The sequence below is a fragment of the Chenopodium album genome, chromosome 1 (genome assembly GCF_948465745.1).
Source record: "Chenopodium album chromosome 1, dcCheAlbu1.1, whole genome shotgun sequence".
Taxonomy (NCBI): Eukaryota; Viridiplantae; Streptophyta; class Magnoliopsida; order Caryophyllales; family Amaranthaceae; genus Chenopodium; species Chenopodium album.
In genome coordinates this window covers 76046360-76118448 of record NC_137834.1, presented here as the reverse complement: position 1 = coordinate 76118448, position 72089 = coordinate 76046360, and the positions used below count along the sequence as shown (strand labels likewise).

At 32.7% G+C, this 72089-nt stretch overlaps 4 protein-coding genes across 4 annotated transcripts; all 4 read left to right on the top strand.

Annotated features, from left to right (window-relative positions):
• The first annotated feature begins 33859 nt into the window (after positions 1-33859).
• On the top strand, positions 33860-35610 carry LOC145635702 (protein FAR1-RELATED SEQUENCE 7-like). Its single transcript, XM_081687034.1, has 5 exons — positions 33860-34223; positions 34296-34499; positions 34592-34811; positions 35154-35445; positions 35554-35610. Exons 1-5 carry the CDS (start codon positions 33860-33862, stop codon positions 35608-35610), a joined length of 1137 nt encoding a protein of 378 aa, XP_081543160.1.
• A 6-nt stretch (positions 35611-35616) lies between these two features.
• LOC145635692 (protein FAR-RED IMPAIRED RESPONSE 1-like) lies at positions 35617-36168 on the top strand. The gene has a single exon (XM_081687023.1). It carries the CDS (start codon positions 35617-35619, stop codon positions 36166-36168), a length of 552 nt encoding a protein of 183 aa, XP_081543149.1.
• A 7408-nt stretch (positions 36169-43576) lies between these two features.
• LOC145635682 (uncharacterized) lies at positions 43577-46845 on the top strand. Its single transcript, XM_081687013.1, has 2 exons — positions 43577-43989; positions 46401-46845. Exons 1-2 carry the CDS (start codon positions 43577-43579, stop codon positions 46843-46845), a joined length of 858 nt encoding a protein of 285 aa, XP_081543139.1.
• Positions 46846-54039: 7194 nt separating this feature from the next.
• LOC145635657 (uncharacterized) lies at positions 54040-54978 on the top strand. Its single transcript, XM_081686982.1, has one exon. It carries the CDS (start codon positions 54040-54042, stop codon positions 54976-54978), a length of 939 nt encoding a protein of 312 aa, XP_081543108.1.
• Positions 54979-72089: the final 17111 nt, after the last annotated feature.

Below are 72089 nucleotides of genomic sequence, written 5' to 3'. Positions count from 1 at the left end.
ATATATATATATATATATATACACTACTGAGCGACGGCATAAGTCTTTTTCTCTTGAAAATATTGTTTAACTTAAGCCCTTATTAATAAACTTATATCAACGTTGTATTAACTTATCATGAGCTCATAAATGAAAGGTAGTTAATTTTTTTTTTAATGTCTTTCTTACTATACTTGTTATTGTGATGATGTTTCTTCTTCTTCTTCTTCACCTATTATTATTATAAGATTATTATTGTGACCATTATTAGTATGTTTATTATTACTATAATTATTAGTACTATTATTATTATTAATACCCCCCCACCCCATCTTTGTTCAATTGGTTAGTACATTAATTAGTAACAATATACATGTTACTGTAAAACTGTAGAATATATAACTTTGTTAATTAGTAGCATGGAATGCTGATTTGTGAAATTAGTTATAGAGAAAAAGGATAAATTATCAATGAAAAGTCTTTAGCTATTGAAAAGATCATTTAGTGTAAGATTTCAAAATGTCGAATATCAGCAACTGTAATGAAGTATTATTATTATTATTATTATTATTATTATTATTATTATTATTATTATTATTATTATTATTATTATTATTATTATTATTATTATTATTATTATTATTATTATTATTATTATTTCACTTGTTATTACATTAATTAAGCGCAATGTACATGTGACTGAAAAACTGTAGAATATATAACTGTCTTAATTAGTAACAGAGAAGCTGATTCATTAAATTAGTTATAAACACAATGGATGATTTAGCAATGATAACTTTTTAGCTATTGTAAAGATCATTTAGTGTTAGATTTCATGGTGTCATACACGGCAATAATGAAATTGACCCTAAAAAATTTGTTGACTGATCACCTTCAAGTAGTTGAAAGAGTTAGTTTACCTGTCCAAGGAATTTTCTATGTTACGGAGTATTAAATTGTAATAATTGATTTATTTCTTCACAATTCCTTACAAGACTAACATCACGATTTTACATATATTCCTTTGAAAAATTAATCATCACATTGAATTTAATTCAATGTAAAAAATGTAATTGAAAAGTCTTAATTTGTATATAGTCTTATTGATATGCGACATATAATAAAAAACATATATATAACAATAAAGGACGTCATAATTCTTTTTCTCTCGAAAATAGTGTTTAACTTAAACCCTTATTAATAAACTTAGTTCAAAGTTGTAATAAGCTAATCATGAGCTCATAAATCGGCATAATTTTTTTATTGTCTTTCTTACAATACTTGTCAATGTGATTATGTTTCTTCTTCTTCTTATTCATCTATTACTACTACTACTACTACTACTACTACTACTACTACTACTACTACTACTACTACTACTGCTATTGCTACTGCTACTGCTACCGCTACTGCTACTGCTGCTGCTGCTACTGCTACTGCTGCTGCTGCTGCTGCTGCTACTGCTACTGCTACTGCTACTGCTACTGCTACTGCTACTGCTACTGCTACTGCTACTGCTACTGCTACTGCTACTGCTACTGCTACTACTACTACTGCTACTGCTACTGCTACTGCTACTGCTACTGCTACTACTACTACTACTACTACTACTACTGCTACTGCTACTGCTACTGCTACTACTACTGCTACAGATACTGCTACTGCTGCTACTGCTACTGTTACTGCTACTACTACTACTACTACTGCTACTACTACTACTACTACTACTACTACTACTACTACTACTACTACTACTGCTGCTGCTGCTACTGCTGCTGCTACTGCTACTACTACTACTACTACTACTACTACTACTACTGCTACTACTACTACTACTGTTATTGTTATTGTTATAACTACAATTATGATTACTATTATAATTGTCAATACCCACTCCCACCCCATCTTGTTCAATTGACATTCTTTATTAGTAACATGAAATGTTGATTCGTGAAATTAGTTATAACGAAAAAAAGATAATTTAGCAATGATAAATATGTAGCTTTTGAAAAGAGCATTTAGTATAAGATGTCATAGTGTCATACACGAGCAACAATAATGACGTAAACATTATAAATCTTGATGATGGATCACCTTCAAACACTTAAGAGATTTAGTTTACCTGTCCAAGGAACTTTCTATGTTACGGAGTATGAAATTGTAATTAGTGTTTTATTCATTCAGAATTCTTTACAAGACTAGCATCACGATTTGACATATTCCTTTGAAAAATAAATCATTGGTTTGAATTTAATTCTATGTACAAAATTTAACTTTAAAATTCTTTATTTTATTTTATTTATCATTATTATTATTATTACTATTATTATTATTATTATTATTATTATTATTATTATTAATATTATTATTATTGAAAAGTCTTTATTTATTTATTTATTTATTTATTTATTATTATTATTATTATTATTATTATATCTCAAAAACAAAAGTCATACAACCTACAATAAATTAGTGGGAAGCCGAGATACAATCTGAGCCCCCACTCCTCTAACTATAGCAAATCCTACCCTAGTGAAGATATGAGCTGCAGCACGAGCCCCATCGTCTTGCGTCGTCGAGAACCTCTGAATCCGCTTCAGTAACGCAACAGCCTCCTTCTCTAATTCCCCAAACGAAGAAAAGGAGAAGGGAATGAAACCATATCCAATCGCCTGTTATCGAGCTTCATACTTATCCCGCTTCCGATGAGCAGCATCAGCCACAACCCACCCAGGAATAAAGTCGGATAGCCCTGACTGTGTCAAAGGAGAAGACCCTGTCAAATCAACACAGACATCGCGACCACGATCCCATGAATATTATTATTATTATTATTATTATTATTATTATTATTATTATTATTATTATTATTATTATTATTATTATTATTATTATTATTATTATTATTATTATTATTATTATTATTATTATTATTATTATTATTATTATTATTACCCCCCACCCCATCTTTGTTCATTTGGTTAGTACTTTAATTAGTAACAATATACACGCGACTTAAATTCGTAGAAAATATAAGTTCTTCAATTAGTAACAGATAATTCTGATTCTTGACATTAGTTATAAACAAAATGGATAATTTAGCAATGATAAGTCTTTAGCAATTGTAATATTCATTTGAAATATATTTTGTTGACGGATCAACTTCAAAGCGTTAAAACCCATTAGTTTACATGTCAGAGCAACTTTATATGTCACGGGTTATTAATTTGAAATAAACCTATTATTTCTTCTCAAATCCTTCCTACACTAGCATCACGATTCCATGAATTCCTTTAATTTGAAAAATTAATCGTCGTATTCAATTTCGTTTTATGTAAATAAGTCAAGTGAATAGTCTTCATTTGTATACAATCCTTATTGATATGTGATTCTAAGCATATCTTATATGTGTATAATGAAGAACGGTATAAACCCCTTATTAATAAACGTATAACAAAGTGTTAATAACTTTATCATGAGGTCATAAAGAAAAGGTAGTTCATTTTTAACTTGTTTTTGTTACAATACTTGTTATTGTGATGATTGTTTACCTTCTTATTCTTCGAATATTATTATTCTTACAACACCCCCCTCCCCCCCCCCCCATACACACCCCCCATACACACCCCATCGTTGTTCATTTTGCTAGTACATTAACTGGTAACATTATATATGTGACTGAATAACTGTAGAATATATAACGTTCTGAATTAGTAACCTGTAATGCTGATTCGTTGAATTAGTTATATACAAAATGGATAATTTAGCAATGACAAGTCTTCTCAAATTTTTTTTTTTGTTTGTTTTTTTTTTACACAATGATAAGTCTTTAGCAATTAGGGGGTCATATATTTAAAATATTGGGGTCATATATATATATATATATATATATATATATATATATATATATATATATATATATATATATATATATATATATATATATATAATATAATATAATATATAATATAAAAATAAAAATAGGATAATACAAAGTAGTCTCTTACGAATATCAGATATAATACAAATAGTTAGCCAATGACAATTCAAAAGTTCAAATAACTCAAATTCAAAAATAGGTAGCTATTGAATGCAACACCAGGTACAATGAATTATTTCAAAATTTAAATACATAAGCCAACATTTAATTAACAGAATACCAATAGGTTTACTTTGTCCAATAATTTTATTTTAACAAGGTTATTTACCAATATTAATTGAATACGAAAGGTTGCAGATTTTTGCTATATAAGCGAATATTGAAGTGTATTTATTATGTTAATTTTCACCAGTGTTATTTTCTCTGGTTAAATAAGTAAACACAACCCCATGGAGCCGAATCATGTAGCATACATTCCAGATCATGATGCATTTGTAGACTGGGATGTTATATTTAAAGAAGAGATCTATCCTAAAATCAAAGGAATCTTTGACCTTCTGAAGATCCAAGGCCTCAATAAGCATTGGGAGGAAAAGGCAGGGTCCAGAATCAATAGGAACGAAGACATTAACTGGAGCGAACTTGAGAAATACTGTTTTAGACCTCTCTTCCAATGTCAGGCAAGTCACTCAAACATTGCGGAAGTACGGCACTTCAACGACTGCTGGTTTACAGCAAACTTGAGGGCCAAAGTTTTCAATCGAGGGGTTCAATTTTTTGTTAATTCCCATGGTGGTACTATCAAATACGATCGTTATTTATCATGGGCAGGAAGAATGCATATGTGCGGAGGAATGATATAAACTACAAATCTATAGTTTGTGGAAGGAAACTTAACTAATGGGTAGATGATGAATATTATGTTTAATTTTTCATTTACTTTTCTCTATGTCATGTATTTGAATTGGTGAATTATAAAGGAATGATAATATTTACGTTGAAATGATCTATATGAATTTTGTTACATTACGAGATACGCAAGAAATGAATTTAAATTAATAAATAGGTACACCAATTAGGAAAGAAAAATTAAAATTTAAAATTCGATTTGGTAAATAAACTAATATGAAACAATATTACTCGTGCGTCTTTATTTTATTCCACCATAAACCAAAATTTATTTCATGCATTTTTTTTATTCCACCATGAAATACAGGATACATACATTTTTGTATCAAAATGTTAAGTTTAATTGTTTTACAGTAACAATAAAGGTATAATTGGTAACCATAGTAAAATGACTAAAGCAAATATTACAGTCGAATGGAAGTTATTGTTTTTTTTTGTAACATGTTTTGTTTAATTGGTATCCTTAAATAAATAATTAGTAGGTGAACAATGTCTTAATGAAGAAAGAGTTTGAAACAAGTCCTCTAAATATTATTCAATACGTAGTATTTTTATTTTAGTTGTTATAAGCAAATTATTCATGATATTCATGTTATAAAGGGATGTAATTATTTAACCGATATGTATGTGGTTGATCATCGGTTTATAAACACAAGTTAAAAAAATAAAATAAAATGATTAGACGATAAAACACTAAAACAAAAATAACAGGATTAATCAAATTGGAACAATCTATTAAAATATAGTATTAAAAGTAACCCTAACGTTGCATAATATGAAAAATTCATGGTGATAACAAAATCATTAAAACGATTTATCCGGCATCTCAAATTGTTTAGAGTCGTCACACAAGATAGCTAAGGAAAAGAAACTAAACTTGATGCAGAAAATAGAAACACAAATAGATTATTAACTTAACACATAGAGAATATGACACTTCAAAATGCAAGAATCCTTGTTTTCGATTTCTTCCTCAACTGGATTTCGAGAATAAGCTCCCAATAAAAACTCTTTTGACCCTTTGTTTTTTTCAAGCCCCCGTGAGTGATGGTGTAGTACTTAATCCCTTCATTGAAAGCGAACGTCTTCCCCACTGTGGACCAAGAACTAGACCAACAGTCGTTAACCTCCTTAGGGGTGTTGTGCTTATCTGAACATGTCGGCTTGATATTGTCTATTATCTTCCTTAGGTCGGTCCAATAAACGTCCTTGTTGGAGTTGATTATCATACCTGCCTTGTGCATCCAATATTTGTTCAGTTGTTGAAGTCTCATGATGTCAAAACTTGCAGTAATTTTTGGAAAGATCTCGTCTTCGAATATCTCTTCCCACTTACCATAAGCTTCATGGTCTGGGTAGTATGCATCTTCCTCAACCTTGTCTTCCACGATCGACATTGTTTATGAAATTAATTTGCTGTGAGTATAAGTAAATATTAGTAAGGTGAATTGAAATTGTTCTTCTTCTCATCTTTTATTTATGTCTGTTTGGTCCATGAAAAGACCTATACATTGTTGGAATACGTAATGATATCTTGGGACTACTGTAAATTACCTTTTTTAGGGAATAGATATCTCGGTATTGGTGGTTTCAAAAACAATAAAAATTACCTTGGTAGATTTTTTTTATATTTGGTATTTTATTATTATTTTTTTCTTAAAAAAAAAAAGTTGATTATGCAACATTAAAGGTACGGAGCCTTAATTTTCCTTAGTTGTTATATATATATATATATATATATATATATATATATATATATATATATATATATATATATATATATATATATATATATATATATATATATATATATATATATATATATATATATATATATATATATGCCAACGCTTATTAATTACATAGTAACATTAGTAGATAATCTAATTGTCAAATACTAAAGAAATTACATACTTTACTAATTTAATAATTTAGGTTACTAATTTAATAATTTTTTGGTCATTTTCGTACGTATTAATAAATTTTTTTTTCTGGCATTTTTTATTAACCTGGTTTTTTCATCCCATGCATACCAAAATGATGAGATGTACATAAATTATTATTATTTGTAATAGTAATATTATGTCAACTTATTAATATTATTGTTTTGAAATGACTGTTGTTGAGCTATGTCCTTAATTCCTTATGTTTGAACTATACCATATTAGAATCTATTTTGTTAAACAATAAAAAAAAAATCCAACTCAATTAATCCATTAATATAACATCATATATTCAATTCCAACATAGAAACATAATTTCATTAAACACTCTATCTCTGACCCAACTAGCAAACATAAATCAGAGGCTAGAATATTTAATAATCGTAAACATAACTTAGAGGACTAGCAATCTTAGATTATATTGTAACACGTCCCTGTTCTTTTTAGTCTTCGTTTGATAGGTCAATGAACTTAATCTTCTTGAACTTCTTGGGACAAATTTGATCCTCATCCCCACTATCATATGGTTTAGTTTTGACTAGTCGATCGTCTACTTCTGGCATGAACTATATAATTTCACCTCTTGCGTTTTTTGGCATGGTGCGGAAGGAGAATTGGTTTAGTACATAGTGTTGTCTTTCCTCCTCAAATATCTTCTCAACATAAGGAGATTCGCCCACTTGGCTCACTAGCACACCAGGCGCTTGTGGACCAATGGTTGAAATTACTTCTCGCAAAACTATCCGATTGTAAATTTTCTCCCTTGTGCGCTCTAGCTCTTCTTTCACCTTCTTGGTCATTCGTGGAGCTACAAGTAAGAATTTAATTAGTCATACAAGTTACACAAGAATAATATAATAATTCTATATTTCACAAAAGATAAGAGTTTACCCAAACATCTCTTGCTGCGCCTAACCATTGTGGGAGCTACTTGTCGAAGTAGAAGAACGGATTAGATTACGTATGCAATATGCAAACAAGGAACCGTTAGAGAGTTTGTTTTTGTTTTGAGTTGATATGTTTTCTTCATCAAATAAGACTTATTTATAAGTGAAAAATATAACTTATTGCCTTCTTTTTTTCCCGTCATTTCGATATTTCCCGCCATTTATTTATAAATCAACCCCATTATTCCAGTAACTAGGATAACTTATGTTGTTTAGAAAAAAAAAATGGACCACTAACGTAAGAGAGGTCCATGAAAAAAAAACATATTTAATTGGTAACAGCTAACTACTCATAGCTAATTATTTCACTAATCACCGATTCTCGCCAGATTTATGGAAAGTTTACTGTAGTAAGTAGGTGGAGTTATTGTTAACGCATGCCAACTTTAACTTCTGCATTGGGACTATAAAAAGATTTTATTCACATTTTTGATAAACAAATTTGATGTTTCCAACTACTTTTATTTTTTGATACACGCGACAAAAATAATATTGTTTCCCTTTCAATAATTATAATTTTTGATAATATAATAGAAACCGAAGAAAATATTGTGTATGCAAAAAGACTATAATCATAATTTCTACTGTATTTTTTTAAATGCAGTGATATATATTATATTATATATATATATATATATATATATATATATATATATATATATATATATATATATATATATATATATATATATATATATATATATATATATATATAATGCAAAAATTGTTTTACTTTCAAATAGATTTGTACACATTGTCTAATAAAACCTTTAAGAGTACTATGTTTTTTTTTAATATACCTTAACTGAATTAATTACAGGAATCTTGTGCAAAACTTTAATTTACGTATTTTTCTACATTTAATGTTTGCATCTTGTCAATTATATGTGGTTAAAGAATTCTTTCAAAAAATATGTGGTTAAAGAATACAATAATTAGTCATGTATAATGAATGGACTAATTAAACGACATAATTTAAAAGAAAGTTGTTCATTAACAATATCTTGTACATAAATTAGAAGAACATAAACATAGGTAATTTTTAGAATACGAACATTAATCATGATTCATGATATAAACTTGTTATTAAACAACATCGTCCTTAAAAAAATTTCCCCACTAACATAAAACTCTTGCCAGGCCACGACTCGTACTTTGGTCTCTTTTTCATGCCACCGTGAGTTTTGACGAAGTAGTCGGCACCTTGTTGGAAAACCTTCATCCTCCAATTTCCTGTCCACCCACATTCGTCGCATCGCTTTAGCTCGGTAATTGTCTTGTGTCCTTTAGTGCAACGAAATAAGGGTTTGCAACAACAACTTTCAAGTTGGCTCCAATCGATGTCTTCATTCTTGTTGATTCTGATCCTGGCCTTATCCTTCCATGACTTATTCAATTGTTGCATCTTCATGATATCAATGATTCCAGTTATCTTTGGAAATATTTCCTCTTCAAAAATCTCATCCCATTTACCATACGCACTGTGGTCTGGGTAGTAATCAGACTATATATCCATTTTGGCAATGGGGATGAAATGAAAATAGAAATCTTTTGGTATTACTCTTGAAATTTTTTGAATATAAGAGGGTGTAACGATTACACCCACATAACGAGGAATATATAGTGTTTATTAATATTCTAAAGTCTGCATTTATTTTAATGTAAAAATAATAAAAATTGTGTATGATACGATAAGATTACATTAAATGTAAAAATAATAATAATTGTAATTAGTGAAAAAAATTTAAATATAATAATGGTTTATTCTTTAGTAACCCTTTATCAATTTTTTATAACACCCACGCTATAAATGTCAACTATGATTTTACGAAGTAATTGATATTATATATTAGCTTATTCTAAAATTTTATTTTATATTCATTTCAAAAATTGTAGAAACGGTTAAGAACTTTCAACGTTATCCCACCAACTCTATCAAATAAATAATTTTTCCCATGTGTGACAAAAAAAATTCCACTCTTCTACTTTATGGTTTCTTCACAATTTCATACACTACCTATTTTCGACTTTGAAAGGTATAATCAACGGTTTCCTTCAACATATTTTACAGATAGTCGCTATGGATGCTTCTGCAACATGGTACGTTTAACAATTAGTAAAATTTATAAGTTTAATTTTAGTTCAAAATTAAATTTTGTATATGAATATGACTGTTACCATCTGTAAAACCCTTGAATTTTCATAGTTTTTCTTATGATTTGTCAAATTGCAGTCCACCAAACACTTCCACAGACCCTTTGGGTGACGATTGGAGTACAATAAAAGTCATTGGCGAAGCAGCAGTAAAGGGTTTATGCCCATCTAATGGTGGAGGCGATTCGGTTCACATGGCAACATTGGAAGGTCCGCAAGATGTTGTAGGAGACAAAGACGATCAGCATATTTTGGTATTATTTCCAATTTTTTTAGGAATTTTTAATCTCTATTTGTAATTTTGATTTGCAAATTTTCCAGTGACTAAAAATTACTGAAATAAAATTGAACTTGGAATTTTCTGACCGTTTTGGAGTTCATGTCGAATTGAACGTCATGATATTTAATTAAGTTACAATGGTTATAATTAATAGAGTAAATACATTATACACAATTAAGTTGATGTTACTAATTTATGAAGCAATTACATTATTCACAATTAATTTTATTTTGAAAAATGTTTAACCATCTTAACAAGATATTCCCAAAGAAACCCATGGTTAAGTAAATTTTGATTCCTCTGTGAATGAATATGTTAATCAACCCACCGAAGTTGAAAATTAAGGAAGTAACGACAGTGAAAATGTTACCAATAAGGTACTAGTGTAAATGAATTTGCTATTTGTTGTTATAGTTAATAAAACATTGAGAATGATGGTACAGGGTCATGGTGAAATGATTGATGACAAAGGAGATGATGATGTAACACACATTGCAACTACCAATATTGGTTGCCAGCACAATGTATATACAATTGAAGGACATAAGGATGGTGCTCATGTTACTAATGAGGTGATTATGGTTACTCGCACTACTTAATATTGTGACTAAACATTATTAATATTTTCAATCATATACACCATTAAACATATGATGTAATGTGTTGACTTATATGCAGGTAGAAATCAACCCGAAAAACATTAATACTTTTGTTGAGAGTGTGTTACAAATGGTGATTAGTGGTAATCAGAATTGTAGTTTATACATACCACCACAAGAAGGAGTTGTAAGGAGGAAGAGGAAAAGAAAGCAGACTCCTAAAAGGGTAAATTAGCAGATTCCTAGTATTGAATTATGAATTCATGTATAAAGTTTTTTGATAAACATATGGGTTCTTTATTTTGAAGGTCAATACCTAATGCTAATTGTTAAAGTATAGTGACAATGCATACTAAATGTAAAATATTTGTTTTTCTTTGATAATAACAGATGATCTTACAGAATACTACCAATGCTAAAACGGAACCCAACGTAGGTCAAATACCTCTGACTGTAAGTGTGTAACACCACATAACCCTTGCTGCCAAATTATATAAGAACAATGTATGATTTCTGTTTTAGTTTTTTACTTAGAATTCACTTTACATTAAATCTTATTTAAATATAATATGTTAACAGATGAATCTACAGAATTCTACCATTGCTGAAAGGGAAGCCAATTTAGATCAAATACCTCGAAGTGTAAGTGCGTAACACCACATACTTGATACCAAAGTATCTAGTAACACGACATTGAATAATCTGCACTAACTTATACTTGTATTTACATTTAACATTCAATATTCCATTTGTTGTGTGTAGTTGGATGGGGGTGGTTCAATAGGTCCAATAACATGAGGTATGGCTAGTTTAAATGTGTTTAAGCCATTTACAATTGAGTATAAGAAGAACATTGGAAGAAAACGTAGAAGAAAAAATAACAACGTCAGTGAAAATTACTGTCCCTTTAAATAACCTAAACAAATTTGGATTTCTTATTTCCCATATTAATAGGTTCCTTTTTTTTTTTATTTTATTTTTTTGTCTTGAAGAAAGAATAGGTTCCTTCTAATGTAATAGCAGATTTTGATGTTCCATTGTTACTGCTATTATATATGTTAGTATTAAGAATCGGTACTTTTGATAGGACGATGTAATCAAAAGATTGAATGAAATTATTTTCTACTAGTTTAAATTCTTTTGTGTGTATATGTTTTTTTTTTTTTTTTTTTATGTTTTACATACTAGTATTAACATGTATGTGTTCTTTGTGAGTAATTTGAAAATTACGAAAGCAAGGTTTTAAAAAATAAGTAGTTACTTGTTTTCTTGGTAACCAGGTTAAAATAAATAAAAATAAACATTAGTAGCATGTACTTTTTGTGTATAATAATAATTTATTTTATAACCAGGATGAAATAAGTAATTATTTGTTTTATTAGTCTAAACAATAATATGTATGTAAATTATTTAGGTTTAGACTTGGCTATTGGTCGATTCTTGTAATTTGTTTACCAATTAATTAGTAACCTAACCTTATATTTTTTATTGATTTGTAAGTATTTATAAACTAAACACTTAAACAGTGTTATAAAATTCCTTATACATTAGATGTTTATTTAAAGGTCCTTATACTCATATGCCTTCATAATTTTCCAATTGAAAATTATATATTTCCTTGATGAAGCAATACAAATAAACTTTACAATCTTAACTTTTTGTGTACTACTAGATAAGTACTATTTTTACTATTTTATAAAATATTTTACGTCTCAATCCGTTTACGTTCAAAATAAAATTCATATTTATGTGTAAAAAGGATAAATTTACACAAAAACCTATCAAATTTAACATAAGAAGATTGTGGAGTAAAAGAATCAGATAGGTGATTATGAAATAATACACAATCACATAGGTGATGTAAATAACTTGAAAGGATTAGTAGCCGATTCATAGTTTGCTTATCGATCCCATGTAAGTACGTAAGAAACAAAAAAAAAATTGACAAAATTTATCAACACTATTGATAAACGAAAATACATCATATATAATCTTAAAATTCTAATTTTTTTTAGCGATACCAGTACAAAAACTTTCTTCACAAACAACACTTAATCCGAGCACTTCATAGTCTCAATTAAAAACGAAAAATGAACCTTGACTTAAAAGGGAGATCAACTTCCATGCCAAATAGTTATTTCCTGTTTCGAAATTGGTAATTGAGAATAATCGTCCAGTAGAAGCCCTTATCACCATAGGTTATTTTTTTGGAGCCACCATGAGTATGGGTGTAGTATTCAACGCCGAGGCCGAAATAATAAGTCTTCCAATTCGCACTCCAAGCACAGGACCTCCAACTAAAAACCTCAGAAAGACTATTATGTGGCCTACTGCAAACCTTCTCAAGAGCACACCAGTCAATACCATTGTTGTTGTTGATTTTCTTACCGGCCTTTTCCATCCAGTATTTGTTCAGTTGCTGAACCTTCATGAGGTCAAAGATTCCGGAAATTTTAGGGAAGATTTCTTGTTCAAAAATCTCATCCCACTTACCGTAAGCATCGTGGTCTGGATAGTACGGTCCTTCCTCTGAATTTCCTTCTAAAGATGACATATTCGTAGCTTTCTTTTGATTTGTTTTTTTTTTTAATAGTTTGAATTTGTTTCTTGTTTTGAGCTTTTTAGAATGTTAATGGATTCTTAAAAAGACCTAAATCTTAGAAGTTGTAAAGGTTTATTTTGGGACAACACTATTGTAATTAATGTAAGGTCATTATTAAAATCTTTGATATACTCGCCTACCCTCTAAATAGTACGTAAACTTTTTTCGATGGTAATTATTTTATTTTAAAAATTATATAACTGTAGAACATCACTACCAAATAATAATTACAAAAAAAATGAAAAGATTACATTACTAACCAGTAAATTAAGGATACTAATTTAATATGTAATTAGTGATTTGTTGAAGATTTACCTATTAACGTAAGGGGAAAATATATATTTCTTAACATGCAAAAAAAAGGTGAGACCATTAATATATAGCATATACTGAAAAGATTTGTGATACTTCAGTAACCATAGCTGATGTGAATATGAATTTGGCACATAATATCGATCATGAACCAGATTTGGAAGTAAATACTTGCACCCAATAAAGCACAAGAACCGAAAAAAATTGTCTAGAAAGTTGTAGAGGCTTCTATTGGGACAACACTAGACTAATAAATGAAAGGTGATTCTATTCAATGCTTAATTCAAATTTTATTTTATTCTAGTTCCCTTAAAAAATTTGAATACTCTGTAATACAGGTTTATTGAGTAAATAAATTTAATTCAATTGCCATATTTAATTTGTTTATCCGCCCAGTCACTAAATATTTCTTAATTATTTACAACAGTGGTTTTTTTTTTATTTTTTTTAAGCTACCCCCATAATTAACTTAATTTTCTTAATTTACTATCTATGTAAATATACTTAGTATATAAATTTTTTATTTTTAGTTTCAGGGATTATTTCAGCCAAATGAATAAAATTACGGTCGTGTAAAGATGGATATTGGAAAATATTTTACGCAATAGTAAAACAGAAAACAAAATTAATTTACGCAAATTGAAAAAATATAACATCCTTCAACTTGCAAAAGATAAGTAATTGAAACAGTAAGGGAAAACTAATTATAATGGAGATAAGGAAAACTCATGCAGAGGCTTTAAAAAAAAACTAAAAAAAAAAAAATAATAATAAAGATATTAGACATAAATATCCACCCATCTTAAAAATCACTTCTTCTTCAATTGGTATTCGACGATGTGGTTCCAATAATTCCCCTTGTTAGCGTTGCTTTTTTCTCGTAATCCCCCATGAGTTTTGATGTAGTATTCAACCCCTTTGTTGAAAGCGTAAGTCTTCCAATTCGCGGACCACGAACAAACGCTGCAGTTGTAAACCTCAACTAGTGTGTTGTGTGTATTTGAACAAGATGGCAAAGAGTTTTGGCATAATATCTTTTCAAGATCGCTCAAATCTATGTCACAATTGGAGTTTATTCTCAAACCTGCCTTCTCCTTCCAATGTTTATTTAGACGCTAAAGTTTCATGATGTCAAAACATCCCGTAATTTTGGGGTAGATTTCGTGTTCAAATATTTCATCCCACTTACCGTAGGCATCATGGTTTGGGTAGTATGCATCACCCTCAACAATTTCAATCACATTCGACATTATTTCTAATTTTTGTAATTGAGCTTCGACCAACCACTACTGGTCAATTCCGCTTTGGGGCCACCCCTTACTCTACCATTATTATAGGGCTCACAAACCCTCTTTTATTGGCCTGTTACTCTTAAAGGTGGATCCCCTCAGCTATCCAATTTCCTCAATGCTTCCGGTTCATCAACCAATTGCTGCCCAGAAAAGAGACTTGTCGTATCCATCGAAGCAATAACAAGAATCTTTCTAGTAGACCCTCTTTCACAATCCCTGGAGAGATAGTTCACGAATAGACCGAGGGATAAGTAATGCCGCAAAAAGGTTTACTTCCACCACATTAAAAAAGGCACCGGGTAGGGGTGAAATCCGCAAATCTACGAAGGAAGGCCAAAAGCGAAGGCAGCTCACCCGCAGGTCTTTCTCATATATAAGCGGCACCTCACGAACTTCTTACTGGGGCAGCACCAGCACCTTAGGATGGCATAACCTTAAAGTTAAGAGCGAGGTTCAAACGAGGAAAGGCGGTCCCCCAGTCGATGAGGGTAAGGAGTATGTAAATGTGTAATTCAAGTGATTCAAGAATGGTTAGTGAAACTTGTTCTTGGCGATAAACTGAAATGTGTTGGAAGGAGAAAAGGTTTTTGGAAAAAATTCGTACTATTTTTTTTTTTTTGAAAAATAAAAGTTACTTGTGAAAAAAGGTGTACTACACTACTACATTCTTGGGAAATATGTCTACTATATATTAATTGTACACTATTACTTTCTTAAAAAAAAATAAAAGCAATAGTATTTCGATTTAAATTTCTTATTGTTTAAATATTTTTTGTTTTTGAAAACTGATTAAGAGGTAGTATATAATTTTTTTAAAATAAAGGAATAGTACTTTATTTTAAATTTATTATGGGGTAAACATTTTTTGTTTTTGAAAAGTGAAAATGAGTTAAGTATATTATTATTACTTCTGTAAAAAAAAAAAACAAAACGATGTGAGTCGTTAGGTTGTCAAAAACTCAACAAATGAAAAGACATATATGACAGTAATTAATTTGTTTATTTAATTAATTATAGTAATAAGGTCATTTGTTGCAATCTATTGAAAAATTAATTAAATTACAAATTGGAAAAGCAATGTGAGTCGTTAGGTTGTCTATACAACAAATTAAAAGGCTTATGATACTAATTACAATATTTTGGTTACCAAATATAATATTTATATTGCAAAGTTACATTCAAAAATCGAAAATTTATATATAATTTTTTTTTTTATGCAAAAAAATTATTTGTACTTAAATACATAATATTAAAATAAATTCATTGGCACAATTGTCTTAAACTTAAATTCGATCAAATAACAAAATTACAACATCGTTACACCCACTTAAACATGACAAACAGCGATAAAATAATAAAGAAGCTAACTAATAACACACTAATCTTGAGTTCGTTGTAGTTGACACCTTCACCAATTTGCGCTATCAACTTCATATTCACCTCTTCGAACCTTTGATTTTGAATTTTCAAATCTACCATCATTTTATTTGTTTGTTCTATTTTTGATTTGAGCATCATATTCTCCATAGTAAGTTTGTCAAATTCAGTATTTATCATAAGTAGTTGTTCTTTGAGGTGCAGAATTTGAATTCGTAAACTGCGAGAGTCGCTCCCACTGAATTCATCTTCCCAAGCAAAAAACCCGCAATCATGTTCCTAAAAGATTTAAAAATAATAATGAAAGGTTAAAGTTATAACGAGTGAAATTCAAATATTTACATGAACGCACACATTACCTTCCATTTCGAGCAACAATAAAACTTACGCCCAGCGTTTTTGGTGTTCTTGCATAGTTTTAATCTGGCAGGAATATCGTGTTTACACAAAACTGTTGAGGTTAGATTGGTTGAAGACACGACGGACTGAGAAACTTGCTCTACAATAGTCATTTTGGGATGTTTTGAATGGTAAGGATAAAGAAATGATAAGCTCTATCAAGTTTTAAAATTGGTCTCTTTAGATGTAAATGTGAAATAATCAGGATGTGAATTTATAAAGATGATATTGAGTCAAATGACCGTTTTATGAGAGGTGTGTAGTAACGGTAAAAAAAATAAATAAATAATATTTTAATAAAATTGCACTTGACTAGTGGTACATTGATACTTACTGGAAGTTGTTACAAAATAAAACGTTCTTGATACTATATAATTAACTAATAATTAATAGGTGCTTGTGTATTCACCATAGAGCACACGTTGATCAATCTAGCTACTGGAAGTCAATTCGTAGGGATATCAATTTGTTGTGATTAAAAAAAAAATTGTGGCCGTTTGTTAACCGATTACTTATGTATACTTAAACACTATGTGGTGTCAAATTAAAATAATAACTTACGAAATCAAGATATCATCTACATTAAAACGCTGTAGAGGATTTTAAATGAATAAGTAAAATTTCAGTTCAAGATCTAAACAACTTCATATGGATATCTAAATACGTAGTAGTTAATTAAAAAGTTGTGAATTATCAGCTACAGATATGTGATACTGCATATCTAAATAAACGATACTAAATAACTACGTAATTAATAAGAATTCAGCACATGATGAAAAACAAAGCTTCTAGAAGTCATTACATAATAACATTTGTCCAGATACTAAATAAACAACTAATAATTGAGGCTTTTGTATTCATGATCTCTTTTCCGTAGGGAACTCCTGTCCATAAACCATATTTTCTACAGCCTGCAAAGAACACAAACAATAAAGAATATTGTTTAATATGGTGTTCGAAAAAAGTGTTATCATTTCTAAAAAGGCAATGTTCTTACCTGTGCAAAACCATAGACTCCATCACTACCCATGTCAGCGGTTAAAGCAGAATCAACATCAGGTTGGTCCCAGTAGCGTACTCTACATGAACTGGTGCTCCATTCAATGTTTCTCCCATGAGCAATTCGATCTAAATAAATCACCTAAACATACACAAATATAGATGTAGTCATGTAAAGTGACAACTGAACAAAAGTAAATGATCAAGAAGGAGATGTGTATTCGTTTTACCAAAAGCAGTAGTGTGCATCCACCTAGGCCGTCGATTGCTGTGTCAAATTTAACCCGGTATTTCACCAGCCAATCAAGCACATACTTCCCCCAATTATATTTATATGCCTTCGATGCATTACCTAAGACAGACACGTGCAGAGGACTAATCCACCCATGCTTCTGCATAGGACATAGAAGAATCCCTAACGTGTACAACAAGAAATGCCGTTGAAACCTGATCTTATTACTCTTCTCAGACAGAATCATCTTGTACACTACTGACTCCTTTATTGCACCATAGACAGTAGTATCTTGCTTGTATTGCATCTTCCACTCCTTGCACTTTTTTGTAGTCGATTCTTCAGGATGAAATACAGTGGGGCCAGCAGGTAATCCTAAAACCCAACCTACCATTACATCATCTATGGGAACTTTTATGTTGTCCCTAATTGTAAGAGTCTTCGTTTGAGCGTTAAACATAGATGTTACCCAGACGGCAAATGATGGTTCGGTGTGAGTTATCTTTATTTTTAGCAAGAGTCTTAAGCCCATCTGCTTAACCCTTTCTTGTTGACCACTTGACAGTTTACTTATAAGTTTTGCATATCTAGCAACATCACAGTTCACAGAGGGCCACTATTTTACATTTTCAAATGCAAATATTATGCCAAGTAGTTCAATTTATGTTCAAACAAAGATGTTACGTGTAATAGCATATATAAATCAGATTACAATAAGCGTACCCTGTTATTAACGGGAGGATGAGGAATGTTTGCTGCAGGAATGTTTGCTGCAACATCCGGAACTTGTTCTTATTGATTGCCAACGTTACTATCATCATTGGTATTGGACTGGCAAATATTGAGCACCAGTACCATTAATGAGTTATATTAGAATTAATAGAACATTATACAGTAGCAATAATGGGCATTACTACGATAGTTATATTAGAATTAATAGAACATTATATAGTAACACTGGTTATTATGCATGATATTCAATTATGTAAACTTTGTCAAAATTTGAGTTTGTTATATAAACATGTTGAAATGCAATCCATGTACACAAATATAATAGTCTTAAAAAATAGACTTTAGTTGAAGTGTTGCAAACAATATAACTTCACTACCTATAGTGCTAGTTAACTGACAAATTGACATTGATAGTAAATTATTTAGTAACAGTAATGTCCATTACGATATTATATTATAAAAGGAACAAAAATATATTCATGACGAACAAGTACACCAATTACTTTTCTATACATTTGTAAATATATGTGCCAATAAATAGCATGAACAATGATGAAATAGCAAAAACTGCAGACTCAATTAAACAATCAAATCACCCAAAAAATAATAAGAATAATATTTGATATCACCAAATAATTTTTTTAAAACATTATAGACAAAAAAAAGACAATCAATTTACTCACAACAAAACCCGTATAAAATATAATTCCCATGTGTGAAAAAAAAATAACCTGATCGTTATCTATTCCAGAATTTGGATTTCCAGTAGGATTTGTCGAACTTTGCCCTGTTTGACCTCTGTTATCGTGTTTTCCCACCATGGACCCCTTTTGTTCATGTTGTGACGATGAACTGAGGTGTTCAACTTGAGGTTCATTTGGTCTGGCTCTCTTAGATTTGTCTTCAATGAAAACATTCACATGTCCGCTTTCGAACACCATCTTTTTGAGTTGCTTGAAGTCCCTCATCTTATCAATTTGGTAAAGCTGAATTGGTAAATCTTCCATGGACGCTACGAACCTTAATTTATACCTGGGGAACCCCAAGTCGTGAATCTTTGATTTGAAATTATCGACTGTGAACTCTTCCTTTTCAAAGGTAAAAGTATGAGCGGACTCGCCGACATACCTTCGAATCGGATTTGTTTCAAGTGCACCGCCATACTACATGGTTAACTTTGCCATTAAATGTAAAGAGAAAGGATAATAAGGTAAAAGGAAGTTGGAGATAGAAAAATAAGGGGATAAAATGGGATAAGAATGAAGTTGGGAGGTTAGATGCAGTTTCAATAGGGTTTTATTTGAAATGAGAAATTGTATTTCAATTCATTATGGAAAACGGTTAATAAAATTTCAAGTCCATGAACTAATTCTATTTATTTTTTTTTTTTTTTTTATAGGGAAAACAATTTTATTTACTTCTTTGTTACTTTTGTTAATTTGAAAACTATTTTTAAACTTCCTAATACTTGTCATAAGGTGGAAATAATTTGCCCTCAAATAAAGGAAATTTTTTAAAAAAAATAAAAAAGATTGTTGCAAATTTTTGTTTATGTTTTTTTTTTTTTTTAAAAACGTATTTTATTGATCACTATGTTGTATATCTTTAATTTAATCTTTTACTATTAATAACATTTAGCTTCAATTCGTGAATCTTATTTTTTCCTTTTTAATGTCATTCGTTGTTTTTGTTTTCTTTATTAGGGATTTACCCATCTCCTAAATTGTAATGTTTATTGTGGGATCTAAAGCGTAATAGTTTTATTACGAAATAAGTTGTCAAATACACGCATATCTGGTGTCCAACGTAAGATACCTATATGACTCGATTGCACATTTTTTGAATATCAAATATCTATTGGTTCTATGTAAATATACTTTAATATTTGGTAACAATCATCAACTTTTTAAATTTCTAGTGTCCACAATTGTACAAAAGTAACAACTATTGACATCCTCTTGATACAAACGTAAAAACATGTATTTGATCTCTTCTGCAATTAGGCTCAATATTGACGATGTAATTGTAAATTATGGACTCATATGATACATTGTAAATTCGGAATATGCCAGTTGATGAACCTTGTGGAACACTACAAAAAAAAAAAAAAAAAAAGTTACTCCCGTGTCGTGTCATCTTTTAGCAGCTATAATTGTGATATGCTTAATTGTACGTAGCAAGTGGTATTTATACTTGCTAAACAATTTTAATTCTCCAAGTTTAGAAAAAATAATTTCATATGACTAAGTCTTTGTAAAAAAAAAAAATAAATAAATAAAATAAAATCATTTTACAAATATATATGACATGTTAAATTTTAATTTTTTCAGACTTACTTAGTAAGTTTTGTACACCTTTATCAATATACAATTTCGTAACAAAAATCAGTTTGTGTACTTTTTAGAAACGAAAAAATTAACTTAAATAGGGTTTGTAAATCCCAGAAAATATTTTTTTATTCAATTTAATGGGGTAACCAAAAAAAAATCTTAAAAAGGCTAAAAATTTTGATTTGATAGATGGTAAAGGTAAAGTGTAACTTTAGAAAACCCATTGTACCAGTGCTGACGTCTTCACGGAGCCCTAGAATGAAAATAAATTTCATTTATTTTTTATTTGAATTTTTAGTGGTGGATTCAATTTTTTTGGTAAAAGTTAATAAAAACGCTAGTAAATGGCAATTATGACTTGATTAAAAAAAAATTTTATTAAAAAAAATTAAAACCAAGGAGAGATAATTATGTCGGTTCACCATCCCCATTAATTCTTCTTTTGTCAGAACAAAAAAGTAAAAAAAAAATAAAATTTGTTCCTTCTCAAATCAAGAAAACCATACTTAGCAACATTTTTAAAATTTTCTGTAAAAAAAAAAAGTAAATAAACAAAACTAACCACAAATATATTTTCAACAAAGAAAGAAATCTCTAGTATTATATCTTTTGTAAACTTTAAGAGCGGTTTTTTAGTGAAGCATTTCAATAGTTGGAGAGTATGGAAGAATCATCGTCAAGGTAAGTCAAATTGTACACAATTTTCATTGATTAAAAATGCAAAGTTGTTTCTCAATTTTGTGATAACTAATGAAGTTCTGGGTTTAATTAATTGTTTTTACAAATTATCAAGAAGAACCTCCAAAAAAAAATCTTGTTGTAGAGTTTTTGCCGTGGGTTTGAACATAAATTTTGCATGATATATACAAATATTATCTAGTTAAATTCAATTGTATATAATTTTGTCTCGTTTATCATAACCACTAATGTCATGGAAATCCAATGAAATTAAAAGTTTTTTTTTTTTGGGCCTACAGTTTAAAAGATCAAAAGGAATTAGTTGCCCCGCCACACGATTATGTCGAGGTAGATGGTGATGATGATACAAAGGCTTTAGGGGATGCAAAAGTAGAGGAATAAAACCAGCAAAGTTTATCGCAAAACGCACAAAGTATTAATGTAGGAGGGTCAGGGAACGAAAGAGTAATAGATGAAAGTGGAACCGGGCAAGTTTCGCAAGCAACACCATCAACACAAGATGTAGACAGCACCATGGGTGACTCGTCTAGCAAGGTTTGCTTACAAACTTTTTTGTTTAAGTACTTGAAATAGGGATTTTCATTCTAATTACTATAAAAATCTGGAAATATAATGTATTTATGTGTATTGAAATTAATGTTAAAGTCAATTTAGTACTTTGGGCTTCGTATATAATTGTTAATTGTTTAGAAACAAATTATCTAGCAATTCATTACATATTGAACATTGTAATTGGTAATGTTGTGGTATAGGTTGTTCCAGAATCAAATGCAATGGCATTAAGTGGACTACACCCGATTTATGGTGAAGGGAAGGGTGTTGAGGAAGGGAACGAGAAGGGTATGGAGAAAGAGAAGGGTATTGTGGAAGGGATGGAGAAGGGTAATGAGACAGAGAAGGTTATTGAGGAAGGGAACAAGAATGTAGGTGTTGGCAAAGATGATGTTGTAGTTGTGTCAGGTAAGGGTGATTTGACGAAAAATGGGGATGTTGGAGATAGGATAAATGAAAGTGGTGCAGGGAATCATCTGGCTACCCCAGAAGGATTTCGGGAAGATACTGGTGGTCCAATGGAAGAAGAAGCCAGTGGAGATGTGGTGGCAAGAGGTTCACAGCCAATTGATCCACAAAAGGATGATGTGCCCCCCCCCCCCCCCCAAGCAATGGTTATGGCCATGCAGGTAAGCTTTAGATTAATAGTTATTAAACTTTATTCTGTAACGATTTGTTTTGTATCACATACCCTTTGACAATTATTTGCATGTATATACTAAATATTAATTTTGTATGTACATTAATTTTTTATATCACATATTCTTTGACAATTATAATAAAACAAAGGGGTTAAATGCAAATGATTGATGATGTTAGATGTATATACTAAATATTAATTTTGTATGTACATTAAAATTTCATATTCCAACTATTTTAGGGTCAAGACAACATTCCAAAAGTCAATGAGGAGGGGGGGAAAGAACGTCAAGCAAAGAAAATGGTGGAAGACGCATAAAAGGATGATGTGCCTTCCCAGAGAGTTAATATGGCCATGCAGTTATGGTCTTTCAGCTTTAGATTAATAGTTATGAAATTGTATTCGGTAACCATTTGTTTAGTATCACATATCCTTTGCATCATATAATAAAACATAGGGTTTTAATGCAAAAGATTGATATTGTATGTTGGATGTATATGCTAAATATTAATTTTTTTTATGTAAATTATAACTTTGAACCCCTTTTCATATTTAAACTACTACAGGATCATGACAACATTCCCACAACCAGTGAGGGGGGAGAGGAACGTCAACCAAGTAAAGACATGACAGATGAGATGGCAGGAGGTGCAAAGGGAGGTGATCTAGAGAAGGGTGATGGTGCAGGAAAGGATGGTGCAAAGAATGGTGATGAAGAGAGAGATGATAGTGCAGGAAAGGATGGTGCAAAGGATGGTGAAGAAGAGAAAAGTGATGGTGCAGGAAAGGATGGTGAAGAAGAGAAAAGTGATGGTGCAGGAAAGGATGGTTCAAAGGATGGTGCTGAAGAGAAACATGATGGTGCAAAAAAGGATGGTGCAAAGAATGGTGATGAAGAGAGGGAGGATGGTGCGGGAAATAATGGTGCAAAGGATGGTGAAAAAGAGAAAAGGGATGGTGCAGGAAAGGATGGTTCAAAGGATGCAGCTGAAGAGAAACATGATAGTGCAGGAAAGGATGGTGCTGAAGAGAAGGATGCTGATCCAGGAAAGGATGATGCAACCATCCAACCAAATGATATGGCCCTGCAAGTATGGTCGCTTAGCTATACATTAAAAGTTCTTAAATTGTATTCTGCCATGATTTCTTTGTTTTGAAGTGTAATTGCAACGCATAATAATACTAAATGATTTGGAGCAAATGTTGATTGCCGTATTTGGATGTCTTTTCTAAAGACTAAATAGTGATATGGATATGTGAATGTGTGTGCTAATTGCTGAAATATTATTGTAGCCTGAGTATGTTGTGGGCAAGACAAATGAAAGCGCAGCAGCTACATTAGTTGTAGATCTAACTGGGGATAAGGAAATGGCCATGAACAAGCAACCAGGAGGTTCAAGTCAGCAAGGGAGGAAAAATAAACGACCTCAGATAGTAAATTGCTTATTGTAATAATAATTAGTTTTTTATTTAGTAACGATTACATTGTAAATGATATCAGTCGCATTATACAAGAATTCTACACTTTAAGCGTTGTGACTTTATGTGATAATAGTAAATCATTGGTTTAGTAACATAGTAGAGCGGAAGATTAATTGTGTGTGACATATGAAAGAGCAAGATTGATTTTGTGTAACTTGTTTGGATCTCTTGTTGCATTTATTTATCTCAGAACAAAATTTCATTCATTTGTTACACAGGAAAGTCATTCCCCACAAGTTATTCCATTTGACAAATCTAGTTCGTCGAAGATTGATGATAATGTATCTGCAACAACTGATAAACCAAAACGCAAACCGGGAAGACCAAAGATGAAGGCAAGTACAAAACTATGGTTCCAAACTCTTCTGTTAAAATGGTGTTCAATTAATGAATGAAAATCGGATTATGATAGCAAATACAGATTACTCAATGGTAGTACTGTATAGATTATAGTTTTTGTTTTATTTTTTGGTAACGACTTTTATATTTGTAGTAACCTACTAATAGTTGTGTGTAGTGTTACTGTTAACTCTGTTTGGATCCATCATGGTAATTGATATGATAAATGAACTAAATTAAGTGGACATATTTTCTGAATCAATGATGGTGTGTTGTTAGGGGGATGCTGAAGCTGGGGAAGTACAAAAGAGGCCGCGTGGAAGACCGAGAGTGTCAGAGGGAAATAAGAACGTAAGAACAAATTTAAATTTACAGTTTCTCAGACTTTTTTATTTTGACATTGTGTAGTTTAAATATATCTGTTTTTTAGAAATAATTTTGATTCTTTGATTAATTTTTGTCTTACAGTATCCGATCGTACGAGCATATCCCAAAGATGTGCGAGTTGCTATCAAAGCCATGACTGAAGCGCGAAAGAAGTTTGTGAATAAAACAATTTTCAGGACATTTCTCGATCAAAATTAAGCACTTTGACAGGGACTTTTTGACATATTTATACAGTCGATGGGATCCACAACGAAAAGTGTTACGAATCTGAGACGACTATGAAATAACAATAAACGAGGAGATGGTGGGTTGGATCACTGGAATTCCATATGGACCCCTGACTTTGAGCATTCTTGAAATGGATGTCAATGACAAAAAATTCCAAGACTTGAAGAGCAGTTACAATAATTCAGGGGGGATCTGCTTTGCAGTTGTACACAACAAGTGCATGGATACATCTGTGGAGAACAAAGACTTTCTTAAACACTTTGTCCTCTGTGTTTTGGGTAATGTTTTATGCACTACAACAAGTAACAACATTAGCCCTAGCCTTTGTTGACTGCTGAAAGACAAGTACATAAATGAAGCAAAGAGGTACAACTGGTCCAAATACATACTTGATTGGATGGTCAAGTATGGAGGAAGTGATCCTGCCAAGGGATTTAAGGGATCTCCTTTGGTTCTTGTGGTAGGTGAAGTTCTTTAATAGTGCTAACCTTTGTATTTTAAGTGCAAATTGACTTCTTTTCATGCAAACTGACTATAGTTACTCACACTATGTGGCAGATTTCATACCTTGATCGTCTTAACATAGATGGAAGAGGGATGATGTGGGACAAAAGTGTACCAAGGCTAGGGGCTTGGGAACAATGGTGTGTTGATGCTGCTATTGCCGCTGATAAGGGAACAGGTGGAAAATTTGGTGCAGCTGAGGTATAACACAAGATCGTTATTTAATTATGTCGTACCATACAACTAATAATATACATAATTTTTAAGCAAACAATGAGATAAAAAAAGTACAAGTGTGTTCATAAAAGTTAATACATCGTGTCATAATATTAGGTAGTGCGTGATGTCGTTTATGGAAAAGCATATCCGATCGGTGAGTCATTCGAGTCTCCAGAGTGGCTGAGAGATTGCAGTTCTGGTTCAGAACTTAGTGACAGTGTAAGTTTTATAATCATATATTAAGATATGTTTTGCCTTTCTTCCAAATTTACCATGCTTTACATCAAAACCTGTATTGCAGGAAGGTGAAATCAAAAAATTACGTGAGACGAGAGTGGAGAATATCATAAAAAGGCCTCCAAAAAAAGGAAAGGCCAAAGAGGTCGATAGTAAGAATAAAGGACACAATGAGGTGCTATCTCCATTTGGTAAATTATTTTTTATCTTGTTGATAGAGTTACTAGGTTAAAAAATAACATTGTTTCGAACTACATGTCAGGATGACAATGGTAAGATAAAGGGTACAGTGGTAGCTAATAAAAGAAGGTCGAAGAATGCAAGTACAACAGAGGTGATAGTTGTGCTAATTAACGGTTTGATGTGGAATGATTATTGACTTATTGTTTCAGTTCAATGAATTTTTATTGACATTTTTGGTACTTTAACCAACATTTATTGGTTTAAATTATTTAGCAGGGACAAGGACTTCCACAAAAGGGCATTTCAGTTGGGAAAAAAAGATCTAAGGCAGCTTCATCTTCAAGAGATGAGCAGGTATAGTTTTTCGTGAATAGTAGCAAGTATAAACATGTTTGATCTAGCAACTATTCTAATAGTACACATGATTAATTCTTCTTGGATTATGTTTTCCATGGTTACTTAATTAATCACAATTAATATAGAATTACATATATTTAGTTACTCGTAATTTAGAAATATGTTTCTCATTGTTCCCAATTTAGCTATACCTAATCTATTTATGAATGGGACTAATCTAAAAGTTTGTTTATATGAGTGTGGATAATCTATTTATGAATTTATAGATTTACCACATTCATATATTTTGTGGTTATTAATATAGTCATCACATAATAATTTTGTTTATCATGGTTATTATTTTAATCACAATTAATTTGATTGTCAATGTGACATCTAAGCTAGAATTATTTTGATCAACATTACTAAATTAATAACAATAAATATTTTTATCAATGTCGCAGCCAAAAGACAAAAGAAAGGAGGCAAGTTGGGTAAGAAGAGAAGGAATGAGGATGAGGATGAGGTGATTGTTATAGAATTTTATGGAACTATATATTTTTTACAATGAATATTAGAATGTTACTTAATTGTCCCACATAAATACACTTTGAAAATTGCATGTTAAATGTTGCAGGACGACCCATAGGAATTATATGCCAACTTGGGTGATAAGAGGAAAAGATCTAAATCTAAGTCAGACTCTGATGAGGTGTTATCCTGTTTGAAAAAATGGTTACTGACTCGATATGCGTATTATTTACATTGCTTATTTTTGTTATATAATCTTTTCCAGGAAGAAAAATTGAAACCCCGGAAAAGTACCAACTATACAAAAAAAAGAAGGGTTTTAGAGAGGGCTGCCAAGAAGAAAAAGTATGAAAGCGACGATAATGAATCAGACAAGGACACCGACGGGGAAGATGATGATGATGAAAGCACTGAAGGGGAAGATGGACCTGATGGAGACAATGAAACTGATGGTGATGATGAACCTGAAGGTGACGATGAACCTGCTGAGGAAGATAAACCTGAAGGTGATGATGAACCTGCTGAGGAAGATGAACCTGATGGTGATGATGGACCTTCTGAGGATGATACACCTGTTGGGGAGGATCCTGAGGAAGATGAACCTGATGGTGAAGATGGACCATCCGAGGATGATAGCCCTGATGGGGAGGTAGGACCTCAAGATGAGGTACCTCAAAAAAAGCTACTATTTATACATTTGTTACATACTAATATGCATCTAGTTTTAGTCATGATTTTTTGTTGTTTGCCATTTTAGGAGGATGAGGGAGAACGTATAGCAGATCCTCATCAAGACCTCAATCGACCTCGATCTAAAAAACGACCTAGTATGTCCCCAACCGCTAGAAGACTTGCTGAGAACATACTGCAGAAAAAAGGAGATGAATCGTAAGTGTCATAATCAAAGACAATATTACATGCATTGTTATAATTGACCAATTATGTGCCAAAGACTGAATTGTATTTTTGATACAATTTTTTTTTATTGAAATAATAAGGTTGAGAAATTCAGTGATGTTTAAGTTTGGAACATTAACTGTGACTCGCGGCATGATATACGATTCGTTTAAGAAGAACGGGTCGATATCTGAGCTTATTATGGAAGCCTTTGGGAAGTTGTTGAATGAATTCACTGGTGGAGATCCAAAGAAAGGGAGACACGTTTACGTGATGCTAGCAACTTACGTGGTAAATACTTTCAAACTTAATGTCATATGTTGTTGGGATGTAGGTAGTAGTAAGTATAATATGCTAAACACATTATGTCCCCATATCCATGCAGGATGAGGCTATAAAGAAACTAAGTGCCCAAGGCGATGTTGGGGACATTGTGAATAGATGTGTGAAGGACATTGCACTTGATACTGCAGTTTGTGATCGATTGGAAAACCATAAAAGGGTAAGACAATCATGCTCAATTTTTATTTTTTCTATTTAAGTTTGGTTGTTTATGTTTAGCATATATCTATTTTGTTGTTATTAAAAGAATTGATTAGGTTACTAATTAAATATGCCGTATGGTGATTTAATTTGAAAAAACTAATTAAATTATTTTGGTTTCGCATGATTTCACACACATGCAGGTCTTCTTTCCGGCGTTGCGTAATGGAAGATGGACATTGTACTTGATAAGTTTAAGTAGCAAAAAAGTTGTTGTCTTTGACACCAAGAATCCATATCCCCATTCAACTCATTCAAAAGTACTCCCGATGGTGGTAATTCACTATATCCTACCATTGACTATTGTTAAAGATATATTTTTTATCTTGTTCATTTCTTAGATTGAAAATTAGTAATTGTTTAGTGTTTTATGTAACTAACTATTGCCTAAATTATATTTAGCTGGAATTTGCAGAAGGTGTTTTGTCCTCCATAGTAACCAAAATACCCAGTAAGTTAGAGTTGTATGAAGTGTCAAATTTCAGTAAATTGCCCAAGGAAAAGAAAGCTCATGACTCATGGATGCTCTGCCTGCTATTTTTATACAACATCTTCACCGATGTTAACGATTGGATGCATGTAAGTAGTAGTTAGATAACTATATACTTTGGTGCCAGTAGTTTTATGTTTGTAATTTAAGAATTGTTTTCAAACAATTGAATGCAGTCTTACCAGGGGCATGAAGAGCTCTACAGGAAGGTACTGTGCACCAACATTATGTTGGTTGATTTGAACGAGCTTAGTAAAGAGTTAGCAGACTCTGTGAAGGGCGTTTAAGAAGGGTTGGATATTGGTTTTTATGTATTGATACAGCTTTCATTGATGGTTGATTAATGTACCTGTCTGGCATAAAGTACTTATATTAGTATTAGATAGAATGGATAATTACGACTTAGTGACATGGTTGATATTTGTTATTTTAATATTGCTACTTTATAGTTGGCCATTGTGCAAACTGGTGAAGTTCCATTTTTTTATTATTATTATTGGCGTGCGTGTGCAATAAAAAAAATTTAGCTAGCTGGTATTTTTTTTTTTCAAAGGTGGTAGTTTTTTCAAAAATTTAAAAGAACACGAAAAAGAATATGAGAAGGGTATTCTAGGAAAGTGAAATTTATCGACCAAAACCCTTTCTCACTTTATATCGGCATAAATTACTTAATATATTAGTAACCGAGGTCCTTGTAAATTCAAAGATCAATTCAAAATTTAGTCTATTAAAATTACTTAATATATTAGTAACCGTTACATGTTAACTTTAATGTACTAGTAATTGGTTAGAAATGTATAAATGTAAGGTCCTTGTAATTTAAAGGTCAATTCAAAACTTAGTCTACTTAGTATACTTAGTAAACAAAGAATTACTTTTACGACTTAAGAATTAATGTATAACAGGTCCAATCTAGAATTTGTATTCAATGAATGCGCATTGACAAATGAATAACAAATTGATTAACAACGGCTATGGGAGTACAAACGAAATGGATCTTATGTTTGGAGTCAAAATAATATAATGGAAAATTTCACATTTGCTACCAGGGAAAGCACCTGTGTTCACATTTGCTACCCCTTTAATATTTTATTTTAAATTGCTACCACCTAAATCAGAGTTTTATAAAAATCACTACCACTTGACAGACACCGTTACTATACCCGTTACCACCACCCAACCACCGTCCAACCACCACTCCTTCCCACCCACCACTTCTTCTCACTCACCAGCTGTCAATCCACCGCCGCTGTTCAACATCAAACCACCGCAACCACCACTCACCGTCCAGCCACTCCTCCGTGACTCCCTTCCCGTCACTCCGACCAAACCAACCACCATCGAACCCCTTTCTTGCTGCCGACCAGCCACCACAACGAACCCCCCATACCTTTCCCCGTTCTCGCAGCCCCGACCCGCGACTCCAACCACCCACCCCGTCGGCGCCGACGTCGCGTTTCCAGCCCCCTCTCCTCGCTCGAAAACCTCCTCGATCCCAGCCCCTTTCCCCTCAAAAACCTCCTCGATCCCAGCCCCTTTCCCCTCGAAAACCCCCTCGTTCCCAGCCCCTCTCCCCTCGAAAACCCAATCCCAGCCCCTCCTCGTCCCCCATTCCCTTTTCTGGCCGCGACGAAGGAATTCCCTGCCACCCAAAACCACCCTAAGCGAAACCTCAAACTCGTTTAGGGTGGTTTCGGGCAGGGAAATAAGGGTTAGGGTTGTCGGTTTTGGGTGGGGAAGGGGAGGGGTCCGATTCCGACACCGGTCGCCGCATCTTTGGGCGCTGGCCGCCGGCAGGGGGAGTGGGGAGGGTGGCTGACGGGGAGGGCTAGGGTTTTTTGGATGGTTGGTTTTTATTTTTAATTTTTTAATTTATTTATTTTTATTTTTTTAATAAACTTAACGGAAATCCTAACGGATTCCGTTAAGTGGTAGTGATTTTAACAGTAGGTGTGTTTGTGTGGTAGTAAATAAAAAAAAAATTAAAGGGGTAGCAAATGTGAACACGGGTGCTTTTCCTGGTAGAAAATGTGAAATTTTCCTAATATAATAATGGAACACAAATTACTATTAAACGGTGTAAGTAAAATTATCATCCAACTTTCTATTTTTTTTAATATAAGAAATGATTATTTCATATTTTTAGCCAATTTGTATATTCATTTTTGTAAAATTAACCATAATTACCAACTACGATTAAGTATTTTTATTTTGTTTTCCTAGTGTAATACAAATCATTTTAATTTAATTTTATTTGTACCCCAAAAAGTTCTATAAAAAAAATTAACAAAAAAACCTATTATAAAATTATAATAAGTAATTATCAAATGTTCTAATATTTATAAACAAATATTAAATATGGAGATGGAAAATTAATTAAAACAATAAGACATAATATTGCCATAAAAGACAACCAACCTCTTCATTTTAATTAAATGATTTAGTCCTTTAAAAAAATTTGATTTGGGAATGTGGTCCATTACTTATTTCTTAAGTACACTTTCTCCACTTTCTTATGAATAACCTTTCACATTCCTTTTTAAACATAGGCTCACCATTATTCAACAACAATTAGGCATAAAGTACCATTAAAAGAAACATCCTTTCACTGCCTACCATTCGAACAAAATTTCTACAAGAATGAAGTTCTGAAGTGTGTGATTTAAGTACCAACCATAGAAGCCACATACCACATTTGAATTTATTTGAATATAAGGTACGTCGTTGTCTCTGTTGATTAATTTTAAACATTAACACATTAGCACTAAATTTAAATTTGCATGTTCTATATAAGGTTTTCTTCAATGAAAATTCGATTAACAACGCATAAAAACTCCTAGGGGATTAGTAGGGGCTAACAGGTGTTGTAATATAGGGTTTGAGTAAAATGGTTGCTGCAAGTATGAATTGAGTAATTTTAAATAAATTTGCAAATTTCAGATTTTGTATAATTGATTTGAAAGTGCAAATGGTAGAACTGGTTGGGGGCTAGGTACTAGGGGCTAACAAGAAATGGCTTTTGTAATCTATTGGTGAGAAAATGGTTTTGTAATTCCATCATAAAAACAAAGAACAACAAAATATAGTGGTTTTAAAATTAAAGTAGTTACAAATATAATTTCTTGATAATAGAAAAATGAAGTACTGACGGAACGAAAGTATTTTACACGTCTATCATATTGTAAATGGTTGAACATTGCGATCTAGTAATTAATTAAGTAGCTTTTAGATAATATTGTGATATCCTACTCAAATTAAAATTGTATCATATCAACTTTCACAAATCTCTCCTACAATTTCACTAATTAAATAATATTGTGTTACATAAAAAAATAGATGATGGATATGAAAAGTTTAGCAATTATGTAAATTTTAATTCTTTAAAATTTGACACAATTAGTATTTAAATTGATAACACTTCTTGTATTATGGGTTACTATTATAATCTATTTCTATCATTATTTAATATTGTGTTACAGAAAAAAAACCATGGCTTATGGATATGAAAAGTTTTTTAATTATTTAAATTCCAATTCTTTTTAATTTGACACAATTAGTGTTTAAATTGATAACACTTCTTGTATTATGTGTTACTATTAAAATCTATTTACTTCATTATTTAATTTCAATTAAGTGTAACGCGTAACATTTTCATTGGGACACAAAAGACAGCTTTATTTTAAATCATTAATAAATAACAGTTGTTGTTTCCAAGTTTTTAGTTGGGTACGTGGACGTGAAAAATGATTCAATAATTTGTTGCTAATTAAATTTTAATAAATAATTCAATGTATGTGAACATATTTCTGTTTTAGTTAAAGATTTATGTTCTTTAAAAATTTGATTAGATATTAATTTATCATTGTTAGAAGAACCTAATTTAATCAGTATTTACAAAAGACTGAATATTTTTTTTTATTAATAGAATAATAATATTTTTAAATTCATTACTGGACTATATTAGAAGAAAGAAATATAAAAATTAATGGACTAATACCGAAGAAGATTCATTAATTTTAATTTTTTTTCCATTGATCATAATTAATTCCTAAAAATACTTATAGTTGATTTTCATATTCCAATCACAAAAGTATATAATTCATTTTTAAAATCCGAATACATAAATTTATAGCAGATTATTAAATTGTTAAACTACATAAAACATAATTCAGTCCATGAATAAAGCTACTGAAAGTCTTTACATAATAAAAACTTTATCAATACGAAAATATTTCAAATATGATTGGAACATTATTAAATCAAATTGTCATGTATATTTTTTTCATATATTATATTGCAATATCATCGTCAGGTCTATGTTTAATAAAAAAGCCTAGATTCATTATTAGTTAATTATGTAGTATCGGTGATATTTAAATTTGTAATGACTTCCAGTACCGATACTACATAATTAACTATAATGAATCTAGCCTTTTTTTATTAAACATAGACCTGACGGTGATATTGCAATATAATATATGAAAAAAATATACATGACAATTTGATTTAATAATGTTCCAATCATATTTGAAATATTTTCGTATTGATACAATTTTTATTTGTGAGTTCCATTAATGTAAGTCGAGGGTTAACGGTATGAACTTTTATTCATCTAAATACATTGATATGGACAACAATCAAGACACAGATCTTAACCAAGACGTAGAAGAACAAGTCATCGTTGATGAGGCATTGAAGGTTGTAGACAACCTTGCTCTGGTTACAGAAATTGTGAACGTTGAAAACGATGCCCAAGAGAACTTTCAGCAACAAGATAATGATCATGGCGATGAAGAACAACATGACCGACAAGGCAGACCTAATGAGAATGAAGAACAGCAAGAGCAACTAGTAGAGCCAGCAGTTGGAATGTGCTTTCCTTCAGGGGAAGAATTTGCCAATTTTTGTTATAAGTACGCATACAAGAAAGGGTTTTCGTATTTCGTAAGGACTGACACATTGTTGGATAGATACAAGGCACAAGGAATCGGTAAGGCAAATGGTGGGAAAAATTAGACATCCAACCACATGATGAAACAACTACGACTTGTTTGTACGAAAGGTGGTCAAAAGCAAACCGTGGGATCAACTGTAAGTGAATGTAAATCGTTTGTGCACGGGTATGTCATAAATGGTCAGATGAGAATTTCAACATGTGATTTGAACCACAACCATCCACTTCATCTGAAAAGTAGCCATCTAATGGTTAATTACAGAAGCATTGATGACCCAAATATTGATAGAATTGTGACCAATGACCGTTCTGGTATATCGATCGTGAAAAATTTCAATTCCTTTGTAGTTGAAAATGGGGTCTTGAGAATCTGACATTCAATCAACGGGACTTGCGAAATGCAGTGAACTTAGAGCGTCGTAAGACAAGGTTTCAAGGAGATGCAATTGCTCTCGAAGAACACTTTCAGAAGCAGCATGAGCTTAATAATGAGTTTCACAGCGCAATCCAAAGGGAGTGCGATGGAAGGTTGATGAATATGTTTTGGTCGGATGCAAGGTGTAGGGCAATGTGTGAAGATTTTGGCGATATAATAACGTTCGACACAACTTTCCAAACCAACAGGTAAGGTTACTAAAATATTTATTATATATATTAATAGTAACCACAGTAATTATACCAGTAACATAAATGATAGGGTGACTAGCTTCAATATTTAATAGATATTTTACTAATAACATAAATTGGTTTATAGGCAACACTATTTATAGTAACCATAGCAATTATACAAGTAACATAAATGATAGGGTGACTACCTTCAATATTTAATAGATATTTTACTGATAACATAAATTGGTTTAAAGGCACCATCCGGTACTAATGTAAATTATAGTAACGATTCTATTCAAAACATTGACAGTAAATGTAATATATATATTAGATATTAACATGAACATAATATTACAGATATGAAATGCCTTTGGCACCATTCGTCGCTGTCAACCATCATGGGAGTTCAATTGTACTTGCTTGTGCTTTGATTTCACACGAGGATACTGACACATTTGTGTGGATATTCAATGAATGGCTCAAGTGTATGGGTAAGGCACCGAAGGGGATTCTAACTGATCAAGACAAAGCAATAGGAAAGGCAGTGCGTATAGTTTTCAAGGAAGTACCACACAGGCTATGCTTGTGGCATATTATGAAAAATGCATCAGTTAATTTGGGTTCCCACAAGAAATGGAAAGAAATTGAGGTAGCACTGAAAGTAGTTGTCCATTAATGTCTAGACCAGGATGAATTTGAAGAAGCATGGGATGCAATGGTAAATAAGTTTGAGATCGGTAGCAATACTTGGATACAGGAATCCTATAAGTTGAAGGATAGGTGGGCACCTGGGTATTGTCGAGAAAATTATTGAGCTGGAATGTCTTCCACCCAGAGAACTGAAGGCATGAATCATTTTTTAAAAGGCTCAGTCAACATTGATACCCCGTTGGCTCGATTTGTTGAGCTTTATGAGGCTGCCATGGGGAACTTATCATATACAGAGCAGTTGTTGAATTATCATTCATCAGATAAACCACTTCCGGTGGACAAAACTATACTTGCCGAGTACGTTTTCCACAGCAAGTACACCAACGCAAAGTTTAGAGAGGTAAAAGATGAGTGCCTAGGGGTACGACATACATACATCAATAAAACCTCAGCGCTTGGTACAATCAACTTTTACAAAGCTGATGAGAAGATTCTAACCCCCATAGCTAGGAAAAGGTGGAAGAGTTACACGCTGACTATTGACAAAGAAAAAGGTGATTTCTCATGCTCATGTAAGTTGTTCGAATTTAGAGGAATATTGTGTAAGCATACTATTCGAGTAATAGAGTTAGAGGATATAGCTCACATCCCGGAGAAATATATTTTAAAATGCTGGAGGAAGGATGTTGTGAGGCGATACGAGGGAATTCATGTAGCATAATATGACCTTGACTCAGAACGAGTTCAAAAGAAAAAAGAAATAAGCCAAAGAAACAAATACCTGAGCACACTAGCCATGCACAATGACACTACATTTTCCATGTATAAGGAAGTCACAGATAAGATTATAATTGAGTTGGAGGATTAAATGGGTATTGCGCGTAAAGATAATGATGCACACTGCTGGTGGGATGAATCTTCACGCAAAGTATTCGGCCGTCGAAGGGTACGTCCAAGGGAACACAATGAAAGGCACTTAAAAAAGAGTGTAGTACCCGTTGAAGGTGGCAAAAAGGATCCTATTGATAAGAGAAAAGCTGGTAGGGGTAAAAATACCCGAATCCTTAACCCAGCAGAGAAAGGTGGAAAGTCGCAGAAAAAGTTTAAATATACTCTAGAAGAAATTGCTCAAAACGAGGTAACCTGGTGTATTTTGTTCTTTTAAAAACAGGAAAGTATAGTTTTTACAATTTATTTTGATAACGAAAGTAGATATTATGGTAGAAATGGCTGATAGTAAGTAATAATATTAGTAACCATAGAAGGGAAATCTGATTTAGTACATAAACTCGTCATTTTTACTTCACGTTTTAAAAAAATGTGAATTTCTTGTCAAAATTAATCTATTAAAAGTGTTGAAATATTACTCCTAATACAGTAATGTGTTTGTTTTTTCGGTTAACAACTAATTACTGCAATTAAAAACCATTTTATTTTTCTACTATTTCTTCTACGTTATTGTTATTGTGATTATTATTATTATTATCATCATTATTAGTATTGTTATTGTTATTATTATTATTATTATTATTATTATTATTATTATTATTATTATTATTATTATTATTATTATTATTATTATTATTATTATTATTATATTCACTAATCCATCCTGTTTTATTACTGCAAGGAAATAATAAGGAACACATTTGGGACATTAAATGGAAGGTGGCCTAGAACGGCTCCAAACAGCAACGTCAGTGGAATCCCTAATATTGGTGAATATAGCAACAACATCACCAACATAGCGGCAAGAGAAGGTAGTTCGTCCAGAATAAGAGGCAGCAACGCAATGTCGTATGGATCACATCCAACAATGAGTATTGACCAATCTGATCAGTCTAGATACACACCAAAGTTTTCAGTTGATATGAATGAGAGGGATCCATATTGGTTACGTAGTACTCAGTAATAGATATGTTGTTCAAGCTTCATTAGACCCTGCTGTTACTTACGGAGTTTCCTAGAACATGTTTTATTTTGTTTGTAATCAAATTGATGCCTGAAGCTTGTTTTTTTCTGGAACATATTTTGCTACCAATTTGTCACCAGTAACATTTTATTTTGGTAACATTTTGTTGAATGATGATTGGTATATTTCAATTCTAGTAACATAATTGTTTGGTAACATGTTGATTGTATGTTTCACTTGGAATTAGGCAATTAATATTTTGATTAATTTTTTTTAGGGCATCGTATTTTGATTAATTAATAAGTTTCAATTATAGCAATAAGTTATGTATGCATATAAATAATAGTAGGAGTGTTTTATATATTTATTTTCCTACAATAATCTTCTATAAATTCTGAACTAAATCTAGCCTGAAATAGACATGATCAAATTTACCTGAAAAATTATTAAAAAATATTATAGGTGTAAAAAATTTAAAATGACAAGATAGAAATGAAAAATATTTATGTGAAAAATTATATATCATTATTTTTAAAAGGCTACATAGTCATTATATATATGTACTTGATACAAATTAAGGGGTACTTAAAAATGTAGTATTTATCGCAAATGTGGCTTTAGTCACCAACAAGTGCCTATTTACTAAATACCCAACCATCACTATTTAGATGTATATACGGAGTACCATGCAACAAGATATTTTTAAAAAGATAAATAACAACATTTATTTGTATAGGTTGGTTGTAACATCTTATTACATTACCATTGTATAAGGATTTTTTCATTACAAAAGTGTAATTATGCACTGTATCATACAACGGATCTACCAATTAAATATTTCGGTTACTATAAAATGTACTAACTAATTTTAAACGTAATTTGTTCACCAAGCGACACATATTTGGTTTCATGTAGATAAAATTCAACCGTCTCAGTGTAGTGACACATATTTGGTTTCATGTAGATAAAATTCAACCGTCTCAGTGTTCCTATATATACCAATATACCATATATTTGTAGAATGACATACACAAACTAATTGAGATAAGAGGTTAGTTTAGTAAGAATGGAGGGTCGTGATCATGGGAAAAAAGAATCACCACAAGATGGGAATAAAATAGACAAAGGGAAGAGGCCTCGTATGGAAGAGAAATCATTAGAAATGTCTGATTCAAATGTTCATAAGAAGCCCAAGAAATTCGAGAAGGTAGTGTCATATATTATCGTAAAATTATTACAATTAATTTTTTTTAAAAAAAAGACATGTCTATATTATAGTAATTTATAATAAATGTTGTATGTGCAGGGAGAATGTTCAAACACAAAGGACAACACAAAATGTTGTTGTCAATGAAGGATCAGAACAATGAGGAAGTTGGTTTCGATTGGTGCATCCCTGAAGCCAAAAGGTTTATTCTTTCAATTATGTGACAGGCATGATATCCTACCGTATGATGAAAATAGATTGGTGCCTTTCGTATGGGATGAATCTGTAATGCACCATATATGGTTGAAATTATGCGACAAGGATCTTGCAAGGTCTATGGCAGTTTGCAAGGAATGGGGAAGGGTTATACCCCATTGGAGGCACTCCATGGGTGATCCTTGGTGTATTCCACCATGTATTCAAAGACCAAAGTTTTTCGATCCATGTTGTGATGATGAATCAAATTCTGACAGTGATGGTGGACAAAAATAAGTTGAATTGTATATGAATTATTAGTATAAATTATGATATATTATTAGTATTATCTGTGCTAATTCCGTAATATCATTATATATTGACATATGTTATGTCATGAATATGTATTTATAAGTTGTACTTTTACTAATGTAACATGTGAATAGGACTCATTGTAATAAAGCATTAATATGTAGTTTTAGCCTATGTAATATATATATTCTTCCCTGTTATATTTTATATTAATGTATAAATTTATAATTTATAATAGTATGAAGTGTAAATATCAATGAATAATTTTAGGTTACTATAATATTATGTATCTCATAGCAACTCATTGTAATACAGCATTAATATGTAGTTTTAGCCTATGTTATATATATATATATTGATATTCATACTATTATAAATTTTATATATATATATATATATATATATATATATATATATATATATATATATATATATATATATATATATATATATATATATATATATATATATATATATATATATATATATATATAATTTATAATAGTATGAATATCAATGAATACTTTTAGGTTACTATAATATTATGTATCTAATAGCATATGTGAATTGAAGTACTTCGTATTTACCAAAAAAATATGTATCGTGATAAAATCAACTACAACTTTTTACATATTCTTAATGGGGCTCTCTAAATCTTTTTAATCAAATGTTACGTATTAGTAGTTAATCGAAATCAAATTAACAAATTAAATCTATCTATATCTATAAGTAATAAAAAACTCTAACCAGAAACGACACATGTTCCCATTTAATTACACTTCTCTATATTATTCTCTAATCCAAGTACTGCATGTGTTATTGCATTTATTAATATTTTAAGTCTATTTCTAAGTCGTCTTTCATTAAATTTATACTTCATCTTCACCTCTCCTCTTCAATTCAAATTTTTTCTTTTCTCTTTTTAGTTTTAGCTCCTCCAGGCCACCCCCTTTATTTAAGACTCCTTTTCCTCGAGGACATGAAACAAAAAGTAATAAATCTAATATATGTATGTAAAGGGGAGTTTTTTCCCGAGGTTTTAGAGAGCCGCATAGGATCTAATTTTCTTATTGTGCCATGTAAGAATATAAATTTTATTAGTATCTAAATAAATAATATATTATTAAATCTTTTATAATTAAATAATTCACATGACACGTAAGCAAAATTGACAAATGTGAGTTTAATATTTAAATTATAATTAAATAATTCAAATGTCACGTAAGAAAAATTAGCGAATGAGAGTTTTAAATTTAAATTAATTAAACATAAAATATTATATTTTGATATTAAGAACTTTATCTAAATATATAACCAATTTTAGCACATTAATTAAAAAAATTTATTTTAAAAAATCTAGTTATAATCTAAGGACACGATATTATCAATATATATAAGTGGCCTTTTTTATAAACTAATAAAGCAAACTATATATTTCACTTCTTATTATTGTACTTTCTTTTATTTACAAACAATGACCGGAGCATCGCTAGAGCCAAAAACTAGTTAAGAGATAGTAAGTTGTTCTATGTTACGGAGTATATATACATATCTCATTCATATGTACTAAAGTTTAAAAAACGCTAGTATAAGTAGTTAATTTGTACATAGTACATGTTGGGATAGGTAAATTTACTCAATTAAGTAGCAAATAAATATGAAATGAATAATACAAAATTAAGGTTATATCTAAGACGTTTTACTTTTTACACGATCAATCAAATGATATGATTTTACTTAAGCATATATGAAAATATACTCCAATAATATTCTATTTTCTACCATAAATTATAAATTCAAATTTTGTAACCTTCTACTATTATAATAATAATAATTATTATTATTATATATCGTAGGATAACTATTATTACCAGTTCTTATTGAAGGATAGCTATGTCATTTATAGTCGTTGTTTAAGATTAATTTGATTTTTACATGATTATTTAGGAACAACTGTTTGATAAGTGTCAATTTCTATACATATAACATAACCTAACAAGTCCATTTATTTTCGGGGTTTCAGGGTATATAGTCTGCAAATTGCTAATATAAAAAGTTATTTACTATACTCATACTAGTAAACGCTAATATAAATAGTTAATTTTTTGTTAACAATCAAGGTTGGTGTAGGATTTTTAACTGATTTAATTAGTAATTGATTAGTATCCAACACATTTGAATTTGAACATTATTAATGGAAAAATATGATTTTACTTAAACAATTGTTATTGTTACTAAATATATATGTATCTATGTATCATCCAAGAAAGTCGCAAGGACTGAAAATTAATTACCCGTTTAAGTTCAGAATCCTGTTTGAAATTTCGTGGTAATCTTAATACGAGAAACGAATGACATTAATTCAATATAAAGTATATTCTATCTAAATTGATATCATATACTGGAATGTTCAACGTCAATTGTTGAATCTGGAAAAACGAGATAGATAAGAGCAGTGAAATTTATTTAATTAAATTAACCACATGTTAGAAATAAATCGATCATGGTGGATTGTTGATTGTTCAAAATCGAATTCGTTTGTCCAGTAAACATGCTCACGAATAGAAAATTCTTATAACTTCATCTGAGTAACAATTGTCGGCGCTGGATTCCGTAATCTTCACCGGCGTCCTGATCATCTTCTCCGGCGTCGTGCTCATCTTCTACGGCGTCCTTATCATATTAACCTGTATAATGGTTGTGATACCATCAATGATAAAATAATAGAAATTTTAGAAAAAAAAAAACAAAATTTTTTGTGCATTAAATGCAGTTAGGCGCCAAGAATTTTCGCCAGCCATTTTCCCGCTTCCAGTAGCTTGTTAGCGCCAATGAGGGTGAAATTTTCCCCCCTAAAATTCCCTCATCTTTTTTTGGCTCTTTCTTATGTGGCAGCACCTCATTGGAAATGTATATGGAGCCCACATACAGAGAATGTATGTGTATCACTGTCCGATTAAGTAGATCTATAGTCTGATTAAAGTTTTCAGCAATAATTGTATCATTTCTAGGTAGTGTTGCATGTGAGTTTAAGGTTAAATTATTCGGATCATTGAATGATTCTACAATTGGTTATTGTAATGAATTCATAAAAAGTCATAATTAGGTTGTAAGATTATTTTGTCATTTGGTATTAAAATACAAACATAAAAAGTATGAAGTTTTCTTAAAGGTGAACTTAAATTTTTTTTAATTCTTGTGTACTACTTTCTTGATATGAAAAATGGTTGTTATTTACATAGTCTATAATAATTAAGTTTTTTTAAGAAATATATATTTTAATTTGCTCATTGCATTATCTAAGCACTAAAATCGCTTCCTCTATCTATACAATTTTAGATTTAGGGAATATAAAATTAAAAATGATGGCCTAGTAAGGTTAAATAAAGTTTGTAGCATGTTGTAATGTGGGGTAGGTTGTTATTATGATGTTATTTTTATTTAAATATTTGACATATGAGGATACAATTTATTTCATTAACTACAAACACAAATTTTGGCTTTAACCCAATTTCACATCTTCTAAAAAATACAATAGAATATAGTCCCTCAATAAAATTAAATTTAAATTTAATCAAAAAGTTTAATCTGTGAATTGCACGACTAAATACTAGTAAAAGTATGTATGGAGTATATAATAATTATGTTACCAACAAAAAATTCCCCCCATTTTTAACTGTTAGATTACTATACAAGCATAGAGGTTATTTTAGTAAGAGAGAGAAAGATAAAAGGAGATGTTTAAGGGAGAGGGAAAAAGTAATAATGAAAGAAAAATAATTTAAGATTAGTTAACAAAACTAAATATATGCACTATGTAGTTTAACATTCTAAATAAAGGGGGTTTATATTTAGTTTTATTGATGCATGGATCCTTTATTATTTTTTCATTTACACTACAAATCCCCATTAATTTCGAATGAGGCATGTCGTATTTTCCAAAAATAACTTATAATTAGTTCCTAAAAAGAAGGTTGATATTAATTTGTGTCTTTAAACAGAGAACATCTAATTAAAGTTTGTATATTATTCTTAGTTTTGGTTACCTCTAAATTTTTTTTATCAAATAATTGTTCTTGATATTGAACATATGCTCTCCTCATTCTTCTTTACCCAATAATCATAATCATATTCATCAAAACTATCTTGTTTAAATTTATCCGTATCTTTCTTAAAATTCTTTATTATCATCTTTATTAAAACAAAACGGCATCCATTAAAGATATTGGCAAGGCTTATAAAAACCTTGTTATTAAATGGAATCATGATAAAAATAATTTCAATAAGCATGAATTATCCTCCAAATTTCAAGATAACACTCAAAATTATAAGGTAAAATCTTCAATCATACTTAGTTTTTATACGATTTTATAGCTACATACTATTTATTCTTATCATTGATGCATTTTGATTTTATAGAATTCTAATGACAAAAAACAAGAAGGGAATTGGAATACTCCAACAACTTCTGCAAAACACGGAAGTTTTCATCATAAACGCAGTATGGATGATAGTTTCTTTATACGATCTCCTTCATTACTCTCACGGGCTAATAGTAGAAGAAGTCACACTCCATCACCTCACTTAAATAGAAGCTATAGTCGATCAGCCGACATGATAGATTCCTTAAAAAGAAGTATAAGTAGGAAGGGTGCAACAAGCTCATCACCTGTGAAAACTCCAAATATCACTTTAAGTAAACTAATGAGTCATAATCATACAAATACAACAAATGTTTATGGTGACTTGTCAAGAAATACAAGTCGTAGGAGCACAACTCCAATTATATTTTCTCAATCCAAAACACGGAAGAAACCTCATCAAGTTGAGAAGAGGCTTGAATGCTCATTAGAAGAATTGTGCTTTGGTGCTACTAAGAAGGTAAAGATAAAAAGAGATGTTATTTCGGATGCAGGGTATGTCTTCTATTCCTTATTATATATGTTATTGAATTTTCATTATATAACATATGAATCTTAAATTTTGTTAAATTTTTTATTTGTGAATCATTCTTAATATTGTGTGTGTAGTACAAAGACTACAAACTTATATAGTAACATGATGCCCACATTGTAGAAACGTGTATTTAGATTTGACAATGTTGTTGCTAGTATATTTTACCAATACACTCTTCATGGCGTACCTCCCCATTGGTACATTATGGTAGCAATCCTTCTGTTTTTGTAAGCATTACTTGGGATTTTCCACTATTCATATGTTACCTTTGCCATAATATTTTAACAAAAATATACTATATAGCTATGATCTATAATATGTAGTTGGTTTTAATATAATTTCTACTTTTTTATATAATTGTTTATATAAGTTTTGCTAATAAAAAATTAAGGATATTGATGGTCAAAACTATGTCTCGACAAATGTTAAAACTCAGATGATACCTTATAAAAAAAACACATAGTGAATATTAAGTAAATTTTTTAACCATTTTTCTAATCTTTTTAATTGTTATATTTAAATAGGAATTTTTTTTTTAAATAGTAAAAAATTTCTAATATATCGTACTTTTGCAAATAATATTTATAGTAATTCAATCAAATTATTTATTTAAATTATTCTAAATTATAATACATAAGTAATTTTTATTTTTACCTTCAACACAATATCATATTATACTAGATGAAGCCCGTGCGATGCACGGTTTGTTAGTATTTTTTTTTAAGAAAATATTTTTCATATTTATGTTATTAAAATTGTTATTATATTAGTTTTAAAATATTAGAATAAAATTCCTAATCTCAAAAGATAATATTTTGTATTTAATTAATTTAAACTTTAAAATCTCATTCGTCAATTTTGCTTACGTGGCATTTGAATTATTTAATTGTAAAAGAAATTAATAATCTCTTATTTAATTGGTTACAACTTAAATTTATAATCCTACGTGGCGCGCTAAGAAAATTAAATCCTACGTGGCTCTCTAAAAACTCGGGGAAAAACTCCCCTTTATATATATATATTAGATTGCATCTGCTTTTGATAAAATTGACTAATTTCTTAATGTCGGTACTATTAATTAAAAATTATATTCTTCATAAAGAAAATGGAAACCCCTTTCTAGGCAAAATTGGCCTCAACACTCTGAACTATAGCTTGGTGCACCTAGCACCCTATACTTTTCTTAGTGTCCAAATCACCACAAACTAATGACTTAGGTGCAAAGTGCACCTTCAGTGAGGTCATTTTTTAAGGTCACGCGATGGAAATCACGGAAAAAAAGGGGTCATTTTTTAAGGTCACATGAGAGGTCAGCGTTGGAGAAAAAAAGTCAATAATTGTCGAATTATGACCTCAAGGTCCCCTAAACATTAAAATAAACTTATAAGGTTCTTTTAAACCATTTTAAACATATAAGGTCCTTCCAGACAAAATAGTGAACATATATGTCCTTTCCATACAAATTTTCTTTAATTTTATGAATGATAATAATTAAGAAATAAGAGTTATCATTGGAATTGTATTTCTTCCTATTGTACCAAAAAGAAAATACAATTTTCCAAGATTAGAAAAATAAATAAAAATGTGGGTATTACATGCATTATTTAACAAAAATTTTATTAGTACCATAGGCACTATGTGTAACACATTACAACACAATTTTTTATTATATTTCAACAAAATAAGAAAATGGTGAGTAATCACACATACTAAAATGTTTCACTTTATTTGAAACATAAAATTGCAAACTAGTCATATAGAAAGTGAAAAGCATAGAAATGAAATGTATGGATATTGTTTTAGCAATTTACAAATTTTATTCAAGCTTGATGTCAATTTGGATAGGATTGTGCCTCAAGTTTTTCATGGACAAGCTATGAACTACTAATATGCGTTATTCCTATTGAATAATTAATTGTATGTTAGAAGTTACATTAAAAAAATATTTTATATTAGAGAAATTATTAAGCAAATCATATCGTAACATATACAATTAAAATGTATGAATTTCCTAATATCAATATAACACAAATGTATTTTTCAATTTGATTATATCTCATCTATCTATTATAATATTGTATCATGTTTTTAGTTCAATATGATGTGAAAAAGCATCCGTAGTGTAAAGTAATTAATTACTCCCTTGCCCTACTATATAAGGAGTGGCTAAATATACATATCTCATCTTCTTTGTAAAATAAAATAAAAAATTCTTCCTACCTTTTAACTTAAGTCGGGTCCTACATTCAACTTCCTTTTTTCACTTCCATAATTTATTGTATTAGTTTGAAAATTTTGTCACCCTCATTTTTTGTCAAATCATGTCAGAATTGAAGTCTCAGTGTTATTGATGATCAATTATTTATTGTAGAATAATTATTCAAGAAGAGGAAACTTTACATATTAATGTCAAGCCGAGTTGGAGAAAAGGAACAACAATAATATTTGAAGGAAAAGGTGACGAAAAACCAGGATATTTACCTGCAGATATCATATTCTTGATAGATGAAAAAAGACATGCTTTATTTAAAAGAGTAGGCGATGACTTAGAGTTGGGTGTTGAAATCTCTCTACTTAAAGCTCTTGTTGGTTGTAGCATAACCTTGCCATTACTAGGGGGCAAAAAAATGTTTTTGCGAGTCGATGACGTAATATATCCAGGATACGAAAAAGTTATTCAAGATCAAGGAATGCCTATGTCTAATGAATGTGGAAAACGAGGTGACCTACGACTAAAATTTATTGTAAATTTTCCAAATAAATTAAGTGATGATAAATGTATAAAAATTTGTAACATCTTAGAAACTTGTTTTTGATATGAAATTTTGTTTATCAAAGTATTCAAGTGTAACTTTTATTAAATTCCTTAAGCATAAAGTTATTATATTTTCTACATTAAAATCATATCACATCATAATTAATTCATTTTACCTAGATGAACCATGAGAAGTAAACGTAAACCTTTTAATACAGATCAGAGCAACATCAACATTAATTTTGTATTATTTTTACTTTTATTTTGTATTAAAATAATAAAAAAGAAATTCAATGTTATATACTTTGCCCTAATGCAACTTTAAACATTGCAACCAAAATTTACCCTTTTTAACAGAACTTTAAATTAACTTTACATTTTTAAAAATCTATATAAATAAATTATAATGACTGTAGGAGAGTGGTAAGTCGATAGAAGGAAGTTGAAAGTAAATATATTCGAATAACTATATACTAAGAGGCACAAATGTTACATGGATTGATTTTGTCCATCTTATTAAGTGTCATCATGTTACCCTAATTTGGCTCGAAGATTAGTATTTCATTGGAGCATGACTATGCTTTATATTGTCCTCTGTTGTCTTTATTTTAACATAAAAAGGAAAACATTTTATATTAATGGCCTAAGGCCCACATAACAAGTTATTAATAATCAAGTTCGAAGAGGCTAAGTCTAAGGGTTGCCTTTTCCAAACAAGAAAAAGAAACTTTAGGCTATTTAAAAGAACATTGATAGAATTGGGGAATATTTTCCTTGATTATTCACAATATGGAGGTCAGCATATATACAAGCTACTGCCTTTCATTAGGCGTGATACTAGCCTAAATACAAGGAGCTAATTAAGCAACCTTTGACTAAGTATAAGATATACATAGAAATATATTTACAAGATATATATTTAACACACCCCCACAGTCGAAGCGGGAGAGCAACGGACGTTGAGACTGTCCCTAAAATCATCAAACAAAACTCGTGGAAGGCCCTTAGTAAAAATATCTGCAATTTGATGTCTAGAAGGCACATGAAGCACACGAACTTCTCCCCGAGCAACTTTCTCCCTGACAAAATGAATATCCATCTCAATATGTTTCGTCCGTTGATGTTGTACCCGATTTCCTGATAAATAAATAGCACTCACACTGTCGCAATAAACAAGAGTAGCCTTTTTAATCAGACAATGTAGCTCTAATAAAAGATTTCGAAGCCAACCGGATTCGGATACAACATTAGCCACCCCACGATACTCTGCTTCGGAGCTAGATTTTGACAATGTGGGTTGTCGCTTCGACGACCACGACACCAAATTATCACCCAAAAATACATAATAACCCGAAGTAGACCGTCGAGTGTCAGGGCACCCACCCCAATCTGCATCCGTGTATGACACCAGAGTAGAGAAAGAAGATGGGTATAAATGTAGACCATAATCCAATGTACCCTTAATGTACCGAATAATCCGTTTTAGAGCAGACATATGGTCCACCCTGGGATCATGCATATGCAAACACACTTGCTGAACAGCATATGAGATATCCGGCCTAGTAAAAGTAAGGTACTGGAGAGCCCCTGCAAGACTCCGATAAAGAGTGGGATCGTCAAATGTAATACTAGAAGTAGCACTAACCTTAGGCTTTGTATCAACCGGAGTAGCAGAAGGTTTACAAGAAGACATCCCTGCTCGTTCAATTATCTCCTCGGCATATTTCCGTTGAGATAAGAACATACCATTTTTATTCCGGGTCACAGCAATACCCAAAATATAATTCAGAGGGCCGAGATCCTTCATAGCAAACTCAGAGCTAAGATGGTTCATAATAGAGCAACGGAGAGCATCAGAAGAAGCAGTGAGAATTATATCATCAACATATAATAGAATGTATGCCATATTAGACCTCTTACGATAAATGAACAATGAATTATCCATGGTGCTGTTAGTAAACCCAAGAGACAAAACATAATCTGAAAATCGCTTATACCATGCTCGGGGGGCCTGCTTAAGCCCATACAAGGACTTATCCAAACGGCAAACATAATCAGGATGGTCACGATCCCTGTAACCCAAGGGTTGATGCATATAGACAGTTTCCTGTAACTCACCGTGAAGAAAGGCATTTTTGACATCCAATTGATGTATTGGCCATGCCTTTGAGAGAGATAAGCTGAGAACAGTCCGGATGCTAGCCGGTTTCACCACAGGACTAAAAGTCTCCCCACAATCGATGCCCACCTGTTGAGTTTTACCATCACCTACAAGTCGGGCTTTATGCCTCTCAAACACACCGTTAGATTTGACTTTGTGAGTAAAAATCCGCATAGACCGAATTACATTCACATCAGGAGGACGGGGCACCAACTCCCACGTCTTATTTTTAATAAGAGCATCATATTCATCATCCATGGCCAATTTCCAATTTGGATCACGTAGAGCCTCAATCGGATTTCGAGGCAAAGGAGACCTCTCAACCGACGTGTGCATGGAATTTTTTTTATTGGGTTTAAAAATCCCATGCTGGCTACGGGTCATGATTCTTGGCTATTGGTCTTGAATATTTTGTGGAGGTGGAAAAGTTGGTGGGTTTTGTGTTTGAGAAGGTTGGGCAGGGGTAGGAGGTGAGTGGAGAGGGGAAGATGGCCCAGAATTAGGCCCATTCGGTGAGGGGAGGCTGCTGCTAGGAGATGGGCCGCGTGGGGTCTGCTGGGCCGGAGGAGAAAAGGAGGCATTTTGTGGACTTGGTGGAGTGGGCTGCTCAGTTTGGGCTTGAGGAGAAGAACTGGGCTGCTGCATATGGTGAATCAAGTAAGGTGATAAACCATCATCTAGAAAATCGTAAGTGTGGGGTTGTGGGGAATGCAATTGAGCAAATGGAAACACATTCTCATCGAACACCACATGGCGACAAATAATAATTTTATTAGATGACAAATTATAACACTTGTAACCACGATGGTTGGTTGGATACCCTAAGAAAACACAAGGTGTTGACCGAGGTTGCAACTTATTAATAGTTGTAGATGGGAAAAGGGGGTAACACAAACAACCAAAAACCCGAAGATGAGAATATGAAGGAATCCGTTTGTAAAGAACCTCTAAAGGAGACTTGTTTCCCAACAACTTACTAAGAATGACATTAAGAAGGTATGTTGCCATTTGAAGAGCATGATGCCAAAAAGAGGGGGGGGGGGGGGGAGAGAGGCATGAGCAAGAAGAGTACGAGAGATATTGTTTATAGTCCGAATTTTTCTTTCGGCTTTCCCATTTTGAGAAGAGGTATGAGGACAAGAAAGACGGAATGACAAGCCATTATTTTTATAAAATTCCCAAAAAGGACCATTATCAAATTCCCTACCGTTGTCACTTTGAACATTTTTGACATTACGTTCGAATTGAGTGGAAATATGATTTTTAAAGGTCAAGAATATGTCATATACGTCCGATTTCCGGGCTAACGGAAAAGTCCACAAATAATTGGAATAATCATCCAAAAACAAAATATAATATTTATGCCCAACAGAACTCAAAAAAGGAGAGGACCAAAGATCACTATGTATAATATCAAAAGGTAACAAAGTACTCGAAGAAGAGGAAACAAAAGGCAACTTTATGTGTTTTCCAAGTACACATGAACCACAAATACTAGAGCTAGAATGTTTAGTACAATCAATGCTTTTATTTTTCCTAAGCACATCTAAAATAGAATTCCCCGGATGACCCAATCGATCATGCCAAAGCTTAGGAGTGACAGCAGCAAAAGTGGAAGAAAGAGCTTGATTGTTGTGAGAAGATGAAATTGGATAAAGATCCCCTCGGCTATTACATCTCATTATTGGCTTCCCCGTCCGATAATCGTTCACAGAAAACCCAAAAGGATCAAACTCAACCGACACAAAATTATCAGTAGTAAATTTTCGAACAGAAATCAGATTTTTAATCAATTTGGGAGCATGGAGAACATTTTTCAAGGAAAGGGGTTGACAAGAGGAAGACAAATTAGATTGACCATAGCCAAGAATCGGAATAGTGTGACCATTACCAACAACAATATTATTATTTGGATGATTGCTCAAATTAAAATAAGACGAGAGATTACCGGAAGAGGAAGTCATATGAGACGTGGCACCGGTGTCCATGTACCAAGCCGGATCGGGTTGCTGCAGAGTCATTGTGTGCATTGCGGATTCAATATCGGTAGGAGAATAAGACATGGACTGCCCAATATGTGAAGAAGGAGCCTGCTGCACATAGGCCTGTTGTTGTTGTGGCCTTGGGCCCAATACACCAGCCTTCTTAGAAAAGGAGGGGGGTCTAGCCCACCCTTGAGTGGGATATGGACATGGAGGTACGGGCCAAGACCACCCCCATGGATATTGCTGCCACTGCGGGGGGGGGGGGGGGGGGGTGTGGCTGCTGTCCCCCGCTGCCACCAGGTTGGCCTCCTTTACCGCCACTACCTGTGCCGGAGCTGCCACCGCGACCGCCACCAGTGTTTTTCCTAGCACCATTGTTCTTCCGGCCACCCGAATTTGAACCACCATTGTGCTTCTTCTTGGAGTGACCCGATTTTTCAGAACCACCATCATCAATTGAAGCCGCCACCATAGCGGATTCCGTGGCTGCCTCCTTGGCCAACCCAGATTCTTCGAGGACCAACATAGAGCGAGCCTTGTAGAAGGGAGGCAGGGGATTGCTCTGACGGATAATAGTACCTACGCCGCGGTAAGCACGGGTAAGACCTCCAACCATTTGTAACACCATACGGCTGTCAGAAACCGGAGCTCCAACGTTTTTTAATTGATCCGCAAGGGATTTAAGACGTTGGCAATAACCTGGAGCCTTCGGGAAATCCTCCATAGAAGTAGAAGAGAAATCCTGTTCAAGAGCGACGGCACGGGAATGTTGATTGTCTTGGAATATATCACGCAATCTATCCCAAGCTTCCATGGCCGTAGCATCCGGTTCGATAATGGTGTTCAATAGGTCGCGAGAAATAGTCGAATAAATCCACGATATAACCGTGGCATCCAAGGTCGCCCAAAGTTCCTTTTCTTCATCCGTAGAAGGAACTTTACCCTTACCATCAGAAGGAGGGATGATATGATCGAGGACCTTATGTTTTCTTGCGTGAATCTTGAAAAGTTCTGCCCATGTAGAGTAAGAGACGTTCTCCATTTCAAGAACAATAGGGATACATGTTTGGATATTGTTGACGGTGAAAGCAGGGTGAAAGTTGGATTTGTTTTCCGCCATAGAGAATAGCAGAAACAGAACAGAGAAGAAATAGAAGAAGAACAGGACGGTGGGCAGAGATTAATGCAAAGGGCAAGCGGAAGCGAGAAGATTAAACCCTATGCGTCTGATACCATGATAGAATTGGGGAATATTTTCCTTGATTATTCACAATATGGAGGTCAGCATATATACAAGCTACTGCCTTTCATTAGGCGTGATACTAGCCTAAATACAAGGAGCTAATTAAGCAACCTTTGACTAAGTATAAGATATACATAGAAATATATTTACAAGATATATATTTAACAAACATAATAACAAGCTTTCATAGCAGCGATAAAACAACATATAAACTAACACAACTACCACAAATAGTACGATAGCAAGGCGTCAAACCAGAAGCTTGCTTGAAGTTCCTAGAGAAGACAACAAATCATTCCCACTTCTTATATTTCGCGAAAGCATCAACATTACAATTAGAAGGCAAGAAGTGGAATTAATCAGTCATGTGAGAACATACATTGCAAGGTTGTGCACCACATCATTATAATCTCTTTGGGCATAAAGAATGATCACCATCCAATCTTCCTTCAATAATTGAACAATGTCTTGAATAATCATCCCTAGCTCATGGTTTAAATTCTCCTCTACATTTTGTACATTCCTTTTCAAGGCATCTGCATTTGTTTCAAGCTCGAGATGACATATACTCCCTTCGTTTTTAATTACTTGCTTCTTTTCACCATGCGCAGAGTTTTAAGAGAAATTGGATTAAGTAATAAAATATATATGGAGGTAGTGGGGTTGGTGAAACAATAAAAAATTGTGGAGAAATTGGAGAAGCGAGAATATATAATTAATAGAATATGATTTATGTTGGGTCCACTATGTGAGAGAAATGTATTAAATATTGTAAAAAGACTTTCAAATAAAGAAATAGAGAAATTATTTAAAAACGGTCGTAAATGAAAAGTGGATCGGAGCAAGTATTTAAAAACGGAGGAAGTATTAAAATTCTTTGTTATCACCAAACCTTGCTGCTTCAGGGGAGACCGGGTAGAATTTCATGGAGAAACCAATGTTGTTTCTAATTACTCCCCCACCACCCGCTTTACTAAATCACTACCAGCTACCATGCGTTTCAATTTTTGGTAGCCCATTTAAAATTATTTTCATTCAGTTACAAATATGTTTGAAATATCATCGCCATTCTCTATTTGTAAAATTTTATTATTGAGATAAAGACCTCAATTGAACTTTGCAAAAAAAAAAAAAAAAAAAAAAATATATGAGTCATAGATATCTCAAGACAGGTTTATTTTAGTAACTCCAACGATGTCAAACAACTTATGATATGAAAACAAAGTTTTCCACTTTTTATCTTGATTTAAATTAAAAGTAATCCAATCATACCATGATAATTCTAGAATTGAACCAAATCAAAATAGGAATCAATTTTATTTGATTTTTTTTCTCAAAAACAATACTCCAATATCCAGATGAGGAGGGATAGTCTCTAAAAAGGTGCAAATGATCCTTAGTGTTAGTTGAATGATTCAAAATTAGTAGTGGCTAAATTTTAGAAGTAGTTGTTTAATGAATTTAGTCTTTAATAAGTTATAGATGCTTAATATTATCTAGGAGTACGCCGTTAGTGGTGAGCTTAGTCAGCCTATTTTTATGTAGTTTAATCTTGGGATTATCCCCTGATTCTTAAGCTTAGTTTGTTAACTATGTTTCCTATAAATTGTGTAACTTGCATTGAGTGGAATATACAATCAGTATTATCATTTTCTCCTCTTGCTACTTTCGTTTATTAGCCTTTTGATTTTTTATTTATTTCAACATGGTATCAGAGCTAATCCAAGTTCCGATCCTAAAACAAAATTAAATGTCGTGAGTGTCGTGAGATTGGTTTTGAGTGAAACCAAAAGGTTAAGTCGTGTTTTATTTTTTTAGTGCATGATTGTCGTAGTATTTTTTGTGGGTAAGTTTTTTTGAGTAAGTATGGCAACTAATGGTTCAAATGCAAATACACAACCCTTAATTCCATTTTTCAAAGGTGAAAAACATCATCTTTGGAGTATCAAAATGCAAACAATGTTCAAATCTCAAGAGTTGTGGGATATTGTCGAGTGTGGGTATGTAGAACCGACGGAGTCGCCGGCGGAGCCAAATCAAAAGTTGCGTGAAAATCGCAAAAGGGATGCAAAGGCATTGTTTTTTATTCAATCAGGAGTAGATGATGATATTTTCCCTAGAATTTCATCTGCAAAAACATCCAAGAAGGCATGGGATATCCTAAAAACTGAGTATAGGGGTGACAGTAAGGTAATATCTGTTAAATTACAAAACCTTCGTCGTAATTTTGAGTCACTATTAATGAAAGAAAAAGAGTCGGTGCAAGAATATTTGTCTAGAGTATCAAATATTGTTAACCAAATGAGATCATTTGGTGAAAATTTTAGTGATCAAACTGTTGTGTGTAAGGTGTTAAGGAGTTTAAACCCTAATTTCAATCATGTTGTTGCGACAATTGAAGAGTCTAAAGACATATCTAATTATAGTTTTGATGAATTAATGGGTTCCCTTATAGCTCATGAAGATAAAATTTCAAAGTCTCATGAGAATGAAGGAGATGAAAAAGCCTTTCAAGTTGAAGGACAAATGTCAAATGGAAGGTATTATGAGGGTAGTCAAGGTCGTGATGGAAGTGGTCGTGGTTATGGTCGAGGTGGTCGTGGTCGCGGTCGTGGTCGTGAAGAAAATGATAGTGGTGATCAATTTGAAGGTCAACGTTCATCCATGAGTAGAGTCCAATGCTATTATTGCAAGAGGTACGGTCACAAAGAAGATCGTTGTTGGGATAAGCAAAGGGACGAGCAAAGTGGTGGACAAAACAACTATGCTCAAAAGGTCGAAGAAGAAGAGAGCAAGCTCTTCTAAAACCGAGTGTCATGGTTATGTCGTGAAAGTCGTGGTTGTGGTGCCTTGAGTGTCGTGAGTCAATGCATGTCGAGCTCAAGGTCGTGTTTGCATGTTCATGGTTGTGGTTGTGTAAGTTGTATCTTGGTAGTCCGTAGTCGAGTTCAGTAATTTTGAATCAAGGGGGAATGTTAGTTGAATGATTCAAAATTAGTAGTGGCTAAATTTTAGAAGTAGTTGTTTAATGAATTTAGTCTTTAATAAGTTATAGATGCTTAATATTATCTAAGAGTATGCCGTTAGTGGTGAGCTTAGTCAGCCTATTTTTATGTAGTTTAATCTTGGGATTATCCCCTGATTCTTAGGCTTAGTTTGTTAACTATGTTTCCTATAAATTGTGTAACTTGCATTGAGTGGAATATACAATCAGTATTATCATTTTCTCCTCTTGCTACTTTCGTTTATTAGCCTTTTGATATTTTATTTATTTCAACACTTAGAAGCTCCTTCACATAAAGAGTATACGGGGCTCAAATAAATTTGTGATTATTTTTTATGAAATCTAGTTTCCACAAGTAAAATAGTGTGCACAACTTACCAGAATTACATTTTATATTTAAAGGGTACTCAAATGTCCCATATGCTTTTCTTGTTGTAATTTATAGAAGAGGTAAAGAGGGTGCTTGTAGCAAAAGTAGTGTAAGATGATTTAATAAAGAATATGACATTAGCAATATATTTTAATCCGATTCTATTAGGATGGTGGAGAATTAAAGAAAGATGAGTGGCCAAGATTTGGTGTTTGATGTGGGAAGGACAATGTATGTTATTCTATCAAGATTCCAAGCTCCATAAAAAATGATACGAGTATTTGAAATACACCAGTGAGCAATAATAAAATGAATTTCAACAGTAACATGATTGCAAAGGGAAGAGTCGGCTAGGATGAGGTGGTTTTCCCAAACCTAGTAGTTACAATAAGACCTCATTTTAACAACTCTCTTCCTTTTAAAATGTCTTTCCATAAAGTATAATGGTTAGAACTTAGAAGAGGGCATAATTGTAGGGATTTTATTACTCTAAGTGGAATTTCATGAATCTCAATTATACGCACCTAAAATAAGATTGCATGTAAAACACAAGAATCACATAATTATACCTTTGTAGCGTGATTTCCACGTTGCTATTGATTGCCAATTATGGAGAGAGTTGAGGCCCAAGCGTTGCTCATCTACATAGTACACGGGACTCGAATGAGTCGTACACCAAAGTTGTATTGGTCGGATGGAGGAATGCACCACGGTCACCACCTTTATGGAAATCCAGCCACCACAATGAACACCACCGTGCGCACACAACCAACTTAAGAAATTAAAGGAGAGGGAGACATGTAAGTGAATGAGAGTTTGAGAGGGCTAGCTTTTGTGTTTTCTAACTCGGGTTTGATTGACAGTAAAATTGTGATATTAAAACCCTAGGCACTTAGGCCCTGTTTAGTTCACCTGATTTTTGCTGATCTGGTCTGATATGATATGATCTTATCTTATCTTATCTTATCTTATCTTATCTTATCTTATCTTATCTGAACTTATATTTTCTGATCTGATCTGATTAGAACTTATTTTTTCTGATCTGATCTGAACTGAACTTATTTTTTCTGATCTGATCTGATCTGAACTTATCTTTTCTGATCTGATCTGATCTGAACTTATTTTTTCTGATATGAACTTATTTTAATTATTTCAATATTCTACTTTTATTTTAATCAATATTAATGGTTTTTTTAAAACATATTAATGTTTTATTATTATTATTATTATTATTATTATTATTATTATTGTTGTTATTATTATTATTATTATTTATTATTATTATTATTGTTAGGAAAATTATTATTATTATTATAAAATATTTTAGATCCCTTACAAATATTTTAAAAGAAACCTAAAAGTATTAATATTATCAGATAGTACAAGGTAATATACTTGTAATATTTGATAATTTTATTATTTACAATATCAAAAATCATAAATGAATTTGTTTATAAGAAAGTATTAAAATGGGATCCTAAAAAACCTAAATTGCAGATTAAATTTGTCATAGCTTTATAGGGAATTTTACAAATTTTTTGGTAATGTAAAATGGTTGACTAAATTGAATTGAAATTTATCATTTCATATTTCAATATTCCGAACAACTATGGGTAACACCTCTATTTTCCTATATAAAACAACATCTTAGTGTCATAATTTTCACACTTTAAATCAATCTCCTAAAATATTTTTCTATTCATTTGTTCAATAGGTTGTTTGTCTTTTATCTCCATCATAGGTAAATACTTCAATACTCTATGTCATTAATTTTATCATTTGTCCATTGTTTTTTTGATAATGTAGGAAAATATACATTTATTTGATTTCATGAATTTTACATTTGACCTAATGCAAGTAATATCGATGAAAATGTAAAGCACAATTAATATTTTATCTTCAGTTCATTTATTTCAAAAGAATCCTTTTGATTATAATCCTGGTGCCAATTCAACATTAATGTCTATAATTTATGCATGAAATATTGATTCCAAAGTGCTCTTTATCATAGTGTAATGGCTGGTAGGGTAGCATGGTCTGAAGAATGTACGGAGATATTGTTGGACATATGCTTGGAGATGAAAGAATTTGGATATTTAAAGCTTAATTGGGATAGAATAGTGAGTACTTTGTTCTTTAAATTTTGGAAAGCAATTCAATATCAAACTAGTAACAAATCATTGGAATGATTTGAGATGCTTTGGACAATTCAAATCTCAATGGAAAATACTCACAATGATGTCAAATATGGACACTAAACATCAATTGGCGATTATGGTTGCTGTATTCACACTTCACAATTTTATTCGATTACATGAGTTGGATATACCCATTGATAGTGGTATAGAAATCGAACCAAGAGCAGATTGTGATTTGTTTAACGAGAATCGTAAGGCTGTAATGAACTAAGTACAACTTAATATAGCAAAGGAAATTTGGAACTTCTTATGATGGAAATTATATTTGTAAACGTTTATGATTTGGAGCTTATAATGAAAATTTAATTATTATCGTTTATTATTTGAACAATAATAATAATAATAATAATAATAATAATAATAATAATAATAATAATAATAATAATAATAATAATAATAATAATAATAATAATAATAATAGTAATAGTAATAATAATAATAATAATATGTAATAATAATAATATGTAATAATAATAATAATAATAATAATAATAATAATAATAATAATAATAATAATAATAATAATAATAATAATAATAATTTGTATTTAATTTGAACTTATCTGATCTGATCTGAACTTATTTTTTCTGATCTGAACTTATTTTTTCTGATATGATCTGATCTGAACTTATTTTTTCTGATCTGACCTGATCCGAACTTATTTTTCCTGATCTGAACTTATTTTTTCTGACCTGATCTGATCTGAACTTATTTTTTCTGAAATAAGTAAAAATAAGATGAACTAAACAAGGCCTTAGTCTATTTATAATCATATTATAATTAGACTAGGTTAGAGAGCCCGAAACCTTCCAAACCTTCCCAGCCGGCCACCTAGATGTATGAGGCCTAGCATGGGCCTCTTCCTCTTATGCTCAATCCATGCCATTTGTCTGACCTTATACGATTCGTTCAATTGGGCTTTGGCTTATTTTGCTAGTCTAAAAGTAGTTCTCTGTATTTTTTATAGGGAAAATTGCCAAAAATAATACAATTTTTGGCCCATTCTTTTTTTATAATACAACCTTTTGATTATTTTGCAATGATACAGCCTTTAGGAGGAATTCATTTTAAACAAGACAAAATCAAAATTTTGGTAGGTTTTAAGGTGAGAGAAATGGAGGGGATATTCCCCTCTTCTTCATCCCCACCACAAAAAACTCATCCTTTTCCCTTTCCTAACCTCAAAATTCACCGAATATTCGATTTTGTCTTGTTTAATATAAACACCCACTAAAGGTTATGTTATTACAAAATAATTGTAGACACCCATTTGTGTCTCCCCAAAACCAAACCCAGTGATGAATACCTTTCACATCATTTGATTATCGAACATAGCAAAAGTGTGAAAATTCTTGTGATGAGGATGTTTTTATTAAAATGTCTTTTCTTTCTTTTTTGAAAATGTTTCTTTTCTTACTTTATTTATGAAAAACGTGCATTGTAGTCTAGTTTGGTCCATGATAAGGGTCCAATAATGGTGTTGGATAGGTCTTGAAAAGAGCTTTCCAACGATTTATTATAAGCCCAATTCCGATGAATAATGAGGAAGTTATGACTCAAATACTAAACTGGGCTCGAAACGGATCTTTCTTACGGCCCAATGATCATGTGGAGGGTCCAAAAGTCTAATCCTATTCCTAAACTAATTAGGATTAATTAGAAGCTTCTATAAGTTTCTAAAAGATCTTAATTATCCTTTTTGAAATGATAAGATTAAAGAATTTGAGTTAAATAAAAACTTTCCTTTTTTAAAACTTTCCTTTTTCTTAAATCCTAATTCTATTCGAATTTAAAGATGTTCAAAGACAGTCAGATTTTATTTTCGTGCCTCATAATCTTTATCCAAATTTTATATGGTTGGATAGATCTTGAAATTATCTTTCCAATTATATATTTTAATATTAAATCCGAGCTATAACGAAAAATATATGAATGAGATATGAAACTCTATCCAAAACTGACGCCCTTCCACTATTTCGGTCATATCTTTTTATCTACAAAATATTTTAATCTAATTTTAATTGGGTTAGAAAGTAGACTTCAAGAGCTTTCCAACGACATATTATATGTCTTATTTGGACTTCTGAATCAAAATAAATGATAAAAACAAAATCCGCAAAAACTGCTGTCCATCGAGTTTTATTTCGATTTGAATTCGGATTCTTTTCTTATTCTTCAACCCTCTTTTTTCTCTATAGAGGTCATATCTTCCCTTTTTAAAATCATCAATTCTTATCAATTCTTATTCTTTCTAATTATTTCTTCTCACCAACTCTCATCAAGAATTTCTTGATTCTCTCTCTCTCTTTCTAAACCACCCTTTTACAAACACAATTCCTCAAACATTAGATCTAGACACACCTAGCCAAGTTTGAAGTTGCCTTCGCCCTATACGTGAAATTTTTGGTATTTCTGAGGGTTTGGTCCAAAATATAGTCTAAACTCTCTTTTAATTCTTAATTTTATTATTTTCCTTGAAGCTACTAACGTGTGAATTTTGTTATTAGAAAGAGATACGAGGCATCCAAGTAAGTGCTTTAATTGATTTATTGATATTATGATATAGAAATCATGTCTATGTTGTTATTATGATTCCTAGTATCATGTTAGGATGCTTGATGTTTTGAATGACAACAATGATTCTTAGTATCATGTTTAGGGTAATACCTATAATTTCTAATATCAAATATGCTTATTGTGATTCCTGCGATGCTTCCTATTCTTTTCTTAATATTCTTGTTCGTACCATGTTAGGACTAAACCTTTGATTTTTATTATTTATTGACATGCTAGGGTTTTTTATTAATCTTATTAGTATCATGCCTAGGATCTTGCTATTATTATGCTTTAACATGATTATTATGGTTATTTAGCAGCAACAACCTGATTGAACGCTCTGTACAACAAAGGGTACATCCGAGAATGTTGAATTCACCAAACCATGGAAGCGACTTTTTAACTCGCGGTGTCCCATCCACTCGCGCCAACTCTTCAAAAGGTAAGGCTTCCGCGCGGTGCATCCGGACAATTAACCATGGACCCTCTTTGACTAACCCATATCTCGAAATTTTGAGAACTAGAGCCATACTTAGGTTGCAAACTCATTGCATTATGTTGTGACTACTTGTGCATCTCTTACTTGTGCATACTTATTATGTGACTAAACTAACCGTTTGGTTTGACTTGTGTTTGTAAATAAGTCTTAATAAACTAATTAATTAATTAATTTGAGCTAATAAATATGTCTAAAATCGAGTCATAGTTTTTTTAAGTCAACCCGGATTTTTATTCTCGAATACTGCACAAGCGTCAACTTGTTTTGGTCATATCCGGAGTTCAAGAAAGAACTACGAGTCGTACAGCCTATGGATCTGTATTCCCGAGTTTTATCTTTAATTTGGAGTTGGTGTCATCCCAATCAGAGTCACAGATCAAAAGTTATGACTAAAATACCACAGCCTGTCCAGTTTAATGCATATACATGAAGTCTTAACTTAGTCTTTGTTCGAGTCTAGTCACATAGTCTAGCCACATGGTCATGAAACGAGTCTTAACATGTCACTTGCACTCACAATAAAGCACCCACTAATATGTATATACACTATGACCATGTCTTAGGTTCATACATGAGTCGGTTTTTTCCGTCACTTGAGTTGGGGGTACATTCTATTCCTAATTTTTCCATTTCTCTCCATCTACTTCATCTTTCCATTCTCTACATGCTTTCTGCATATCACAACCTTCATTCTTCTTACCTTCTTTGATCCATGCATGTTGAATCGAGTTTGAGTCATGTGATTGACAAACAAAAAAAATGAGGGTAATGATGAAACAAATGCACAAGGCAAGCTTCTCACCAAGATTTCATGCTTTCTTCTTCTTTTTTTCAAACCCTTTCCCCAATATGTCTAGCATAGGCACCCTTCATCCTCCTTGGATTTATTTCTTAGAGTTTGATTTTTACCCTTCACTTTTTAAATAAAATGAGCATTTATTTCCTTGCATATGATCATTGCATTGCATTGCATTAAAAAAAAAAAAAATCATGTCAAACTAAGCACAAGGTATACCAATGATTTGAGGCACCCCTTGTAGCCACATCATATCACCTTTCACCCTTCAAATATGCAATCCTTTGTTGGTAAACCACTTTGAGCCTCGTCTAACGATAGACCCTTCATTTTTCAATCTATATCTACCTAACTTTGGGATGGGATTGTGCGCAACTTATACAATTTTCAATTTCATAAAAAGCTTGAGTGACTTCAAAAGATTAAAATAGCAATAAATAAATAATAATAATACTAAATAAAAGTGTAAAAAAGGGGCAAGTGTTCCAATGTCTTTGATATGAAAATATCTTTGATATGAACATGTCTCAGATTGCGTCTCTTATCGAGTGCTCGGTACTGTGCCTGAGAAACATGAATGCTAAGTGAGTGATAGACCGCATGATCGGGATTGCCCACACTTATTAAAATAAAATAAATAAAGCAAAAAAACAAGAGCTTAAAAAAAGAATAGAAAACCTCAAGCATAAAAATACAAAGATTCAAAAGCAAGGTTGCGCACCTTGGGGGCTTATCGAGGGTCTTGAGCCTTTATCCCCTTCTTCTATAACCTTTAGCCTAACCACGTTACAACCCCTTAAAAAGACCTTTTTGAGGTATACACACACTTGTGCGAGATTCGGCTAGAGCTACGTTTGGCCTGATTCCTAACGGATAAGTAGGCAACCTCACATCGAGGTGCGGCCATAATAAAAATTCATTCATATCTACTTTCATAAATGATCATATCAAGGGATCTCCTATGCTCATCCCTATCTACTTAGAGCTAGACTTGGGGGCTTGATCTCTACATTATTAGCCTACCCAGCCTAAGAGTCACTACCATTTGACTCTTTTCAATATATATTTTTCCACACACTTAGCCCTTGAGGCCTAACTTTAGTATCACTTTCTCACACCGCACAGATACATGACAAAATATACTTCCATTAGGAACCCTTTGTCATGAAATCTTAACACAACGCTGAAGCATGCCTTTTCATATCAACATCAATCATCATTGCATCACAAAGTATGAAGTACTTAGCCTCCGCGCCTAAGTTAATTAAATACTTTCGTTATCGAGTCAACTAGGACAGTCTAAGATGTTACAATACTTGTATTGTGAGAAACAACATTTGACTAAGCTCATTCAACATGCACCTTCAAAAAACTTCACTTCGATACTTTTTCGTGTCTTTCTTTTTCGGGAGAAAGTTGGTACCCTCCACAAAAATGTCGGAAAATTTTACCTTTTTGCATTTTTCGAGTCGCACGATCACATTACAATGCACACACGAGTCATCATGTACACGCTGAGTTATGTCGTGTCATATCACCTTGATTTGAGTCTAACACATGTGTCAAACATTTTAAGTCGAGTCAATCACAGCGAGTAAAGTTTATACCTTGAGTCATGTCAAGTCAATGAGTCAAGCAACACTAAGTCTTAGGTCAACCCTAAAGAAAGATAAGCAAAGTCCTATAGTCAGAGATATAAATGCAGGTGCATCCCAGCAAGCAAGAAAATTCCCGGATTTTTTTTTTTTTGAAAAACCGCGAATATGACACAGGGGATTCCTCCAAGATAAGAGGAGTTACATAGATCGGTAAATTAGAGATGAAGAGCTTTAATTTACAAAAAATTTGAGCGGATTTCGTTGAAAGGAAACGACCAAGATCAAAGTTCGGAGCAAAACCAAGCAACAGCGGCACCAAGAGCAGAATAGGGAAGACCCGAGTCCAGCGCCAGACGACAAGGCTGTCGCCTGGCGACAACATCTGTCGTCTGGCGACAAAGTTCAGCGCCTGGCGCTAGATCCCAGCGTGTGGCGACAGAGCCAATTCTTGGCGCCAATGATATTTCAGCAGCGACAGAGCTCGAAGCCTCTCAGACTGGTTATTTCGACCTCATACAGCAATTTCGAGTTCCTTGGTACGCTAGTTAGCCCCTATAGGCAAATTGACATGGTTAGTAGTCGGCTCGATTACAATCGTTGTAAGTGATTGACCTGACAAAAAAAAGCGTCTCACTTAGCTTAAGCGTCTAAGCATTGGCTCATTACAAACACCAAGACATCGGTTCCAAAGTAAGCGCATCACTTATACGATAATTTTTCCAAGATTGGATTGTCATCTCCAATTGACAATATTTCCAAAATATGGATTGTCGCGCATCTTCTTTAAATGACAATTTTTCCAAGATTGGATTGTCATCCCTGGCAAAGTTTCCAAGCGTGGATTGTTGTGCTCCTTCTTTGTCAAGTTTTTCCAAGTTCGGATTGTCATACATTCATGGATCTTTGGCAAGTTTTCCGAGATTGGATTATCATACACCCAGTTCTCTATGGAAAAATTTCCCAAAAGATTGTCATAGGTCTCTACTCATCATAAATTTCGGCAAAAGTTCCTCAACATGGATTGTCATTCATTTCAGCAAGTGGCAAATTTTCCCAAAGTGGATTGTCGATCGACTCTTTTTTGGCAAATGTTCCAAGACATGGATTGTTAATTGTGACAATATTTTCCTAAAAGGATTGTCGCATAGCATTAGCAAAATTCCAAGGTGGATTGCTTTCAAGAGTTATATTCCAAGATGTGGATTATCGATCGTAGCAAAGTTCTTATGACAGATTGTTAGGAAGCATTGGAACTTTTCCCAAAATTGGATTTTGGCAAATTTTCGGAGATACGGATTGTCGCTTCATCGTAGCAACATTTCCAAGGATGGATTGTTACGTGGCATTGGCAAGTTTCCCTAAATCGGATTGTCATACATCATACAAGAGTTTTGTTGGCAACTATTCCCAAAGAAAAGAGGATTGTCATCACCCAAAGCATCAACAATAAAATTCAAGCAGCATTAAGGATCATCAAGCAGTGATCTTTTCAAAGACTATCACGGCGGAATTGGAGGCAGTTACAGGCGTAGCAGTCTTCAGGCGATATTCTCTAGATTGCAGAAGATCGCCAAAACAAACAGCAGGATGGCGTTCCCTAGCTTGCGGAAGGTTATCACAACAACAGCTATTGAACAACAACAAATCGATTACCCTCAAAGACGTGTGCTTGACGGTGCAAGATACGTGTTTCTTAACTCTCTTATCTGTTTTAACTAATGCTAGTTTTGCAGGTATCGGCGTTACAAGAATGATTTTGGATCGCAGAACGTTCTGAATCATTCTCCGTCCCTATCGATACTTTGACTTTTGTTTTCGAAACTTGCGTTTCTCCAAACTCAGTCAAAGTGGGGGCTTCTATAGACACCCATATGTGTCTCCCCAGGCCAAAACCAAAACCAGTGATGAATATCTTTCACGTCATTTGATTATCGAAATAGCGAAAGTGTGAAAAGTCTAGTGACGTGGGGAAAACTAGGTCGTTATCTAATCTTCCTCCGGTCAAACTAAATTTATAAACACTTAACAAACCCTAATACAAGTATAGAAGCAAGTCAAGGGTCGAACCCAAAGGAACGGTAATGTTCAAGCACTTTCAATTATGCGCCTAAGCTAGGTCGAAGACGAAGGTAAGAGAGAATACTAACAACTAACAAAACAAGTAACCAAGGAAATAAAACACTAGGAACGGGGATCACCAAGTAATCATGTCAATTGCAACAACTTGAGAAGAGCATGCCAATCAAAGGTTGTGAGGACTAATGATGAGAGCAATCAATTGAAATCAAAGAGCTATCTCCTAATTGTTAAGCTTGAGCTCACTATGAATAACAAACTAAGAGAATCACAATCAAAACCAATCGATAATTGCAATTCCTAAATCAATTGTTCGTGTCATAAGCAATTACAATGCAATCTAGCATAATTCTCAAGGCCTAATCGAATTACACACATGCAAACCTTCATTAATCCCTTTAATCTCAACAATCAATCAACACAATTCCCAAATTAATCACAATTAATCAATCATACAAGTTTCACCCAATTCCTATCCAACAACTACTCAAATATCATCATCTATCAATAATCAACTAAAGGAATTAAGAATCAACAATACATCAAGAACAATTACACTAATCAAGCATTAAACATCAACATTAAACCAAACAAACATGAAATTAAAAAAAGCAATAAGGTGAGATAGAGTTAAAAATGCTCATTGATAATAGAGAAGATCTTCAACACAATTGTCACCCTTGTATCTTCAATCTCTCAATCACCATTGAAATCTTTAACTTTCTCTCTCTAAAACTACTCCTAATCTAGAGAGAGAACCTCCTAATCTAAGCTAATCTAGAGAGAGAGTATCCTAATCTAAAGTATTTCATGTATGAAGAATAAAGAATAAAGAAGGTCGTACACAATATATACAAAAGGAGGAAATAGAAGAAATCACGAGTAAAACCCAGAAAGTCGCGCCCGCGGGGTGCCCGCGACTAGCCCTCTCCAAGTTCCTGGTCAAAAATGGGTAGAAATAAGTTGCTACAGCCTCGTGCCCGCGGGTACTGTAGCCCGCGCCCGTGGACAGCCCGCGGCAGATTTGCAGGGCAAACTTTGGAAGGTTGTAACTCACAATCTAGGAATTGTTTGAACGCGTGAGACCTATCATTGGAAAGCTCTTCAAGTCTAGTTTCCAACCCAAATTTAATTACCTCAATCTGATCTTTAGAACTCGAGATATGGCTGAAACAATGCACAAAGGTCCTTTTTGATACTTTGCAAGCCTTCATTTTCCTTTGTTTCTTGGATTGGCTTGACTTGCGTGCTTGGCTTCCCTAACTTGGCTCCGTTAAATTTCTTGAATGCACTTGAGATCCCTCCTTGATGATTAAATCCCGGGAAACTCGACACACCTACAAAACAAGTCAAACAAACGGAGAAGCGAGGGAAATAACCGAGAAATGAATAAAGTAATAAGAAAGCCATTAAAAGCACGTATTTCTCCAAACTAACACACAAACACGCAAATCAAGCATTATTCCCTAAAAACACGACATAAAAGACTAAAAACGAACAACAAAATACGTAGAAAACCTATCCTAAGAGTGCCAAAAATGGTACGCATCAAATTCCCCCAAGCTAAACTTTTGCTCGTCCTCAAGCAAAACAAAATCCAACCCAAGGAATAATGATGATATTATTCAAGCAAAGAAAGAAATAAGAAACTAGAGAGGATGAGAATATACACTAACTCACTTTCGTAAGAATCACGGTCAATTTTAGCAACTAAAGACAAGCCATTTAAACCCCTAGATCGCCCTAGAGGAAGAGTGATGCTCTCGTAAAGGTTAACCTAAAACTCTCATATTAATAGAAACAAGGCAAAGCATGAAAAAGAAACCAAAATACAAGAAAATCAAACAAATGTTCATGAAAGGACTTTTGCAAATGTACAAGCACAAGTGAATGCAAATCTTTCTAAACAAGTAAGGGAGTGCACACTCAAAGATACCTAAGGTTGATTGAAACATAAATATGCTAAGCATAGGAACTAGTTATCAGACTCCACTTTCATCCCAAACGGTCTTACCGCGTTCCCCCTACTAATCTCATATCTCCCCTTAGTGAGCATCTCATAAGTTCCACGAAGGAATCGGAAAAAGATCAAATTTATGGCTACTCGACGTCTTGACTACGCATCCCCTTTCCTAAGGCTATAACCCATGATTCCCTCCACCGATGAATGACTCAACCCCTAGGTCAAAAGGTCTTCCAAAGGTTGTAACATAAGGCAAAAAGGGTTAAGGTAGGCTAAATTTAAAATTTGGTGGTTAACCTAAATTGTGAAGCAAAGATTGCACATTTCTTTACACCATAACCAAGTAATCACCAAACAAAAATACCAACACCCCCAAGCTTATTCAAAGCTAAGATCACAAACATATACACAAAAAGCATGGAACGCTTCTCCCCAAGCTTAAATGGAGCATTGTCCTCAATGCTCAAAAAGGAAGAATACTCACATAAAAATATTTTTGCATTTTCACTTTTTTTTTCATATTTCTTTATTAGTGCTTTGTCCTTGCCTTTTTTAACTTTGGACGGCTTTTTCAACTTTGCACTTGCTTTGTCCTTGCCTTTTTTTTACTTTGGACGTCTTTTTCATTTATTCACTTGCCATTATTCACAAAATATACACAACACAAACTTGCTTTCAAGAGAACCAAATATCCAATAATAAACTCCAATAATAATGAACAATTGCTTCACAAAAACCAAGAATGGAAACGAAAATGAAACAAAAGGCTTAAGATCTAGAGATGTGGCTTGAAAAGAAGGGAAAAAGGCTCAAAGGGTTAGCAAGTAGGCAAATGTAAACCCAAAAACCGAAGAAAATGAAAACTATCCTAGAAAAGAAAAAGTACCACCCCGGAAAGATGACGTGGGGTGAACTAGGTCGTTGGACTAATCTTCCCTAAGCCAAACAAAATTTATAAACACTCAACTAACCTAAATACAAGTATAGAGGTAAGTCAAGGGTCGAACCCAAAGAACATTAATGTCTAAGTGCTTTCAATTATGTGCCTAAGCTAGGTCGAAGTCTAAGGATAAAAGGTGACACTAACAACTACTTAAACGGAGAATCCGAACAAATAAAGTGCTAGGGATTAGTATTCACAAATAATAGCAATGAACATAGAAAATTGGGATAGGAAGTCGACTAAGTCAAGCAATGCGAGGGAAGATCAATCATGCAACCAAAAGAGCATATCAAGCTATTCTCCTAGAGGTCTAACTAGCGTCAACTACGATAAACTCTAGCTAGGAAACGTCACAATACACCTCAATCGTGTAAATGCAGGCCACAAATCAATGGTCCGTATCAATGTGAACTTACAATGCAATCTAGTGTGAATAACTAGGGTGATCAAGCCTAAATCAAACACACACATGCACATAATCAATTAACCAATTTAGTCACATCATCAACTCCATCAATTTCCCCCAATCTACATCAATCCATCACATAATATAAGCTTCACCATCACCCTAGCAAGGAAACTACTCTAACAACATCATCAAATCAACAAACAACTAAAGGAATCAAGAATCAACAAAATATGAAGAAAAATTACACTAATAAAAGATTAAACATCAAAATCCAACCAAATCAAATCAAACAAACATGAATAAACTAATCAAAACAATAAATGAGATAGAGTTAGAAATGCTCATTGATAATAGCGAAGATCTCCAATACAATTGTCACCCTTGCATCTTCAATCTCTCAAATCACCATTGAAATTCCTCACTTTCTCTCTCTAAAATCTACTCCTAAAACTAACCCTAAAACTAGAGAGAGAAGCTCTCCACTAAGCTAAGAATATGATCAAAATCTTCTTCAAAACTTGCTACAAAAATCGGGTTTAAAAAGATATATATAAAGGCGCGAAATCACCAAAAACCGAGCATAAAATACCCACGAAGGCGCGCCCGGGCAGCAGGGGAGGTGCGCCTGCGCATGCAAGGGGTGCGCCCACGCCACCCCTAGGTGCGCCCGCGCCTCCCTGTTGTGCGCCCGCGCCTAGCTGGGTTCCTTCGAGATTCTCACGGCTTCGTGCGTTCGCTAAGGTCGCATGACTTATGATGGTGATGAACACTAGGAGTGGAAGTAGCTAATGCTCTTGATTAGTGGGTACACCACTTCTTAATGGTAGCACGGCATGTGAGCGCAAGAGCCAAGACTTGGAATTTCCACTTCAATTCCTTGCATCTTGAGCTTTTCAAATGCCATGAGCTTGTTCCAAAAGCTTCCTCCACCTTAGTGGATCACCAATATCAAGACCCGAACCTCGTACAATACCTACAACCACGGAAATAGAGAAAATATAGGAGAAAAGGCTAGAAAACCAACGAAATACACAAAAACTACAAAATAAGAGAGGAAAGGTAAAACTAAGCAACAAAGCATAAAACTAAGCATTTATTGAGCAAGAAAGCTATGAAAAGAGGATGAAAACAACCTAAATACTCATCAAATGGGTGCCATTTATGACACCCATCAAATGATGCCTTTGTCATCCCTAGGTGGTTCGATCTCGGTCTTGGGAACCATAAGTAAAGATTCTAGATTTGGTCCGCAATAGTCAAGGATCTATGCCGCTCATGCAAGTAAATGTTGAAGGCTTGAAAAATAATGAACCTCACACGGATGTAGCCAAAAAATCACTATGGGTGTTAAATCGACTATAGGGAGCAACTACCAATCATGCCACAAACAAGTAGAATCCGGCTTCATGATCCCCCTAGTTCTAGACAACTACCTTAGCATGCTTTATCCTAGAATCAACCAAGGCGTACTCTCAAACCGTGCACACCACTACCACTTAGGAAGAAAAGCATTCAAGTTTACAAGTCCAAATGTTATTATGTCCAAAGCAAGAACAAAACAAGACACATTGCAAATTTGCCTTGATAGAAACAAAAATCTTTTTGGAGTTTTCAAAATAAAAGAACGTGGAAAGGCATATACAAAGGTGCATGACATATATGAATCAATATCCCACCAAACATGATAGAATACCTTCCCACAAGCTTGAATGAGACAACATGCTCAAACATAAATCAAATAATCCATGGGAGGAGAAAACAAGGAGATTAATCCAATCAAACCAACATATATGTCCAACAAGTCCTCATCCACTTGAGAAATAGTAAGGAAGGATATTACCAGATATTAGGTAGGTGTAAATACCCGCAAATGACCCAATTAAACCTTTCAAAACTAATTTCCTCAAGAATTGAACCTTGCCTTCCATATGCTAGCAAACATAGGAGTCAAACTTCCTTGATTCTTGATCCAAATCGAAGTACCAAAGTATATCAAGTCATGTACCTAGCAAAGGCACACAAACATTTCCATGAGAGAAAATATATTATAAAAATAAAAGAAAATGAAACCAATAAAGCATGGGTTACTTCCCGAGAAAGGCTTGCTTAAGGTCCAAGCGTGACCGCTCTAGAAAATAATAATTCAACGCACGCAAGAGCTTATCAAATGCACTACTACACATTTCATATGATAAACGGTAGGCAAATGACGGGATAGGTGCAACAAGATTATTGCACGTAAGTGAGAAGGAAGATGCCAAAAGAAACAAGAAAGGGGATCAAAAATAAGAAGAAGAAAAATAAGGGGGAACAAAAGAATGGAAAGAAAAAGAAAAAGGCAAATCCTCCTCACTAAAATATTTTTGGGTGGCAACATCACCCTTTTCCTCAATAGAAGACAAATGAGGGACATTAAGATCATCATAGATAAGGGGGTCCCCAATAGGCTCATCAAAAAAGGAAGGGAGGGATATAGGAGTATAAGGGATGCGGTTGAAATTGCTTGAAAAAGGGACATGAGAGGAGGGAATAAGGGCTATAGACTCACAAATGAACTCTTTCTCACCACCATGCCTCAAATCACCAATGAGAGCATAAAAATTAATCATAGAATCCTCAAAAGAAGAACACTCATGATCATCATCTCCCTCAAACATCCAACTTCCAAGAGGAACTACATAATCCCCTTCACTACAACCATGAACAACAACTCCCTCAACTTCCTTAAAGCCTAAAGTCTCAAAGCCATGCATGAATAGATGCAAATTCATTTCAAACTTAACTCTCTCCCATGAAGCATTCTTAATGAACTCACTCAAAAGGCTATGGGTTTTCATTTGACACTCAAAGAACACATTGGTCATAACCTCAATCGAGTCCAAATACTCATGGATAGAAGAATCCCAATCATGGACTTGAGGCTCATCAAGATGGAAAGAAGGGTTAGGAGTTTCAAAATCAACAATCTCTTCATTCTCAACTCCTTCACCATCATTCAAATGCTCACCAATAGGATCCTCACACTCCCTTGGTTGCTCAAAATCATCATCATCATCCTCAACACACTCATTAAGTTGGGATTTTTCACAAACAAGCATCAAGGATGACAATTGGCTTTCTAACTCTTCTCCTCTTCTCTTTTCCTCCTTGTAGACACCCAAATGTGTCTCCCTGAAAACAAACCTAGTGATGAATACCTTTCATGTCATTTGATTAAAGAATAAAGCGAAAGTGTGAAAAGTCTAGTGATGAGGATGTTTTTATTAAAATATCTCTTCTTTCTGTTTTTGAAAATGTTTCTTTTCTTTTTTTTTTTTTTTTTTGAGGAAAAAATGTTTCTTTTCTTACCCTATTTTTAAAAAACATGCATTCTAGTTTAGTTTGGTCCATGATATGGGTCCAATAATGGTGTATTTGGATGGGGCTTGAAAAGAACTTTCCAACAATATATTATAATCCCAATTCCGCTGAATAATGAGGAAGTTATGGCAAAAATACTAAACT

Coding starts and splice junctions, on each gene's coding strand:
- LOC145635702 (XM_081687034.1), top strand. CDS start 33,860: ATGGACAACAATCAAGACACAGATCTTAACCAAGACGTAGAAGAACAA. Junction 34,224..34,295: donor ATACAAGGCACAAGGAATCG/GTAAGGCAAATG, acceptor TTTGTACGAAAG/GTGGTCAAAAGCAAACCGTG. Junction 35,446..35,553: donor AGAAATGGAAAGAAATTGAG/GTAGCACTGAAA, acceptor ACTTGGATACAG/GAATCCTATAAGTTGAAGGA.
- LOC145635692 (XM_081687023.1), top strand. CDS start 35,617: ATGTCTTCCACCCAGAGAACTGAAGGCATGAATCATTTTTTAAAAGGC.
- LOC145635682 (XM_081687013.1), top strand. CDS start 43,577: ATGGATGATAGTTTCTTTATACGATCTCCTTCATTACTCTCACGGGCT. Junction 43,990..46,400: donor GATGTTATTTCGGATGCAGG/GTATGTCTTCTA, acceptor TATTTATTGTAG/AATAATTATTCAAGAAGAGG.
- LOC145635657 (XM_081686982.1), top strand. CDS start 54,040: ATGGCAACTAATGGTTCAAATGCAAATACACAACCCTTAATTCCATTT.